We start from the raw sequence: 62501 nt of genomic DNA, 5'->3' as shown, positions 1-62501 counted from the left end.
TTAGGGATGATTGAACACAGGGATGCTGAACCACTGAGCAACATACCCAGCACCACTGCTCCACCTCAAAGATTACTTTTCATTCTTACACAGGGACTTGCTAACTTGCTTAGGGCCTCACTCATTGCCGTGTCTGGGACCTAGCTTGCCATACTCTTGTCTTAGCCTCTCATATTGCTGGGAGTATAAGTGTGGGCAACAAAGCCCTTCTCTTTAGCGAATTGAAGAATGATATTTGAGGGGACCCGGATGGTGGCTCCGCGGTAAAGCGCTCGTCTAGCACATGTGAGGCACTTGTTTAGACTCTCTGTACCACTTATAAATAAATACAAATAAAGTTCTATCAACAACTAAAAAAATTAAAATTTATAAAAAGAATGATATTTGACAAGGAGTCAAAACATAAGCATGTGCCAAGGGAAAGAAAAGCACCTTCAGGCAATCTTCCAGGGGACCCAACACTTTTTTGGATTCTTTCTATGCCTGATGATCAATCTACACTTACATTTGTGTAGAATTAGTCTCACTCGAAAGAAAAATCTGTAATAAAATTGAATTAATGCTTATATTATTGTTTGGAGCTGGTTGCTGTTTACCACAGCTTTAAGGAGTTGGTGCGCATAAACTCTCATTACTGTTATCTGTACTACACCCTTTTTACCACCTTTGAAGCCTAAAGAAGAAAGGTGAAATCCATAGCTGCTGGGATTACAGGAGAGGACCACCACACCCGGCGTCTTAGTGGTTTTGATGGAAATCACAGCATGACCTATCTCTAATATTCGGTGTGTGTCCGCTGGAATTCCTGTGTTGAAACTTGAATCCCTGGGCTGGGGATATAGCTCAGTTGGTAGAGTGCTTGCCTAGCATGCACAAGACCCTGGGTTCAAACCCCAGCACCACACACACACACACACACACACACACACACAAAAAGAAACTTGAATCCCTAAATTACAGGTTGATCATATTTGGAGGCACTTTGGGAGGTGTTTGGCTCTACCGGACTCACCCTTCATACATAAATCAGTCCATTCAAGGATTCATAAGTTTCCTTAGGAGAGTGACATTGCTACCAAAGTCAATTCTCTCCAGCGGGACAGCTCTGTCTGGCCTCAGGATGGCCTCTTCTATGTTAGGATTTAGCCCAAAGACCCTCACCAATGGTCAAGGAGATCCCCAGACCATGTTCGTGGACACTCCTGTCTTCAGAAACTTGAGCCAAATAAACTTTTTTTTTTCTTTTTTTGACTTTGGTATTGGGCATTGATCACAGGGGTGCTTAACCATGGAGAAAAACGTCTAATCCTTTTCTTAAAATGATTATTATTTTTTATTTTGGTACAGGATCTCTCTAAGTTATCTAAGGGTATTGCTAAATTGTAACAAGTTCACAAATCCTGCCTCAGCCACCCAGGCCGTCAGGAACACAGGAAAGTGCCAGGGCACTTAGTGAAATTTGATTCTTTTTAAAACAGTCACCATCCAATAGTCTTATCGAAAAAAGAATATATATATATATATATATATATATATATATATATATATATATTTACACACATACACATATGCCTAAGATGCATGACAGATATGCCTATCAACTTTGTAAGACACATACATACTGATGTGTTTTTTCAAAGTTATCACATATGTTAGAAATAGAGTCAAAAACAACTGACATTATTATTTATCTGCTCTTGGTGTTAGCTCGGAGAAACTGAATTGTGTAGGGAGTTACAAGAGGCTTGGGTGCAATCTGGATTTCCAAACCTGATCAATGGCTGTCTCTTCCCAAAGAACCCACAGGACCAGGGGTCCCCAGGGAAGCAGCAGCAGCCAGGAGATGGTGTCATAGGAAGTCACAAGGCAGGGCCTTGGTAGGAAGCTGTGTGGACAGGAACAGATAAACCCTGTCACATGCTACTGCAGGTTTCTGGGGACACTAGCCTCTTGTCCCTCACCTTGGAGCAAGACACACAATGCCCGTTTGTGATGTCATTGTCCTCTCAGCTCAGTGAGAAAAGCCCGATAGGCCAGCTCAGGTGGCACCTGTGTAATCAATCCTAGTGTGTCTCGCGGATCACTTCCTACAAGACTCTACCTTTGTGCTTTGGTCCTGCGTGGCCCTCGACAAGGACGTTGCTAAGCCCAGCTTGGATCTTGGACCATCAGACCTGGTACTGGCCCTCCCTGCCTTATCTGCTAGGGCTGTCATGCATTAAGTGCTCATGGGATGGGACCCAATGAAAATGTTTCCCTAACTAGATTTCCCTCTAGGTGCTCCACTTGTGCCCCTCCAATTGGAAGAAATAAATAAATAAAATGGCCACAGGAGAAACAGTCCAGAAACTACGGCTGCCTTGCATTTTGCTCAATCTCAGAAAACTTGCTCCCCTGATAAAAAAATTTCTTTTGGGTTCCATTGCATATCAACGTGAGATCTAATGAACAGAGTCCTGGACCACATTAAAAACAAACAAACAAAAAAAGACTTAAAAAAAAAAAAACTCACCCCATTTTCATGTTCTCTCTCTCTTTTTGAACTCACTTTCCACGTGACCACTTCTTCCCATGTCTGCATTCACCACAGCCTAGAGGACATAAGATACATGAATACCACAACACTAAGTCCCCTACCTCAAGATTCTCTGCCTGAAATCTAAAGGGGAAACTTGAAAATAAACCATCATCCAGGCTGGAGGACACCAGTCAGGTGTCTCGAAGAAGCTTCCTCTCTCTCTCCTTGTGACAGACTCATTTTTGAAGGTCACTTTAGAAAAGTAGGTGATGCTAGCGATTTTCATTCAACTTTAAAAGTCACTTCATACTATGGTTTCAATGGTTGTGCCCTGAAAACCCATTGTTGGAAAGTTAATCCAAAATTATGTGTGAACGGGAACTGAAGTACTTCTGGGAGGTCATTGGCTCAGAGAACTCTGCCCTCATGCACAGGCACTGATCAGTCCACTCAGGAATTTATAGGTTTTGTGGGGACTGACTTTGCTATAAAAGCCACGTATCTCCAAGAAGCTTCCTCTGTCTGTCCTGTGCTGGTCCTCTTCCACATTATGATTTAGCAAGAAGACCCCCACCAACAGCTCAGTGGACACTGAGGACCTATTCTTAGATTTCCCATCTCCACTACCATGAGGACAAGAAATGTCCATTTCTTACAAAATACTCAGCTTCAGGTATTTTTGTTATGGCAACAGAACCTAGACCAAGACACATCACCATGTGCACATTGGCTCTCTGGAAGACATACACATTGACACGTTGGATTCCCAACTTCTTGTGCCCTAAAAAGAGTAAAAAACAAAGGGAACCCTGTCATTTCTCTCACCTGGTCCGAGCACTCACAAACTACAGAGGGAGGAAGACTGAGTGCAGTTCAACTCAGAACAGACTGAATGAGCAGGGCCCCCTTGAACGTTCCCTCAGAGAGAGGGGAGGCCCAGGGGAGGATGGCACTCAGGCCTTGGTCAGAGTTCAGATGGAGAACAACAGGAGACAGGAGCTGGAAGCTGCTGCACTGGCACCACAATTTCCAGCTGGTCCTGGGCAACACGGCAAAGCCTGTCTCGGGCAGAATCGCGACAGAAACCAAGCCATTGGGAACCAAAAGCCACAAATACTGAAAAAGAAAAAGCAGCCTTGGGAGCTGCTTCCTCAGAACTGGGCAAGGGCCAGGGCGGCCATGTCGCCTGGTGCCTTTGTCTGGGTGGCGTTTTTTGAGACAGCCAGGGCGGGAGAGGCGCGCTCAGGCCCAGGGCTGGTGGCCATAGCTGGAGCTCTACCGCCACCGTGCGGAACCAGTTTCAAGACGCCCTGCGCCACTCCAGCCTCCTTCCCAGGAGGCCTCGCTGTGGGGGAGGATCCACGTCTCAAGGAGCGAGTTCCAGGCGGCTTGGGCTGCCCTCTGGGCCTCCGGGCCTTCTCCCGGGGTCCTGAGGGAGACCTGGGCTCTGGCGCGCTCTCAGCAAAGAAGCTGGAGCGCCAGGGACCCCAGGGGACTAGCAGTGGGCAGGAGCTGGTGTCACAGGAAGTCGTGGGGCGGGGCTTGGATTCGGAGCTGTGTGGACTGGAGCGGAGGGACCCACTAAGAAATTGCAATGCAGGGAGGTCGCCCAGGGTTAAGGCTCCCAGTGCAGGGAGGAGCTGAATTCCCTGAAGCAGGGGCTGGGGGCAGTTGTTTTGGCAGGGCGACAACCAGAGGCAAGACAGCTGTCTCTTGCTTAGCTACTGATGTCCAGGGCTGATGTGTCCCAAGCAGAGAGGAGATTCTGTGCTGCAGGCAGAAGGTAGTGCCCCCAGAGCTGTGCATGTAGCCACAGCTGTGCATGGCCACCATGTCTATGCTTATCATGGGCTGCGGTGGCTCTCCTTCTCCCTGATCAGAGAAGTACCCGGCAGCAACCTGCATAGGTCCCCTTGGCCTGATGGACTCCTCTATGGTAGAGATGAGCAACCCGCCCGCCAAGCGCCAAAGACCCAGACACTGGCAGGACAGGCCACAGTCCTTGAACCGACCTCTAGGGCCAGTTCCCAGGTCTCCCTCAGGGCCCTAGGAGAAGGCAAGGAGGCCCAGATCTGAGCCTAAGGATCCTCCAAATCCCTGCTTGCCAATCTGACCAACAGCTAGGCCTCCTGGGAAGGAGATTTGAATGGAGCTGGGTATCCTGAAACAGTTTCCGCACGATGGCAGTAGAGCTGCAGACATGGCCACCAGCCCTCTTCCTGAGAGCTCTTCTCCCGCCCTTCCTGTCTGAAAAAACACCACAAAGAAAAAAAAGGCTTACAGAATCACGTCATCAAGAAATAGTTTTTTTCCCCTCGAAAGTATTTATTTATGCATTTTTGCTGTACTACTGAGCAACAAACCCCATACCACCCTACCCCTGAAATTTTAATTTTTTCTCGGGAAACAGGCTCTTCCTAACTTGCTTAGGCAGAAGGGCCTCACTCATTGCTGAGTCTGCCTACTAGCTTGCAGTCCTCCTGCCTTGGCCTCTCATATTGCTGGGATCATAGGTATGGTCCAGAAAGCCCTAAAATTTAGTGAATTAAAAGAGTGATGTTTGAGGAGGAGTCCAAAAGGAGCATGTGCTAAAACAAAGAAAAGCATCAGCAGGAAACCTTCCAGATGACCCATTAACCTTTTGGATTCTTTCTATGTATATTGTTAAATCTATACCTACATTGGTGTAGAATTAATCTCACTTGAGGGGAAAAAAATCCATAATAAATTTGAATTAATGCTCCTAACATAATTTAGAGCAGACTGCTATTTAACGCAGCATCGAGGAGCTGAGGAACATGAACTCTCATGAATGTTATCCTTCCTAAAACTCTGTTTTATACATTTGAAGCCTAAAGGAGAAAGGTGAAATTCCTCCTCAATAGGATCACAGCTATGAACTCCTGACCTGGTGTCTTAGTGGTTTTGATGGAAACCACAGCATCCAACAAACATTGAAATGACAGCATGACCTATCTCCGAAAGGGCAGTGTGTGTCCCCTGGAATTCCTGGGTTGAAACCTGAATCCCTGAATCACAGGTTGATGGTATTTGGAGGGCCTGTGGGAGGTGAGTGGCTCATGAGGACCCTGCCTTCATGCAGAGATCAGGCCATTCAGGGATTAATAGGTGTGCTCAGGAGTGACTTTGCTATCAGAGTCAAAGCTCTTCAGCGGGACTGCTCTGTCTGGCCTCATGATAGCCTTTCCTATATTATGATGTAGCCCAAAGACTCTCACCAATGGGCATGCACATCCCCAGGCCATGTTCGTGGACATTCCTGTCTCCAGAACCAAGAGCCAAACAAATTTTATTCCTTTTTTGGCTTTGGTATTGGGCATTGAACCCACGAATGCTCAACCACAGAGCAGCATGCCCAATCCTTTTCTTAAACTTCTAATGAGTTTTTATTTTGGGACAGGATCTTTTAAGGTAACTAATTGTCTCGATATGTGGTAGCAAAACTTTGCAATTTGCGTTCCTCCTGTCTTAGCCATACTGGCCACCAGGACACGGGCATGCACCAGGACAACTGGCAAAATTTTATTTTTTACAAAATAGTAACCCTCCAGGATTCTTATAGCATGGAAAAAAAAAAGGCCTAGGATGCATGACTGATCTACCTCTCAACTCTGAAGGACACATATATGACTATATATTTTTTCAAAGTCATCACATGTGTTAGAAAAAGAGTCAAAGACACTTTGTAATTTATCTGGTCTTGTGTTAGCTCTGTGAACCGCTGGGAAAGTAAAGAGAAGCAAAGTAAATAATAAGGGAGTGGAGAAGGTACCATGGGGCAAATTAAATTCCCAAGAACCAGAGTAATGATGCCAGGGTGAGGATTCATGCCTCCACTTAATTCCAAATTAAAAACAAAAGCAGAAGAAAGGCCTGGGAGGCTGAAGCAAAACACCAACAGATGGAGGTCCTCCTGGTCAACCTACCTCAAAAGTTCACAACTTAAACCTGGTGCAGTAATGCAGACCTGTAATCCCAGAGGCTGGGGAGGCTGAGACAGGAGAATCCCAACTTCAAAGCCAGCCTCAGCAACTGCAAGGCACTAAGCAACTCAGTGAGACCCTGTTGCTAAATTAAACAATACAAAATAGGGCTGGGGATGTCGCTCAGTAGTCCGGTGCTCCTGAGATCAATCCCTGGTATGCCTCCCCCCTACAAAATAATAATAGGAAAAAAATTTTTTTAAACTGAGATTATGGCTCAGTGGCAGAGTGCTTGCCTCGTACGTGTGAGGCACTGGATTCGATCCTCAGCACCACATAAAAATAAATAAAAAAATAAAATGATGGTATTGTTTCCATCTACAACTAAAAAAAAATTTTTTTTAAATTATTAACAATGAAACAATGCAAAAGAAAAAGGCACCAGTGAGAATGTACTCCAACAATGGTAGCAAAACCCAAGGTGAATGTTCCCTGGTCTCTGGCTGGCACTTGTACAGAAAAGAAGAGCAGGAGAAGAGCACTCAGGATCCAGGCTGGTGGCCTTGGCTGGAGCACTCCCACCATCCTGAGGGAACAGGTAGCAAACACTGTGCTCCACTGAAGCCTCCTTCCCAGGAGACCTAGCTGTTGGGGAGGATCTGGCTTTTGTGGAGCAAGCTGCAAGAGGCTCGGGCTGCCATCTGGGCAGGACGGGCCACAATCCTTGAACCGACTCTGTCTCCCTCAGGGCCCTAGGAGAAGGCAAGGAGGCCCAGATCTGAGCCCAAGGATCTTCCAACTCCCTGCCTGCCGGATCGGACCAACAGCTCGGCCTCCTGGGAAGGAGGCTTGAATGAATGGGCCTCATGGCCTTCTCCCAGGGCCCTGAGGGAGACCTGGGCACTGGTGCTCTGTCAGCAAAGCACCTGGGGAGCAAAAGAAAGAAGAAAGAGAGAACCCTGGAGAGCCAGGGTTCCCCAGGGGACCAGTAACACTCTTGGGGGCAGGGCCTTGGTAGGAATCTGTGAGGACTGGACCAGAGAAACCCCGTCAAAGGCCAATGTAGGTTACTGAGGGCACTTGCCTCGTGTTTCTCCATTGGAGCAAGACACAGAGTGCCCTTTTGTGACATCAGTTTAATAGCGCATGGATCCTGCCTCGAAGCTGTGTGAGAACAGCAGGACAGGCCAGTTTTTTGGGCACCATTGGAGGCAAAGCTGGTGTCTCTCACGGATCTGCTTCTGCAAGACTCTGCCTTTGTGCTTTGGTCCTGCATGGCCCCCAACGAGGAGGTTGCTAAGCCCAGCTGGAACTTCCGCCCAATAGACCTACTATTGGCCCTGCCTCCTATACCTGCTAAGATATTCATGCAGAACTTAATCATGGGGTGGGACTCTATGAAAATTTTTCTTTCACCAGACTTGACTCCAGGCCCATTGTGTGTGCCTCTCCAATTTAAAAGAAAAAAAAAAAATTGTCAGAAGAAGACACACTCACTCCAGAAAGTGTGGCTGACCTGCATTTTCCTCAGTCTCGGGAAATGCGCTCCCCTGCTTAAATTTTCCTTTTGAGTTCTATTGGATACTAACGTGAGATCTAACATTCACAGTCCTGGGTTCCATGGCAGGACCACATTGAACAAACAATAACCAAAAAGTCAAAAAGGGCCTACCCTTGGGCTGGGGATGTGGCTCAAGCAGTGGCGCGCTCGCCTGGCATGCGTGCGGCCCGGGTTCGATCCTCAGCACCACATACAAACAGAGATGTTGTGTCCGCCGAAAACTAAAAAATAAATATTAAAATTCTCTTTCTCGGGGCTGGGGATGTGGCTCAAGCGGTAGCGCGCCCACCTGGCATGCGTGCGGCCCGGGTTCGATCCTCAGCACCACATACCAACAAAGATGTGTCCGCCGAGAACTAAAAAATAAAAATTAAAAATTCTCTCTCTCTCTCTCTCTCTCTCTCTCTCCTCTCACTCTCTCTTTAAAAAAAAAAAAATTCTCTTTCTCTCTCTCTCTCTCTCTTTTAAAAGAAAAAAAAGAAAAGGGCCTACCCTATTTCATCTCTTTCTTTGTGAACTCACTTTCCACGTGACCACCTCTTCCCATGTCTGCGCTTCACTCAGCCTTCTTCTCTGGTGGTTCTTCATGGTATCCCATTGTCTTGGGCTCTTGGATGCCAAAGCTCAGGTATGCTTGCCTACGAAGGAGTAGAAAATGTTTACACCAAGGACAGGGGGAAGAGGGAATGTAGGCAGCAGGACACTCGGTTGTGTGCCTGACTCACTTCCGTCCCAGATGTAGACCCAGGCACCACGCCTGGTGGGACCAGTGGGAGGCCTACAGTAGAAGCAGCTCTCCCAGGAGGATCCAGATGGATCAAGACTGAATGCAGTATGATCCCTCCTTGCAGGTGTGTGACAACAGCAGGACGGGGCATACTGAGGCACCTGTAGGCTCAGTCCTGCTGTCCCTAATGCTCCACATTCTACAATAGGACTCTGCATTCATGGTGCTTTGCTCTGACCTGGCCTTAGACCAATAATAGGCCTGGAGGCCTAGATTGGTAATGGGGCCTCAGGCACCCCAGGGTCCTGTCTTGGTCAGCTCCTAGGCCTTTCATGCAGGATGGGCTCAGGGGCTGGGGCTTCTTCAAAGGACTTCCTCAGGATGGTAGTATTGCCCCACAAGAGAGAACCAGCCTTCCTTTCTGTTGCTCTGCTTCTACCACTCCAATTTGAAAAATAAAAAAAGGAGAGAAAGAATATCAAGCCAGTCATTTCCAGAAACTATGGCTCCTTGCATTTGGCTCAATTTGATGTAACATGCTTCACCATTAGAAGTTTGGTTTTCATTTCTAGTGGATGCCAAACTGAGAAGGAATAGGTAAGACCCTGGCTCTTATCTCCAGGAAGGAAAGAAAGGGAGGCAGGCTGGAAGAGAGAGCAAAGCCAGGCAAATTTGCCACGCTGGCCTCCAACATGGGACTCACCCAGGAGCTCAGCTTTCAGTACCTGGTGCCTTTCATTATTCATCAGAAACCACACCGGGGCCTGAATTTCCTCTTCTTTCCTCAGAACTCTTGTCCTGGTAGAACTTCATTTTCCACAGGATTTCGTCCATTCAGGTCTTATTTTACACAGTGTCACTGGGTCGGGAGATCCCAGAGCATCACATTATCTCCTTGGGGATCAACTCTTTGGCTGAAAACAGACAACCGTGGAAGCTGCTGAAGCTGGAGGAGATCTTCTCTAGCCAACAACGCACCAACCCAAGTGGTCAGTGGCCTGGACGTGCTCCAAGACCAGCAGGGATTCCAGCATTCCTTCTGCCCTAGTCTTAGGAACTGAATGTGAGGCCATAATTCCTCATGTGCCATCAGAAGAGGGCATGATACATCATTTTCTACTAATTAAACATGAGAACCGCACATGTTCCCATGGCGTGAATACAGTTCCCCTATTTTCTGGGACTCTATGGGGACCCTAGGTTGTAGTTAATTTCGTAGATTTTATTGTAGATTATATATATATTGCTACACACAGATGAAGAACATGCCTTTACATTATTTGTTTATGTATTTATGAAGTGCTATCCCTAATGCTCCATGTTCTACACTAGTACTCTGCATTTATAGTGCTTTGCTCTGGCCCAAGCTTCACTTAAGCTAGGCCAGCCATCTGCCACTGAGTTTTAGCCCCAGACACTCCATTTTATATTTCATCACATGATTTGTGACATCCTCTATTAGTAGATTCAGGAATGATGCCTGCCAGGGAGTCAGAAAACAGGTATGTGCCCATGAGAAAAAAAGCTCCATCCCCATACTTTTCATCAACATTTTGTCTCTCACATAAAATCAATCTCTACGGAATTTTAATGCATGGGTATACCCTTGTTGCGATTAGAGCAGATTTGCATTCACCACAGCTGACAGGACATAAGGTACATGAATATCACCACCACCGAGTCTCCCACCTCAAATTTCCCAGCCTGAAATCTATAGGGGAATGTTGAAAACAAACCCTCATCAATGGGGATTTAAAAAGGAGGCTCCCCTAGCGCTTTTGTTTCAACTTGAAAAGTTTCTTCATGGTATGGTTTCAGTGGCTGTGTCCTGGAAATCCTCTGTTGGAAACTCAATTCCCGAAATTATATCTTACTGGGACTTGAAGGAATACCGGGAGGTGATTGGCTCATGAGGACTCTGCCTTCATGCAGAGTCGGGTTCAGTCTACTCATAGATTTACAGGTTTTCTTGGGAGTGACTTTGCTATAAAGGCCAGGTGCTACCAGGAAGCTTCCTGTCTCTCCTTGTGATGACCTCCTCCAGGGTATTACTTAGCAAGAAGACCCTCACAAAAGCTCAGTAGACCCCGACACCCTGTCATTTCTCTCACCTGGTCGGAGCACTCACAAACTACAGAGGGAGGAAGACTGAGTGCAGTTCAACTCAGAACAGACTGAATGAGCAGGGCCCCCTTGAAGGTTCCCTCAGAGAGAGGGGAGGCCCAGGGGAGGATGGCACTCAGGCCTTGGTCAGAGTTCAGATGGAGAACAACAGGAGACAGGAGCTGGAAGCTGCTGCACTGGCACCACAATTTCCAGCTGGTCCTGGGCAACACGGCAAAGCCTGTCTCGGGCAGAATCGCGACAGAAACCAAGCCATTGGGAACCAAAAGCCACAAATACTGAAAAAGAAAAAGCAGCCTTGGGAGCTGCTTCCTCAGAACTGGGCAAGGGCCAGGGCGGCCATGTCGCCTGGTGCCTTTGTCTGGGTGGCGTTTTTTGAGACAGCCAGGGCGGGAGAGGCGCGCTCAGGCCCAGGGCTGGTGGCCATAGCTGGAGCTCTACCGCCACCGTGCGGAACCAGTTTCAAGACGCCCTGCGCCACTCCAGCCTCCTTCCCAGGAGGCCTCGCTGTGGGGGAGGATCCACGTCTCAAGGAGCGAGTTCCAGGCGGCTTGGGCTGCCCTCTGGGCCTCCGGGCCTTCTCCCGGGGTCCTGAGGGAGACCTGGGCTCTGGCGCGCTCTCAGCAAAGAAGCTGGAGCGCCAGGGACCCCAGGGGACTAGCAGTGGGCAGGAGCTGGTGTCACAGGAAGTCGTGGGGCGGGGCTTGGATTCGGAGCTGTGTGGACTGGAGCGGAGGGACCCACTAAGGAATTGCAATGCAGGGAGGTCGCCCTGGCCCTAGGTGCCCAGCGCGAGGAGGGGCTGAATTCCCGGAAGCCTCGGCCAGGGGCAGCTCTTTTGGGAAAACAGGAACCTGAGCCGGGGTGGCTGGTTTCGGCATTGCTACTGTCACCGAAGGTCACCAGATCTGGAGAGATTTTGTGCTGCAGGCAGTAAATGGCGCCACCAGAGGTGGCCATGGAGCCTCTGCTGTGCCTGGCCATGGCGACTGGGCTCATGGTGGGCTGCAGTGTCCTGTAGGTGACTGCTTGTCACCTACAGATGGGTCATGTCTTTTGTCTTTGGTAACTAGGACATGAAACTTGCAAAGGATTCAGAAAGCAGCCATGTTCTGACTGAGAGAAAACCACCATCATCAGACATCATGTGAAACACCCATAATGTTTTGCTTACTCAACTCCAATTTTCCTCAAAAATTCTGGGTGCTAGAATGTTTCCAGATAATTGCAACTATTTTCTCTTATTCTGCTAGCTGCCTCTACACATTTTTGGTCAGCCCCTTTGAGGCAAAAGGAGATGACTTCCTGAGCATCCATCTGTCTTTTATTTCTGCTTTCAGCATTGTTTTCAAGAAACCACTCCCAAATCCAAGGATGGGAAGACTTACGCCTATATGTCCCTCTAAACTTGCATAGGTTTGGCTTCTATAATAATAGCATTGATACATTTTAAGCCAATTTTTTACAGAGGCTCCACCAAATAACAGGTTTCCAAACTTAGGTTTGAGTTGATCCTCCTGGGTCTTCTATTGCTTGTGTCTCTAGCACATTGGCTGCACCAGAAGAACTTCCAATTCTCTGCCTTCTCTTCTGACCACCCTAACCCTTAGACAATCGGCCTGCCTGTGACTTACTGCACACACACATCTGATGCGGCCCTGTGCCACCTAGAACTGTCCTGCCTTTCTGTTCCACCTAGGGGCTGAAGGGATCTGAGCACAACACCATGGTGACTTCACGAAAGGCATTGCTACCTCTTGCACCAAGGAACCTGAACAAGAAAGAAGTATCCACAAGCGCCTGCAGGATCCCTTCACAGTTAAGTGCACACAGCTTGGCACCTAGGCCCCGCCCCATGACTTCCTGTGGGACCACCTCCTGGCTGTCGCTAGTTAGCTCTGGGCCCATCCTCTGCAGGTTCTGAGGTGAGGGGGCGCCAGTGCCCCGGTCTACCTTAGTGCCCTAGGAGAAGAGAAGGGGGCCCCAGATCAGAGCGGAAGCCTCTTAGAACATCCACCTGGCCATATTTGCCCCACAGCTAGGCCTCCTGGGAAGGAGGGTTGAATGGCGCTGGGTATCTAGAAACTGTTTCCGCACGATGGCAGTAGAGCTGCAGACATGGCCACCAGAACTCATCCTGACTGCCCTTCTCCCGCCCTTCCTGTCTGAAAAAAACGCGGCCCAGAGAAAAAGGCTCAGGAAACCTGGCTCCCTTGTTTTCTGCCCTTTGTGTTGGAACAAGCTGGCCAGGATGTATTTTTGTTTTGGAATTTGGATTGGGATTTCCAAAAACTTTTTCATTTCTTAATTTTGAGACAGGATTTTGCATGTTGGCCAGACTGGCCTCCAATTTGAGACCTTCCTACCTTGGTGTCCAGCAGGGGACTGCTTTCAGGTTTCATCAGAAATCACACTGGGGCCTGAATCTACTCCTCCTTCCTGGGGACACCTGTCCTGGTGGAACTTCATTTCCATAGGATCTGGTCCACCACTGGAGTGTGGCTCAGTGTTACAGGCTCTGCAGATCACAAACAGCAAACAGCCATCAGAGGAAAAATCCCTGGGAGGAAAGCAGACAACTGAGGAAGGTGCTCAAGCTGGAGGACATCTTCTGTGGCCAACCAGTCACCAACCCAGGTGGTCAGTGACCTGGCCATGCTCCCAGGGCACTGGGGATTCCATCAGTCCTTTGGTTTCTCTTCTCTTGAACTCAATGGAGGGGGGGGGGCGGCGGCAATAATTTCTCATGACCAATGGAGGAGGGCATGTGACTTGTATTTACTTTTGCGTTCATTTCCATCCTCTTCTTCTCATTTAAACGTGAACAATTAACATTTTCCCATACCATTAAATGCACTTCTACTACTTACCTGCTCCCTGGGGTGTGTATCTTTATGTGTTTTCTGAATATTTTGTTCCTTATAAGTGATATTTCATCACATGGCTTTCAGAATCATCTCATTGGCAGTTTTAGCTCTCTTCCTTCAACAGTATTTTCCCTTCAGTTCATTTTATTGATTGATTGACTGATTTTGTACCGACGACTCAATACGGGGATGCTGAACCACACAGCAACATACCCAGTACCCTCCCGGCCCTCGATCGATTAATTTTTTATCCTGACACAGGGTGTTGCCAACTTCCTGAGGGCCTCACTGATTGCTGAGTCTGGCCTCAAGTTAACATTCCTCGTTCCTTGGCAGCTCATGTTGTGGGGATTATACTTGTGGGCCACAAAGCCCTACTCATTAGTGCTTTGAAGAGTGATGTTTGACAAGGAATCAGAAAATGAGCACGTGCCCAGAAAAAGAAAAGCACCAGCAGTAACCTTCCAGAGGACCCATTAACCTTTTGGATTCTTTCTATGTATACTGTTAAATCTATACCCACTTTTGTGTAGAGTTAACCTCACTTGAGGGGAAAAAAATACTGTAATCAATTGGAATTAATGCCCCTATTATCATTTAGAGCACACTTCTGTTTAGCACAGCTTTGAGGAGCTGAAGAACATGAACTCTCATGAATGTCATCCTTCCTAAAACTTTGTTTTACCACATTTGAAGCCCAAAGGAGAAAGGTGAAATTCCTAGCCAATAGGATCACAGGTATGCACCACTGACCTGGAGTTTTAATGGTATTGATGGAAACCTCAGCATGGAACAAACATTGAAATGACAGCATGACTTATCTCTGAAAGGGCAGTGTGTGTAGGGCCTGTGGGAGGTGAGTGGCTCATGAGGACCCTGCCTTCATGCAGAGATCAGGCCATTCATGGATTAATAGGTGTGCTCAGGAGTGACTTTGCTATCAAAGTCAACTCTCTCCAGCGGGACTGCTCTGTCTCATGATGGCCTCTTCTATGTTAGGATGTAGCCCAAAGACCCTCACCAATGGTCAAGCACATCCCCAGGCCATGTTCGTGGACGTTCCTGTCTCCAGCACCATCAGCTAAACAAATTTTATTCCTTTTTTATCTTTGGTACTGGACATTGAACTCAGGGGGACTTAACTACAGAGCAACATATCCAGTCATTTTCTTCAAATCATTAGGATTTTCTATTTTCGGACAGGATTTATCCAAGTTACCTAAGGGTCTCCCTAAGTCATAGCAAGATTACAATTTGCGATTGCCCTGCCTCAGCCAACCAGGCAGCCAAGATCGTAGGCATGTGCCAGGCACCTGGAGACGTTTTATTATTTAGAAAATTCAACCTCCAGGTTTTTTTATTTTTATTTTTTAATTGTAGATGGACATAATAGCTCTATTTTATATGTTTAGTTTTTTAATGTGGTGCTGGGGATGGAAACCAGTGCCTCACATGTGCTAGGCTAGCACTGTACCACTGAGCTACGTACGACCTGGCCCTCTAGGATTTTTATAGCAACAAAAAAAAGTTGCCTAAGATACGTGATTGATATACCTGTCAGCTCTATAGATTTTTTTTTTCAAAATTATCAAATACGTTAGAAATAAAGTCAAACACACTTGACTTTTTCGTTTCTCTGATCTGGTGTTAGCTCTGAGAAACCGCTGGGTAAGTGACACCAAGCAAACAATAAGGGAGTGCACAAGGTAGACTTGCAAATTAAATTCCCCAAAACCAGAGCAATAATGTCCTCTGAGGATTCATGCTTTCCTTTAACTGCAAATGGAAAACAAAAACCAGAAAGGAATGGGAGGCTGAAGCAAGAACACCAAAAGATGAAAGCCAGCCTGCTCAACCTACCTCAAAATTCAAAATTAAATCTGGTCGTGATGACACAGGCCTGTGATCCCAATGGCTCATGCCTGTGATCCCAGCGGCTCAGGACGCTGATACCCGAGGATCCTAAGTGCAAAGCCAGCCTCAGGAAAAACTGAGACACTAAGCAACTCAGGGAGGCTCTGTCTGTAAATAAAAAAATACAAAATAAGGCTAGGGATGTGGCTCGGGAACCTTGAACTCAGTCTTTGGTACATCCCTTAGGAAAAAACTGAAATTTAAAAGAAAAAAAAAATTAATAACAATGAAACAATGCAAACCAAATAGACACCATTAAGAATATTTTCCAAAAATGGAGGCAAAGCTCAAGTTGACGGTTCCCTGGTGACTTTGTCTCTGGCTGGCACTCGTACAGAAAAGAAGGGCAGAGAAGAGCTCTCAGGATCCAGGCTGGTGGCCTTGGCTGGAGCACTCCCACCATCCTGAGGGAACAGGTAGCAAACACTGTGCTCCACTGAAGCCTCCTTCCCAGGAGACCTAGCTGTTGGGGAGGATCTGGCTTTTGTGGAGCAAGCTGCAAGAGGCTCGGGCTGCCATCTGGGCCTCCTTGCCTTCTCCCGGAGCCCTGAGGGAGACCTGGGCAATGGTGCTCTCTCAGCAAAGAACCTGGACAGCCAGGGTTCCTCAGGGGACCAGTAGCAGCCAAGAGGTGGTGTCACAGAAGTCTTGGGGCCAGGGCCTTGGTAGGAATCTGTGAGGACTGGACCAGAGAAACCCTGTCAGAGGTTAATGCAGGCTACTGGGGGCACTTGCATGGAGTTCCTCACCTTAGAGCAAGACACAGTATGACTCAGACCCACACCAAAGGCTCAGCAGATGCCCACATGCCGCATTCTTAGAAATGCCAGTCTCCAGAACCATGAGGCCGAGAAATATCTACTCTTTACAATTTACTGGGCTTCAGGTATTTTTGTCATGGCAACAGAACCTAGACCAAGACACATCACCATGTGCACATTGGCTCTCTGGAAGACATACACATTGACACGTTGGATTCCCAACTTCTTGTGTCCTAAAAAGAACATAAAACAAAGGGAACCCTGTCATTTCTCTCACCTGGTCGGAGCACTCACAAACTACAGAGGGAGGAAGACTGAGTGCAGTTCAACTCAGAACAGACTGAATGAGCAGGGCCCCCTTGAACGTTCCCTCAGAGAGAGGGGAGGCCCAGGGGAGGATGGCACTCAGGCCTTGGTCAGAGTTCAGATGGAGACCAACAGGAGACAGGAGCTGGAAGCTGCTGCACTGGCACCACAATTTCCAGCTGGTCCTGGGCAACACGGCAAAGCCTGTCTCGGGCAGAATCACGACAGAAACCAAGCCATTGGGAACCAAAAGCCACAAATACTGAAAAAGAAAAAGCAGCCTTGGGAGCTGCTTCCTCAGAACTGGGCAAGGGCCAGGGCGGCCATGTCGCCTGGTGCCTTTGTCTGGGTGGCGTTTTTTGAGACAGCCAGGGCGGGAGAGGCGCGCTCAGGCCCAGGGCTGGTGGCCATAGCTGGAGCTCTACCGCCACCGTGCGGAACCAGTTTCAAGACGCCCTGCGCCACTCCAGCCTCCTTCCCAGGAGGCCTCGCTGTGGGGGAGGATCCACGTCTCAAGGAGCGAGTTCCAGGCGGCTTGGGCTGCCCTCTGGGCCTCCTGGCCTTCTCCCGGGGTCCTGAGGGAGACCTGGGCTCTGGCGCGCTCTCAGCAAAGAAGCTGGAGCGCCAGGGACCCCAGGGGACTAGCAGTGGGCAGGAGCTGGTGTCACAGGAAGTCGTGGGGCGGGGCTTGGATTCGGAGCTGTGTGGACTGGAGTTCCAGGTGGCTTGGGTTGCCCTCTGGGCCTCCTGGCCTTCTCCCAGGGTCCTGAGGGAGACCTGGGCTCTGGCGCTGTGTGGACTGGAGCCGCAGGACCCACAGAGGGTTAATGCAGGGAGGTCGTAAGGACGTGCTAATTTCCCAGAAACAGCTGCCAGGGGCAGCTCTTTTGGAAGAACAAGAACCTGTGCCCTGCTCTAGCCTGCCCCCCCCCCCCTGGCCCCCGTAGGACTTGCCCGGCCTTGCCCCCACCTGCCCCGCCCAGCCCCACCTGCCTACATTTTTCTCTCAAATGCTGTATGTGAGGTTTTCGGGAGGAGATCCTTGATGCATTCTAAGTGAACTTCTGCATAGGCTCCACCAAATAACAGCTCTCGAAATGGAAGCCTTCTGGGTGCTTGTCTCTAGCAGATCGGCTGCACTGCAAGTTCTTCCAATTCTTCTCTGCCCTCCCCTTCAGGCCATCCTGGCCTCCAGACAATGGGGCCTGCCTGTGAACTACTGGACACACTTCTGCGGCCGCCCTATGGCACCCAAAACTGACCTGTCCTCGGGCTCCACCTGGAAGCAGAAAGGATTCAAGCACAATGGCATGGTGACTTCACATAAGGGACTGCTATCTCTTGGTCCATGGGACCTGAACCAGAAAACAGTATCCACAAGGGCCGGCATTATCCTTTGCAGAGGGTCCCTCAGTTGGGGTCCACAAACTTGAGCCCCGAGGCCCCGCCCCTCAACTTCCTGTGAGAGCATCTCTAGGTTGCTGGGAGTCCCCTCTGTGCCCCTCTTTCTGCAGGTTTAGGCTGAAGTGCCACCAGTGCCCAGGTCTCCCTCAGGGCCCTAGGAGAAGGCAAGGAGGCCCAGATCTGAGCCCAAGGATCTTCCAACTCCCTGCCTGCCCGATCTGCCCAACTGCTAGGCCTCCTGGGAAGGAGGCTTGAATGGCGCTGGGTGTCGTGAAACTGTTCCCGCACGATGGCAGTAGAGCTGCAGACATGGGCCACCAGCCCTCTTCATGCGCGCTCTTCTCCCGCCCTTCTTGTCTGAAAAAACGCCACCCAGAGAAAAAGGCTCCGGAAACCTGGCTCCCTTGTCATTTGTCCTCCACGTTGGAACAAGCTGTCCAGGATGCTTTTTTGTGTGTGTTGGAACTCGAAGTGAGATTTTCAAAAACTTATTCATTTCTTAATATCGAGACAGGATTTTTCATGTTGGCCACACTGGCCTCCGATTTGAGACCTTACTACCTTGGCCTCTAGCAGGAGACTGCTTTCAGGTTTCATCAGTAACTACACTGAGGCCTGAATCTCTGATGCCCTAACAGGGCCTTTTTGATGTGCTCTGTTCCTGAAGCCCAGGCCAGGGTGTGCAGCTGACCTGGGAGCGCCCTCGGTTACTCACCTGAAGCATTGGGAGGCTTTTCTGTGGCTCATCAGCCACTGAGAAGAGCCCTTCCTTGCAATTACTGAGCCCCAAAGAGTGGGTTTCTTTCATGGACTATAAGCCGCTTGTGGATCCTAGGGCGCCCCCTCTACAGCTGGATGTGAGCCCTCCAGTGGAGGTGGACTACTATCTCTTCCCTAGTGCCCTGTACTTCCAATAAGAGAAGATATCCTACAGAAATGAGTTTTTAATATGCAAAGTGTTAACATTCTGGAAAGGGGTCATTCGTTCAACATTTAAATAATATCAAAATGAAAACTGTACAACTCAAGAAAATTAACCACCTCTGATGTTTGTCAAGGAAGAGCTCGAAAAGAAAAAAAGGCTAATGCAGGCTCTTGAAGGTCCCAGCTTTGTGTTCTTGGTCCTTGGAGCAAGAAGAAGCATACCCTTTCTTTTTTTCTTTCCTTTCTTTTTTTTTTACCTTATATTTAGAAATTTATAACTTAAAATACTTAAGAAAAACAATGATTTTAGTTACCAGCCTCCGCAGGTAAGAGTGAAAAGAAATTTGCTCCAAATAAGTAGAAGAAGAAAATAAAGGGGTGAAAATTGGTATTAAAAATCAAGGCAGGGGCTGGGATATAGCTCAGTTGGTAAAGTGCTTGCCACGCATGCACAAGGCCATGGGTTCAATCCCCAGAATCACCAAAAAAAAAAAAAAAAAAAAAAAATCAAGGCAAAAAATAACTACAAGGAGGGCTGGGGTTGTAGCTCTGTGTTAGAGCTCCTGCCTAGGATGTGTGAGGCCCTGGGTTCAATTCACAGTATTAAATAAATAAATAGGACTACAAGAATTACTATAATCCTTAGCAAGACTGAAGTGAAAGTAAACAACTATTAGCAGAAACAAAAGATGCCACAGATGTTAAATGTGAGAAAATATCCTGAACAACTCTGTGTATGATACGGGGAATTGAACTCAGGCGTGCTCTGCCACTGAACCAGACCTGCAGTTCTTTTTCTTTTATCTTGAGACAGGGTCTCACTGGGTAGCCCAGGCTGGCTGAAATTGTGATTCTCCGACTCTAGTGGCACCCCCCTCCTCCATAGAAAATCTTAATTAAGCTTCTCCAGAAATCTTCACCAGAATTGAGTTCAGTATGGTTAAACTTCCTATTTGCTTTGGTGTATCTTACTTGGCCACTGACCTGAAAGAAATCACCACTCCAGGTGCTGAATGCCCCTTTACTAGTTTTTCACAAACATTTATGGAATATCCAGTATAGTAGTTTGCACAGTTTTGCAAAGTGTAAAAAAAAAAAAACAAAAACCCCACAGATCCGTAGATGTGTACATTTCAAAGATAATAGAAGAGGATACTAATAGGGTTCCATGATAACAGCTGGCAGGGGGAAGAGAGGGGAGAAGAAGCTCTCCCCTTCTCAGGTGCTGTCCTTGAAGGGTTAACTTGCCAAGAACAGTGAAAGAAAAAGCTGTTTTGTGTGAACTTCTACAGGCTGTGACCTTCTGAGCCCCTTCCCTTACACGCTGGGTATGAAGTTCTGAAACTGCCTGAAATCGGGGTTCAGGGCACTGATAGATTACAGTGAAAGCTTCACCCTCTTTCTGACCCTGGCTGCAGCCAAATAACCCTGCTGCCTGTTTCCTGTCTGGTGTCCTGCCTCATGTGTCTCCTACAACACTACCTCCACGTGCTAAGGTGCGAGAATTTCAGGCTTGTGCTACCATGTACGGCCATTAAGAAATTTAACAACTTACTCGAAAGGAGCAACTTAAAAAAAGAAGTTTTCCAAAACCGACAGAAGAAGAAAGAAGCAGGTATGGTGGCACACGCCTATGATCCCAGGAGCTCTCCAGGCTGAGGCAGGAGGTTCATGAGTTCAAAGTCAGTCAGCAAGTCACTGAGACCCTGTCTCTAAATAAATACAAAAAAGGGCTGTGGATGCGGATCAGTGCTTAAGTGCTCCTCGGTTCAATCCCCAGTACAAAAAAGAAAGAACAACAACAACAACAACAAAAACCAGAAGAAGAAGTGGAAAATCTGAATACACTGCATATACTGATGATATTCATAACTGAACGGAATTCATGGTTTAATGCATACCTTAAAACCTGGGGATATAGATAGCAAGTCAAGGGATGCCCTTTCTTGATGTCACTGTGCACATGGATCCTTCCTCGCAGTGTGAGAACAGCAAGGACAGGTCTGATCTGGTAGCACCTCTGTGCTTTTTTCTAGTGTCCATCATTACCCAGGTTCCCCACCAAGACTCTGCATTTGTGCTTTGTTTGTGCCAGAGGACACATAGAGGTTGGGACGTCAAGCTTGAACCTGCCCCCTTGCACCTCCCACGGGCCCTACCTTCCTCACCTGCAGGGGTTTTAGTGCAGAAGAGCTCTGAGCTCTGAGCTATGGGCTCTGAGCACTACGAAACTCTGTCCTCAGGATGGTAGTATTGCCCCACAAGACAGAATTAGCCTTGCCTCAGGTACTCACTCTGCTTCCGCTCATCCAATGAGGGGAAAAAAAAACAATTCCAGAACAGAGGAAACACCAGAAACTACGGCTGCCTTCCCTGCATTTTGCTCTTTTGAGGAAACGTGTTCCACTCCTAAAATTTGGCTCTTTTTTTTTCCCACTGTTACTGGGTTTCCCGCCAGTAACACTTAGAGGAAGAAAGAGAGAGAGAAAAAAAAAGGATAAAATTAAAAGTGATATTGAAGACCTGAGCCACTCACCCCATGGCACCTTCTCTCTTCCGCAACTCAGTTTCCATGTCACAAGTCTTCCCCTTTCTGCTCCTCACTCAGTGTTGTTTCTACAGCGTTTCTTCATGGTATCCACTTGTCTGGGGCTCTTGGAGGCAAACCTCTGGCATCCTTGCCTAGGAAGGAGTTGGAAAATGTTTACACCAAGGGCTCAGGGAAGCAGCAACATAGGCCCCAGGACACTTGGGTGTCAGCCCAACTCACTTCCTTCCCAGGCTCCCTGGACTCCTATTCCATTGGGACCCAGGCTCTAGGCTGGGTGTGCTCAGGAGGAGGCCTCCCTTAGGTGCAGTCCTTACACGGGGGGTTCAGAGAGCTCAAGACTGAATGCTCTACAATCCCACCAGCAGTGACATGTGCATGGGAGGGACCATCAATTCTTCTCCTACAGTTGAGAGATGTTCTCTCACGACTTCATCATCTGACCCTAGAGCACAAGCGTTTTTTCATATCACAGAATGGCCTGTGACAGCTTTCCCTGGCTTTACCCTGCATGTCTATGACTGCTTGTCACCTACAGATGGGTCATGTCTTTTGTCTTTGGTAACTAGGACATGAAACTTGCAAAGGATTCAGAAAGCAGCCATGTTCTGACTGAGAGAAAACCACCATCATCAGACATCATGTAGAAACACCCATAATGTTTTGCTTACTCAACTCCAATTTTCCTCAAAAATTCTGGGTGCTAGAATGTTTCCAGATAATTGCAACTATTTTCTCTTATTCTGCTAGCTGCCTCTACACATTTTTGGTCAGCCCCTTTGAGGCAAAAGGAGATGACTTCCTGAGCATCCATCTGTCTTTTATTTCTGCTTTCAGCATTGTTTTCAAGAAACCACTCCCAAATCCAAGGATGGGAAGACTTATACCTATATGTCCCTCTAAACTTGCATAGGTTTGGCTTCTATAATAATAGCATTGATACATTTTAAGCCAATTTTTTACAGAGGCTCCACCAAATAACAGGTTTCCAAACTTAGGTTTGAGTTGATCCTCCTGGGTGTTCTTGGTGCTTGTGTCTCTAGCACATTGGCTGCACCAGAAGAACTTCCAGTTCTCTGCCTTCTCTTCTGACCACCCTAACCCTTCGACAATTGGCCTGCCTGTGACTTACTGCACACACATCTGATGTGGCCCTGTGCCACCTAGAACTGTCCTGCCTTTCTATTCCACCTAGGGGCTGAAGGGATCTGAGCACAACACCATGGTGACTTCACGAAAGGCATTGCTACCTCTTGCACCAAGGAACCTGAACAAGAAAGAAGTATCCACAAGCGCCTGCAGGATCCTTTCACAGTTAAGTGCACACAGCTTGGCATCTAGGCCCCGCCCCATGACTTCCTGTGGGACCACCTCCTGGCTGTCGCTAGTTAGCTCTGGGCCCATCCTCTGCAGGTTCTGAGGTGAGGGGGCGCCAGTGCCCCGGTCTACCTTAGTGCCCTAGGAGAAGAGAAGGGGGCCCCAGATCAGAGCGGAAGCCTCTTAGAACATCCACCTGGCCATATTTGCCCCACAGCTAGGCCTCCTGGGAAGGAGGGTTGAATGGCGCTGGGTATCTAGAAACTGTTTCCGCACGATGGCAGTAGAGCTGCAGACATGGCCACCAGAACTCATCCTGACTGCCCTTCTCCCGCCCTTCCTGTCTGAAAAAAACGCGGCCCAGAGAAAAAGGCTCAGGAAACCTGGCTAGCTTGTCTTTTGCCCCTGGTGTTGGAACAACCTGTCCAGGATACATTTTTGTTTTGGAATTTGGATTGTAATTTTCAAAATTTTGCATTTTGCTCAATTCGCGGAAATGTGTTCCACTCTTAAACTTTGGCTTAGTTTCCATTTGATATCAGTATGAGATCCAACATACAAGCCCTGGGTTCTGAGCCAGTAGCACAGAAGCAGAGAGAAAAGGACAAAATTAAAAACAAAAAACTTTAAGGACTGGGCTTTTGGTTTAGCATTAAAGCGCCTGCCTAGCACATATGAGGCACTGGGTTCGATTCTCAGCACCACGACACAATAAATAAATAAATAAAAATTCTAAAAAGTCACGGTGTGCATCTACAACTAAAAAAAAAAAAAAATGGAAGAAAAACAAAAACCATTAAGACCTCAGCCACTCACCCCATGGGCACCTTCTCTCTTCCAGAACTCAGTTTCCATGTCACAAGTCTTCCCCTTTCTGCTCCTCACTCAGTGTTGTTTCTACAGCGTTTCTTCATGGTATCCACTTGTCTGGGGCTCTTGGAGGCAAACCTCTGGCATCCTTGCCTAGGAAGGGATTGGAAAATGTTTACACCAAGGGCTCAGGGAAGCAGCAACATAGGCCCCAGGACACTTGGGTGTCAGCCCAACTCACTTCCTTCCCAGGCTCCCTGGACTACTATTGCATTGGGACCCAGGCTCTAGGCTGGGTGGGCCCGGGGGGGGGGGGGCTCCCTTAGGTGCAGTCCTTACATTTGGGGTTCAGAGAGCTCAAGACTGAATGCTCTACAATCCCACCAGCAGTGACATGTGCATGGGAGGGACCATCAATTCTTCTCCTACAGTTGAGAGATGTTCTCTCACGACTTCATCATCTGACCCTAGAGCACAAGCGTTTTCCCATATCACAGAATGGCCTGTGACAGCTTTCCCTGGCTTTACCCTGCATGTCTATGACTGCTTGTCACCTACAGATGGGTCATGTCTTTTGTCTTTGGTAACTAGGACATGAAACTTGCAAAGGATTCAGAAAGCAGCCATGTTCGGACTGAGAGAAAACCACTATCATCAAACATCATGTGAATCACCCATAATCTTTTGCTTAGTCAACCCCACGTTTTCAATCCATAGATACAAAGTTGTATATCACGAGATACTACAATAATGTTGCATTGAAATTTGACCGTGTGATGCCTTGTGCTTAGACACCATATTTTCCCTTCTGATTATTGGGGAGTGTTTGGCATACTCACAGCATATTTGAAAGACTTGGCTTAGCGGAAGGTTTAAAACCTTCACAAAGTTCTCATATGTATTGGCTTGGTTTCTACAAAATATTTCACGTTTATCAACAGTTTTTCCCATAAAACCCTTCAACAGATCTATGTGTGCATGTGTGTGCGTAGATCTATATAACATATATGCTTCTTTGAATAATGCTCTCCATATTGTATTAATGTATAAATAATTACATACTAAGACAATATTCAGTTTTTAAAAATTCCTACTTCCAAGACAACGAGGCAAGGAAACAATAGTCGACATCTCTCCTATTTGGACACCAGGATATATGCCACCATGGCACCTTGCCAAGGAGTGTTCCCTGCGCTCACAAGTAGCTATCCACTTTCATTAAAGTCTCTTTATTTACATGGAAATAAAACTAAAGATATAAATGCCTTGCCCAAGATTGTCATACTGCATGACAATCCTTCTAATAGTGACCATCTGACACACAAATACACAGCTTTAAAAATGCTGCGTTTGCTTATGAATGCATGCACCCACACATTGAACATTTGTGTTTCTCTGAAGATAAAGGGCACCCTGTGTCATTTCACGCAGTCTGCGGCATCACTGCACACCACTGGCACATATCCACTTCCGTATCTATTTTGGAATGCTTGAAATTTCATACTTTCGCTACAAGAACTTTCAGGAATCACAAAGTGGAAAGCCTATGGCAGGGATATCACAGGGAGCCAATCCCACTTCCAAAATGGGTATAATCAGGCGAATCTTGGCGAAAGGAACCCTTGGACACACTTGGCGGGAGGGTATGTTAGCACAGCCACAGTGGAGATCAGTATGGAGGTTCCTCCCAAACAGGGACAGGAACCACCGTTCCAGCCAGCTATAGCGTTTTTCTTTTTGAACCAAGGGGTTATAAAGTCGGCACAGTATTGTGGTACATGCATACCCATCTTGATAAGAGCACAATTTACAAGTTATGGAACCAGCTACTTCATGGATTCTGAGTGTCAGAAAGTTTCCAGATAACTGAAACTACCTTCTCTTATTCTGTTAACTCCATCTTCCTGCTGTCAATCCTGTCCTTTGAGGGAAAAGGAGAGGACTTCCCCACCATCCATCCTGTCTTCTCATAGTTCTGCTTTCATCACTCTTTTCAAGAAACCACTACCAAATCCCAGAAGGGGAAGATTTATGTCTATATTTTCGTCTAAAATTGCATAGGTTTGGCTTTTATATTAAGAACATGGACACACATTTAGTGAATGTTTGCATAGGTTCCACCAAATAACAGCTTTCCAAATGTAGTTTGGAGTGTTGATCCTTCTTGTTCGTGGTGCTTATTGCTCTAGCACATCGCCTGCACCAAGAGTTGTTCCTACTCTCCTCTGCCCTTCTCTTCAGGGCTTCATGGCCACCATACAATTGGGTCTGCACGTGACTTACTGGAAACACATCTGATGCTGCCCTGTGCCACCTTCAAGTGGCCTCTCCTTTTTGTTCCTGTCCTGGGGGACAAGGGACTCAAGCACAACAGCAAGGTGACTTCACAAAAGGGAGTGCCATCTCTTGCTCAAAGGAACCTGAACAGGAAATAAGTATCCACGAATGAACATACTAGTGGATTGACTCTGAACCATGTGCAGCCACAGGAAGGAGAAGTACATATATTTGTGTACTATATGTCCAAATGCATTCTACTATAAAATAAATTATTTAAAACAAAAAAAGGGAAAGAAGGAAAGAAGCATCCAGAAGCACCTACATTATCCTTTTCACTGTGTCCCTCAGGCCCAGTCCACACAGCTCAACATTGAGGCCCCGCCCCACAACTTCCTGTGGGAAACACCTCCTGGCTGCTCTGGGTCAAATCTGGCCCCTTGCTCTGCAGGTTCTATGCTGAGGCCGCGCTAGTGCCCAGGTCTGTCCCTCAGGGCCCTAGGAGAAGGCAAGGAGGCCCAGATCTGAGCCCAAGGATCTTCCAACTCCCTGCCTGCCCGATCTGCCCAAGAACTAGGCCTCCTGGGAAGGAGGCTTGAATGGAGCTGGGTATCTAGAAACCGTTTCCGCACGATGGCAGTAGAGCTGCAGACATGGCCACCAGCCCTCTTCATGAGCGCCCTTCTCCCGCCCTTCCTGTCTGAAAAAACGCCTCCCAGAGACAAGGGCTTAGGAAACTTGGCTCTCTTGCCTTTTGCCCTCTGCGTTGGAACAAGCTGTCTAGGATGCTTTTTGTGTGTGCTGGAACTGGAATTGAGATTTTCAAAAACTTTTTCATTTCTGATTTTGAGAGGGGATTTTGCAGATTGGTCAGACTGGACTCCAACTTGAGATTGCTTTTGAAGCTAGATTTGCAGAGAGGTAATTAGCGTAGTTAGGTAAATCAGGTGTAAATGTAGAGTAAGATAAATAAAATGGAGGCCATTGTAGAGAATGGAGTCCAGGAAACCAGAGCAGCACTTGGGGAAATTGAAATGTTAATGTCCCCAAGGCCCAGAGCCTAGCCTAAGGAAATGTTCACGCATCAGCTGGCAGCAAACAAGGGAGTGGTAATCTAGAGCTGCCCAAGGCCCTTCCTGCCCAGATTACCCCTCAGCCCACCTATATCTACCACCTCTTGGGGCTTCCCATCTGCATTCTGTCACTGAAAGATAAAGGGAAACAAAGGACATAAGTGTAGGAAAGCTGAAAGAAGACCTTAGCTAGGAAAAAAAAAAAAAAAGGGAAGACCTTGCTCTTCCAGGGATTTGCCTTTTGGGTCCCTTTTTGCCTCTGGGGAGAAGAAACCTATACAGAGAAGAAACCTCTGCTGTCCTTTAATACAGCTTCTACTTTCCACTCTAAACTCGCCTAGGCTTGCTTCTCTGGTGTTGTACTTCAGCATTTGGGGAAGCAAGGTCTTGGCACCGGTAAATAGTGGTAACACTTTCAGGTTTCATCAGAAACCACGCTGGGGCCTGGATCTCCTCTTCTTTCCTCAGGAGCCTTGTCCTGGTGGAACTTCATTTTCCACAGGATCTCGTCCATTCAGGTGTGGCTTTCTGTACTCAGTGTTCCTGCCCCTGGAGATGACACAGCATCAGAGGATAAATCCCTGGGATGAAAGCAGACAAGTGAGCAGGCTGCTGAAGCTGGAGGGGATCTTCTGTGGCCAACCGGTCACCAACCCAGGTGGTCAGTGACCTGGCCATGCTCCAAGGCCAGCAGGGACTCCAGCATTCCTTTGGTTTCACATCCTCTGAACTGAATTAGAGGCAATAATTTCTCAGGAGGTTTCCAAGGAGGCCATGATGCTTAAACTTCCTTTAGCATCCATTTCCCTTTTTCTCCTCATTAAAGATGAGAACATGACATGTGTCCATGGCATGAAATATGCTTCTACTACTAGTCTTGACTCTATGGGGTGTGTATCTTTATGTGTTCTTATACATAATATTTTATCACATGGGTTACAGAATCATCTCGTTTGTGAACAGTTTTTTTTTTTCTTCAACTGTATTTTCTCCTTGGTTTTTTATTTGTCGATTTTTTTTTTTTTTTTTTTTTAAGAACTAATGTGCACAGTCCTGGCTTTCATCCCATGAACACCTTAAAAAAAAAAAAAAACCTATATTCTCTCATGGCTTTGTCATCTGACCTAGGAGCATGAGCATGTTCCCTTATGGTTGAATTTCCGAAGACTGTTTCCTATGGCTGTGCTATAGGTGTCCTGCCGGTTTTCACTTAGGGATTAGTCACATGTTTTCTCTTTGATAACTAATATATGGAGCTTCCAAAGGACTCAGAAATTCGCCATATGCAGATCTAGAGAAAAGCAGTGTCTTCACACTTTTGGTTCAATGCCTATACCACTTTGAATATTATTGCCATTCTTTGAATACATTGTCACGAACTTGTATGTAGATATTCAAGTAGCACAATAAATTTGATCTTAAATTGAATTCACACTGTCTTTCCAACCCCATATTTTTTCTTCCCATTCCTGAGCCATTTTTGTTATCGCCATAAAATAATTTCAGTAGTTGAATTGTACAGATTTTCTTAAACCTTTGAGTTATATCATGTGGCCTGTTCATCACCAAATATCTTAACTATTTTCATCCATAAAAATCTCATTATCTATAGATGCATGACTAAATTCCATGCATATTATGTACATTTACTTATATCTTTATGTTATACAGTTTTATTCTAGACACATTCAGTAGCTTTACATGACTCTCATGTTTTTATCCTAAATTTTTGTCTTATAATTTTATCTTTAAAATCCATGAAGAAAGCAAAATTCAACAAATGCTCAAAGCAGCCATCTCTGGAATCCAGTCATGCAGATGTGTGCTTTGAGAGGACATCAAGGTATCTGTATTCCCACCTTTCACATTCAAGACTTTCATTCAAGTGTGCTTATTGAAATAGAAATAAAAGGACGAAAGATAGAAACTGGGCAAGTAACACAGACCTGTAATCCCAGCAGCTCCCAGGGCTGAGGCAGGAGGATCCCAAGTTCACAGCCAGCCTTAGGAACTTCACAAGACCCTGTCTCAAAATAAACAAAAATTAAAAGGCCTGGGGGTGTCTCCGTGGTGGAAGGGTCCCTGGGTTCAATCATCCTTGGTCCCACCAGAAAAGAAAAAGAACAGAAAACTAAGCATAAAATAGTTCGATCAAAAATATCACCTTCAGACATACTCTCACACAGACCGTGATCACAAATATAAAGCGTTTAAAAATTGTGTGTTTATATAAATGGATGTACCCACACACAACTAACATTCAATTTCTGATTAGATATAATTTTATATATTTTAACTTTATACAAAGTCTTCAGTATCACCTTGTACCACTGACATATATCCACTTCTTTTTTATTTCAAGACACAATCTTTGCTTCTTCACAATCCACATTATACAACAGCGTCTACCAAATGAAGTAATGGCAGAGCAATGTCACCGCGGAAGGCAATAACTTTATTTTATTTTATTTTTTTTTTAGATTGTGAAATATTTTAGTAGTTATCATGATCACATGACATATACATATAAAATATTAGGACATTAAAAAGTTCAGATTAAAAGACTTAAACATATGCTTAAGGCAATAACTTTAAAAAATTCATGATCATATTCAATTGTTTGCACTGTCCACTAGTGTCTAATTTGCATTTTTTGAAATTGACAATAATAATTGAATTCCTTTTCCACCTGTTTTTATTTTTATTTGGTACCTGGGACCGAACGAACCCTTCGGAGATCAACCACTGACTTGAGTCATATCCTCAACACTTTTTATATTTTCTTTTTAGTCAGGGTCTTGATAAATTGCTGAGACTGGCTTTGAACTATTCTCTTGCCTCAGTCCCTGAGCTGCTGGGATTCCAGGTGTGCGCCGCTCAGGCTCCATGCTTTTAAGCCAATGCTCCCTTAGAAGAAGTGATTCCTGTCCCAGATAGGTAATCTGACTTGTCTCCAGGTGTCTCAGTTACAGGTAATGAGACATTCAGGCGTGCCTGAGACCTTCAAAAGCACACCTGTTCGTGCAACACGCCACAAGGACTGGCTTATTTTGACACCGTGGCCGTGCCACAACATGGGATGCTTGGCTCCTAGCACAGCGAGACCAAGTGGACGCCTGCTAACTCTTGCACCAAGAGGCGCAAACAACAGAGAAGTGCCCAGCAGGACCTGCATTTCACTACCCACAGATTCCTGCAAACCTACCCACACCAGGTAGAGACCTCTGCTTGCCATATGACAGTGGGTCACAATCTGCTGGCAGCCGCTGGACTACTACTGGCCTCTCGCTTCTTCCGGTTCCTTTCAAGATACTGCCAACGTTCACACTATGGTAAGGCAGTAGAGGTAGGGCTCAGTGGAGCACACTTGTAATCTCAGCACTGTGGGAGGCTAAGGCAGGAGGAACTCAAGTTCGCAGAAAGTCAGAGGAAGCCATGTGCACCGCACCCAAAGAACCCACTCAAAGATAAATGCAGGCCCTATGGTGCATTCCTCTCTGTTTTCTTCCTTTTGGAACGCAACCCAGCAGGCCCTTATGTGAGGTCACTATGCTATGGTGCGAGGATCCCTGGGAGCTTCTGGCAGAGTTTAACAGTCTTTTCCTAATGGACATTCAGCAGCATTTGCTGTGCTTGGTAGAACTCTCAGATCAAACAAAATTTGCTGGAAGCAGAGACCTATCTCAGATGAAGTCAAAAGGGGAGTGCATGGAACTCTTTGTCCCTGATCTTTTCCAGAGGAATTTAAAGCCCTTGAGGCTTGGGTTCACAAATCCTATTCTACTACTCGGCACTCTTCTCCTTTTCCTGTCTGATTGACGACCAAGAGGCCTCGTGGGCCTGTTTCTTGTGAGGTGGGAGATAAGAACAAACTCCACCAACCGTTTTCTCTAGGCCTGAGAAATCAGCTACACCAGTGTACCTACCTGCTCCTTCTGGGCATGGAGAATTCTTCCTTCTCCCTCCCTCTCCACTTGGCATCCCTGTTTTGAGAGTTGGTTTGAAGTTTGTTTGAAGCTTCGATGTGGAAGATCATTCTTTTGAATGTAGTGAGGTTCAGGAGAGATGCACACGGAGCAGTGAAGGATGAAGTGGGTCTCCCCCTAGCCAGCCGGACCAGCTCCATCAACCTTGGAGATCAACAGGGTGACATGTCACAGGGAGATCAGCCTCATGCCTTGGTAACCCCATTTGGACCTGTGAATATCTTCAGCTAGCCAAAGGTGGACTGGGCTGCAGAATTCAGGGTGGTCTTTGGCACACAATAAGCATACCAGACGCCACTGCATTTCTCCTGTGGTGGACTCATAGCTAATGCATAATGAGTTTAAGACAGGTCTTTTCTTGTGACGCTGGAGATTGAGATTCCACACTGTCAAAAGGAGCTGAGGCTCCGCCCCACGTTGTCCTGTGACAACATCTCCAGGCTGCTGCTGATGCACGCCAGGCCCCGTGACTCTCCAGATTCTATGCTAAGTGAGTGCCAGGGTCCAGGTCTCCCTTGGGGCCTCCAGAGAAGGCACAGAGGCCCACCTTGGAGCCCAGGGTTAGGTCTCTCGACAGGCAGGATCTTTCCCAACGAGTAGGCCTCACTTTAGGAAACTGTAATGACAGGAGTATTCTGAAACTACTTGCAGGTGATGGCAGTAGTGCTCTAAATAGTCCAACAAGCCCTGACAAGGCACTCTTCTCCCACCCTTCCCGTCTCACAAGACTCCACCCAGAGAAAAAAGGCCCAAAGAAACATGGCAGCCTAATATTGTGCACAGTTCAGTTAATGAAGCTCACGATGCTTTTGGTTTCTGTTGGAAACCAAACTGTGGCCTAACCACCACCGTCATCAGGAATCTCGTTTTCTCAGCAATCTTTACTCTTGGTGGTCTTGCAGTTGTGTTGTTTACTCGATTTTACATCTCAAGGGTACCCAAGTACCCTTACATAATCCAGTATAATCAAGTTGTGTGCTTTTGAAGCCGAATATCCATTCTCAGACCGAAAAAAGAAACTTGTGAAAAATCAGGGGCAGGATTAAGGTATCTGTAGGCATCAGGCACCCTGTTTCTTTACTTGGCTTACCATTGCCAATGACAAAGTTATCCATTTGCTTGCGAAAATGGTAAGGAAGATTTTACTCAAGAGTATTGGACGTTTTTCTTTCCTTCCTCCCCATTTCTCCCTCCCTCCCTCCCTTCTTTCTTTCCTTCCTTCTTGAACCCAGGGTCTCAGGCATGCTGAGCACATTCTCAACCACCGAGCAACATCCCCAGCCCAAAGGTTCAAATATCAGAAGCCTGCAGGTAGGCCTGGTGGCATGGGATTAGCTGCCTCCCTCTGTTCCCCACAACAACCCACTGCATTTGCCCAGATCAGTTGGGAGAAGTCACATGACTGCGCCTGCGAGGATACATAGTCATAGATTTGTGGAAGGAGAAGCCAGGAAATAGGAAGAATTCACCTGGAAAAAAAATACCAAACTCCTCGCTCTGCCCCTTTTAATCACTTAGAGCTAAACACTGGACATTTCCGACAGCAAATCAGTATTGCTACAGAAAAATGGTAGGGAAATCAGGATTGATTGTAGTAAACTGGCTTTCTGCTTCAGGAAGAACTATGCTAGGCTTCTTCCTTCTCTTCAGTGATGCCATACTACAAGTGAACTAAGTACAACTCCTTTCATCTATAGAGAATGTACAAGCCTTAGAGCATCTTGTTCTCATGTTATTTTTTATATACCTAATTAAAGGCCATATTTTTTTCTTAAGAAAAGAGCATTGGGCTGGGAATGTTGCTAGATCACCTGCCCGGCATGAGGCAGGCCCCGAGTTCAATCCCCAGGATGCCGATAATAATAACAACGGGAGAAAGAAAAAGACAGGATTAACTTTGAACACACGAAGACCGAATTATAGCCAAGGAGCACAGTGATGGAGACCAGTACGTGGGAAATCACTAGGAGGTGACGTCAAGGGTAGGGGGAGCCTTGCTAAAGTGACTCAATAAGAGTCTAGTTACAACTGGGCTAGGCAGACCCAAGAAAGGGCCCTAACCTAAGTCTCCTCAAAGAGCAAGCTCAGAGGAATCTGCAAAGTTTGGTCAAGGAAATGACCAGTATTCAGGCTCTCAAGAAGTCCTGCTCCATTTATTGGGTTACACTAGGTCTATGTCAATTGGGAGGCAACTGCTGGTTTGGGTCCCTAGGAGGAACGTTTTGATCTCTCTCATCTCTGTGTGACATACAGTCCCTCACATTGAAAACCATGATATATATTTTGGTTGGACACAATACCCTTATTTTATTCATGAAATTGTATGTGGTGCTGAAGATAGAACCCAGTGCTTCACACGTGCTAGGCAAGTGCTCTACCCCTGAACCACACCCCCAGCCCTGAACAGTATGTTTTCAAATACGAATCAATCCCAAATCCAGCGTGTTCAGAGTTTGTCCCATAATTCATCTTTTTACACTGGAACACAGGAAGTTTCTCATATTATTAGTTTTGTGCCCTCTATTTTTAAAGATTTCATTTCATTTTAGGTTATATTTCTTCTCATTTGCCAAGCAATGTTATTATTCCTTGTTGCTTTTTTCAGAAAACAACAAATCATTGAAACAAATGACAAACATTACTTAACAGGTAATAAGAACATGTTTTAAAAAAAATTTTTTTGTAGTTGTAGATGGACAGAATGCCCTTATTTTATTTGTTTATGGTGCTGAGGATGGAACCCAGCGCCACGCATGCTAGGCACGTGCTCTGCCACTGAGCTACAGCCCCAGCCTCCCGAAAATACGTTTTTAAACAGGTAAAAGTTTCAGATCTGATTCATTTTTGTTCATGGTTGGCTTTAACGTTGGACCACGACTTCATCTCCCTCTACTGAAAACAAAATATAAAAGATGAAATCCTCTCCTTTCATATATCAAAGAATTTGCATGAGACAAACAAACTACCAAGTGAAAAAGTCTATGGGGGCTGGATGCATTGACAAATGCCTGTAATCCCAGCAGCTCTCGAGGCTGAGGCAGGAGGATCACGAGTTCAAAGCCAGCCTTAGCCACTTAGTAAGGCCCAAAGGAACTTAGCCAGATCTCATCTCAAAATAAAAAATAAAAAGGGCTGAGGATGTGCTCCTGGGTCCAATCCCCAGTACAAAAAAAAAAAAAAAATTAAAAATAACAACAACAGGGGCTGGGGATGTGGCTCAAGCGGTAGCGCGGTCGCCTGGCATGCACGGGGCGCTGGGTTTGATCCTCAGCACCACATACAAATAAAATAAAGATGTGTCCACCAAAAACTGAAAAATAAATATTAAAAAAATTCTCTCTCTCTTTTAAAAAAAATAACAACAACAACAAAACTAAAACAAAACAAAATAGCCGGGCATGATGGCACATACCTGTGATCCCATCAACTTGCCTGTAATTCCAGTGATTTGTTTGGCTGAGGCAGTAGGACAGCAAGTTTGAGGCCAGCTTGAGCAACTTAGTGAGACCCTCTCAAAAGAAAAAATAAAAAGGTCTAGGGATGTGGCTCAGTGGTTCATCACCCCTGGGGGTTCAACCCAGGGTACCCTCCCCCTAAAAAGAAGAGTGTGAGTACAAATGAAATTAGAGACCCACTCATGAATATAAGCGTAAAAATTCTAGTATCTTAGTAAAATGAATTCAGAATTATGTAAAAGAAAATAAAATGACCAGGTTGTATTCACCTCATGAGCACAAGGGAGGATAACCTGTAAAAGGAATACTTGTCACTCCCTGATTTTCCAAGAAAAGGAGAGAAGTATATGGTCATCTCAATAGGTTCAGAAAACCAACAACAGATTTGGTAAATCTGAATAGCAGCCAGGTGCGGTGGCGCATGCTTGTAATCCCAGCAGCTTGGGAGGCCCAGACAGGAGGATGGTGAGTTCAAAGCTAGCCTCGGTAATGGCGAGGTGCTTAGCAACTCAGTGAGACCCTGTCTTTAAATAAAATACAAAATATACGGCTGGGGGTGTGGCTCAGTGGTTAAGTGCTCCTCCTGGCACAAAACAAAACCCAAGAGCATTCACAGTATAAGTTTTAATGAAGCCATGAACATAAAGGAATTTCCATAATCAGATTATTGTTATCAACTTGTCATGCTGCGTGAAAAACTACTTTTCAACTCCACTCGACAACTAGTTTGTAACTTGGTTTAAAAGAAGAACTTTAACTATCACTCACCAATCTGCAAGTATGCTGTTGTTTTCCAGGTCTTGCAAGGACTCTCCAGCGTCTGTCATGGGCTTTGGGCCATGTCGGAGGCTCGACAAATCCTGTCTCTTCCATGTTTAGGGGTAAATTCACTGAGGAGGCTGCTAGTTTCTCCTCCCCATGCATCTCATCCTCAAGGAGCCTCGCCTGAGTGTATTTATACCCTGATAGCAAGTCCGCAAGGCAGAAATGGAAGTACACAAGACCCCGCCGAGGCCTACGTTGACAATCGGCTCACCATTGACAGACTCCACATTTCTTTTCCTTCAATATGCAGGGTGGAACTCAGAGGCACTCTATCACTGACTACATACCCAGTCCTGTTTACGTTTTCTATTTTGAGACATTTTCTCTTTAGGGTCTTGCTAAATTGCTGAGGCTGGCTTCCAACCCATGATCCTCCTGCCTCAGCCTCCGGAGTCGCTGGGATGACAAGTGCCACCACACCAGGCTCAGACTCAATCTTCTGACGGAAGGAGCTGAAAATTCACATTTCAAGGGCTTGGACACACGGAAAGGAACAATTAGGGCATTTACACACTCAGTGTACTTTAGGCACCTAAGAAACCTACGCCCAAGTGTAATGGTCAGTGAGGAAATAGCAAAAGAATTCCTTTCTCAGCTGTAAAAGTAGATGTTTACTCAATCACAATTCTACTGCAGAGATTCCTGCAGGCAATGAAGAAAGAAAAATGGAATTGAAGCATTAGGATTATTAAAAAAAATTAAAATATCACATATAGCCAGGTGTGGTGAAGCATGCCTGTTATCCCAGCGACTTGGGAAGCCGAGGCAGGAGGATCACAGGTTGGAGACCAGGCTCATCAACTTAGCAAGACCCTGTCTCAAAGCAGAAAAATAAAAAGAACTGGGGATGTACCTCCGTGGTCAATTGCCCCAGAACAAAAATCATAGAATAAAATGTCCTGTATAACTATAGATACATAGAAGACAATGTATCAAAACTGTCTAGGTATAAGATCAATACAAAGCAAACTGAATTCCTTTTTTTTTTTTTTTTTTGGTTCTGGGGATTGAACCCAGGGGTGCTTAACTGGTGAGCCACATCCCTATCCCTTTTGACTATTTAATTTTGAGATAGGGTCTCACTGAGTTTCTTAGGGCCTCACTATATTGCTGAGGCTGGCTTTGAACTTGTGATCCTCCTGCCTCATCCCCTGGAGCCCCCAGGATTACAGGCGTGCGCCATCACGCCCGGCTCCAAATATACGTTTTTTAACCTAAAATCCCGGTTACCTTTCATCTCAAGTGTTCAGATAAGCTTTCCTGAGTTATTGTAGTTTGAGGTCATTGCAAACATCATCAACTATTCTTCAGAATATGTAATAATTTTAATTTTGCTTCTTAGCTTTTGCATTTCTTAGAATAAGCATCCCAAAATGACCAGCCACATTAGCCATGTAAAGGGAAGTACAGAGAGGTCACAAGTAAGGCCCACTGGAGGAGACAAGGACTTGGAAACCTAGAGTATCTTGATTTCTCCTGTTTTCCCTGCTCAGTTAGAGACACAAATATTCAAAATCTCAAATGGCCAACAAGTTGAAACTTACAACAGTGACTTCTGTACTGCACACATTTGTCCTTTACTGGTCCTCACATTACAAAAATGTTGATGCCTTCTTAAATACACAGCCTATCAAGGACAAATGGAAACGCTTGATCCCAACTCCCGCTTTCCCGAAGGGAACTACTATTAGCAGCTTGATGAGTGTGTTTGTTTAAATATTGTAAAAGTGAATAAAGAGGGCTGGGGTTGTGGCTCAGTGGTAGAGCGCTCCCTAGCACGTGCCAGGCGCTGGGTTCGATCCTCAGCACCACATAAAAATCAATTTAAAAATGAAGGCATTGTGTCCAACTACAACTAAATTTTTTTTTTTAAAACTGAATAAAGAACTGATATTTAATTAAATAGACTTAGCCTGCATCTCAGTGGCCAGCACAGTGCTCAAAACACATGCCCACATATACTAAACATTTCCATTTTTTCAAATCAATACAGGTTATAATATACATGGAGTTTGATGTCCTGGGGCTTTTTGTTTGGTTTGGTTTGGTTTGGTTCTGGGATTGAACCCAAAGGCATTTAACCACTGAACCACAGCCCCAGCCCCTTTTATTTTTTTAAAATGTTTTTTTAGAGGCTAGGGTTGTGGCTCAGCAGCAGAGCCCTCACCTAGCAAGTGCAACGCCCTGGGTTCGATTCTCAGCACCACATAAAAGCCAATTTAAAAAATAATAAAAGCATTGTGTTCAACTACAACTAAAAAATAAAATATAAAAGAAATTTAAAAAATTTTTAGTTGTTTATTCATTTATTTTTTAATGCAGTGCTAGGGATCAAACTAGTGCCTCACACATGCTAGGCAACCACTGACACTGAGCTACAACCCCAGCCCCTTATTTTTTATTTTAAGACAAGGTCTCCCTAAGTTGCCTGGGGACTCGCTCAATTGCTGAGGCTGGCCTTGAACTTGTGATCCTCCTGCTTCAGTCTCCCAAGTTTCTGGGATTACAGGCATGCATCACCATGCTGAGCAAATTCTTTTTTTTTGTTTGTTTGTTTAAGAGTTACATTATAATATTGGAATTCATTATGCTACCATAACGGTACCATGGATTCTTGACTGAACACTGGATGATAAGCACTTTCCAATAACATTAAATATTCATGGGAAACCTGACAGTTTTCTTATGGGTAAATCTTATAGTATTCCTTTATGGTTGCTCAAATCCTAACACTTATCTTGAAAAAAATGCACAAATGGGGCAAATATATAGCAGTCAAATGATCGTCTTCAGTCAAGAAGCTTAATAAAGCAAACTATTGGAAGCACTCTAAAAACTTACAAAGTTAGCTGCTTGGCTTGGAGGTATCTCATTCCCTTTTCTGAATCCATGTTGGTGTGTGTTGAACTTCAATTATCCATGCATGTAATAAGAAGAGAATGATAGGCTTTTGATTTATTTATTTATCTGTGGTGCTGGGGATTGAACCCAGGGCCTGTGCTTTCTACGAAAGCGCTCCACCAACTCAGCTATATCCCCAGCCCAAGAGAGGCTTTTTAAAAAATTCCGTTTTCCTCATATTCACCAAGTGGGACGCTTTGATCCTGAAGTTCCAATTTTGTTTTTCCATCCCTAAGTCCAGTTGTGAACAACTCCCTTCATGAGGACTTGGAGTAGGATTTCAGTCTTTCCAGAGGCTTAAGAAAACCAAGTGTTAGGGCCTGGAGCTATAGCTTAGCAGTAGAGGACCTTGTCTAGTTCATGTGAAGCCCTGGGTTGGATCCTCAGCACCACATACAAATACATCAAATACAGGTATTGTGTCCGTGTACAACGAAAATAATAACAAAAAAAAAACCAAACAAAACTACATGCTATAGCAGAACCTGGACAATGGACATTCTGCCACTCTCCCTTGCCACTCTTGCAAAGAAGCCTCAGTGGTCCTCTTTGGTGCCAACTTTCTACTTCCTGTGGAGTGTGGCTGTGTGTTCACTAAGTCGCAGGCACAGAGAACAATACTTGCTCTCATGGAATGAACGGTGTTATGTCCCAAGCCTCAAGGGTGTCATCTTCCTTAGGAGAAGGCCAACAGCTAAAGAACCCATTTCTGTCCCTTAGAAAAAGAAGGATGCCCAGACTCCTCCCCCGCAAAAAAAAAAAAAAAAAAAGGATCTGAGTGATTTACTCCAGGCTTTCCTTCACTGGGGAGACTGTCCCATTCCCTGGCTTCCCGCCTTTGTCCAGAGCTCCTGATCTGAAGTCAAGGAGGCCTACCCAGGACTACTAGGGTCCACTCACTTTCACAAAAGGCCCAACCTTTTTCAGCTGCTGGGCCTCAGGGAGTCCCCTCACAATTTGGGGTTCTGTCAAACTACTTCCTCTTGGTGGCAGTACTGCCTTGGGAAAGCTGCTTAGACCTGCTTCCCAGGCCCCTGGACTCCCACCCACTTGACTTAAAAAAAAAAAAAAAGCCAGTCACCCAAAGACAAAAGAGCCAGAAAGGAAGCTGCCTAGGGAGCTTGCCTTGTTTGGGGAAATGCTGCTTCTGGCCTCACTCTGAAATCCACCTGAGGACTAAATCACCCAGAGCATCAACTGCTCTTTGTCTTTCAGGAATTCCATTTGCACTCTACCAAGCCTTTGCAGATCTGCTCTCCTTCCTTCATCCTGGATTCCCAACATTTCCTCAAGTTATTTGCTTCCAAGAGAGCAATTTTCAGAGGTCCGGGGTAAGAAGGTGAAAAAGCAGATGCAAATAAGGGCCTAGAGAATTAAAACCCTGGGCCCCAGGTCAGGTGACTTGTCTCATGGCCATTTTCTCTGGGAGGCCTCCATTTTCTGACCTGAGCCTTTGGCTTTGTGTTTCAAATGGAAGTTGTAGCACCTGAAGAGAAGGGGCCAGTGGGTTCTCATATCCAAATTCCACAGTATGTACCTCTCAGACTGACGCATATTCTTGAACTCGCATAAATTCTGGTCAAGAAGCTGATGAGTTTTCCCCACGGTTTCATCATTTAGCAGTGCAATACAAGCACAGTCCCTTCAAGTAAGTCATTATGTGACCTTTAATGACATTATTGTGTATGCATGTCCCACTCACTTAATCCTGGGGGCCAGTCTTAGTGCTTTAGCATAAGCAAGATATACTACTGCTTGCATAGAATTTAGAAAAATCACCAAATGCCGATCAAGAGTAAAAGTGCCAGTCACCAAGAACGCTTTCCATATTCACTCCCATTCTTATTTATAGTGACACACTACACTAAATTTACAATTAAATTGGATTTATATATGCATCATTTCTTAAACCTCAAATTTTCATTTCTGATTCCAGGCACACTGAAATCATTCTGAAAAGTTTGCAAGACCTGGGTTTTAGACAATACAATATTTCCAAAGACTTTCTAGGTTGACCCATGCATGAAAGAATATTAGATTCTCATCTAATTGTTCAAAATTTATATATAGGACATAAAATACTTGTAATACTGCGACTCAACAATTTTCAGTCCTGCCTTACCTAATCATTGCTATGGTGAGATTTATATACTTAGACATAAAATATCTAAAATACATGTACACATAATAACATATATATAAACAGGCACTGTGTATTCTGTCTCAGAACACTAGGGTTCCTTTTTTCATCTACTTTTCAGAATGTATACCAAATTTTTATCTTTTTCTGGGTAAACTGGAGAGCAAACAGAATTCAATAAATGAAGGTTGATAGTGGCATTTCTCTGGAAAATATGATTTCAAGGGTTCTAACTACATGTGCACAAAAAGGTATTCATGAGGGGCTGGATCCATTAATTAGCTTGATTGTGGTCATCCTTTCACCATGTAAATACGTCTCAATACATACTGTATACTTGAAATTCTCCAATTTTCCCTTTCTGATCAAACCTCAATAAAGCTGGGAAAAGTATACTGGTTTGAAAATTAAGTAGTCACCCTATCAGCTCAAGTATCTACTCAAGATCAGGAAGGACCAAAATTTAGCAGATGTTTTGGTTTTAAGGGGACGTTTCAAACAAGAAGAAACTGCGATTTCTCAAATTCCATCACCCACATGCCTGTCCTAAGAAAACTTTGAAATGGATGCATTCAGACTCTTTACGTGAAGCTATCATCTTCATTAACATCTGCTAATAGAATTGTTTAGACAAGAAGACATTAATACGTTGGTTGAGAATTTCAACCAACTCACATCAAGTGTAACATGGACCATGATCATCAACATGTAACTTCAAAATGTTTCCACACTTATGCACTAGGATGCATGTTTGCTTCTCCTTAAACCAACTGGATGCACACTGGGTATAGTTCCCATCAAGTCTTTGGGACACATGCACATAGGCACAGATTTCTGAGTGCTTAGGAATGTTTTTGCAGTTTACTTTTCTATATTTTTTTTTTGTGTGTGTGTGTGTGTGTGCCAGGGATGGAACCCAGGCCTTGTGCACACTAGGCAAGGGCACTACCACCTGACTTCCATTCCCACATTCCCAGGCAACTTCGAGATTTCTAGTTCAAGAAATCTATCAAAATTTACCTGCTGCTGGCAAAGCATTCAACATTTGAGAAACTATTAATGGACAGTACATGGTACCTCAATCCCGGTAAGAAGAAATAATCAAAATGGCGTTGCCATCATTCTTTCGTCTTTGCAGGTATAATACCTACTTTTAAAAAGCAAAGTTCAAATTCCCTGGTACCTGGAGCGTTCAAAGAAGCTCCCTCCATCTGTAGCCTGAACACTTTAAAAATATTATGAAATATTCGCTGGAATACTAACGTATATTTAAAATTTTTGCCTCTTTTTGCATTTCGAGAAAGAATCATGCTTCTTTACAATGTACCTGGTAGGACCGCCAAGAATGAAGAAGTGAAGCGAGGTCACAGGTCACGGATGCCACCTCCAGCAGCCCGGGGCTTTGAAAATGTTGGTTCCTCTTCATCCTCTTGCCTTGGTTTGGGTCCCCATCTGCTTGTGGGTGTTCTGCTGTCCCAGGAGAAGCGCTGACCCTTCTTGGCCTGGCTGGGTTGCTCCACACCGCTTCAAGGCCCTCCCAGCTCCAAGCCATTTAGGTGTACCTGAGACCCCGGGCAAGCACATGGAGCCTTTCTCTAAGCCACCTGCTATTGTCCTGCCCTCCGTCCCCTGACCCTCCGACCTAAAAGGGCCAGGGCCCCACTCTTGTGGAGACCACGTGTCAGCCTTCCTCAAGATCTAAGGGGCAGGGAAAGACGCAAATATCCGGAGGCCCAGAACTTTGTTGGTGGCTTCCTCTAGTCCCTCCCACACTGGGAGGGTCCCAAGACTCCACCCCAGGACTTCCTGTGTCTGGACAGCCTCACAGCAGCCCAGTCTTTGTCACCTACACTGGGGCCTTTCCTCAGGAAAAGGAACTGAGACCCTGTTCCTCCTGGAAGGAGTCACACAACAAACCCTTCCAAACCAAGGAGGATCTTTCCTCTCAAGGAGAACGCCTAGGGGCTTTTCCCAGAATGGCCTCATGATGTCAGTGCTGCTCCAGGAACTGGATCTTACACTGCCCTGTCCTCCCTGCCACCTCTGCTGGCCCTCTCCCCCGCCCCTCCCGTGTGGGGACAAAAAAAAGGCTACCCAGAGATAAACCCCCAGGAAATAAGGTTGCCTTGTTGTTTTGCCCAGTTTGAAAAAAACCTGCTCACACTATTGTGATTCTGCTTTTGGTTCCATCTCCAGTCAAACTGAGGCTTAAACCTGCTCTCACCAGGGGTCTTCTCAGTTCAAGAATTCAATTTCCACCTACCTAAATCTCAGCAATTTCGCTTTTCTGCACTCAGCAATACGTCTCCAACATTTTCTCATGGCACAAATCGTCTTGGAGTATCAGGGGACAAACCTCAGGGATTCAGACCTCGTGGGAAAAGGAAAGGGTCACACCTAAGAGCTTGGATAAAGGCAAATCTAAGCACCAGTACCTGCGCTTCTTGGCTGGGCTGGCTTCCCAGGTTCCCTGGGAGTCCTGAAGCTTCTGTTTCTCTGGAATCCTTAAGATATGTGTCCAGAGAGTCCCAAGACTCCCCACTCGGTAGCACCCATCAGCAGTGATACAGATACTCAAATATGGGTGAATGCCAGCCAGAGGAAACCGAGTCTCATGGTTTTATCTAATATCGGAATACAGGCATGTTCCCATGTCATTTTTATGTCTGCCAATGGCTTCCTATAAGTTGATTGCAAAGGTACATGTAACTTAGGGAGCAGTCTCAACAGCCTTTTCTGGTAAGTTACTAAGGAATGGTACTTGCAAAGGATTCCCAAAATAAACAGGTGCTGATCAAGACTAAAGCACACACACACACACACACACAAAGTTAAAAAAAAGTAAAGCAAGGTCATAAACAACTCTGTTAAAGAGATCTCTACTAATCATAGAGGTAATGCCAATAGAAAGGTAGTGTGCAAAAATCAGACGGCATTAGATAACTACAGCTCATAGAGACATCTGTGACATTATAAAAACTAAATGGACATATGAACAAAGAGGGTGAAGTTTAATTACAACATTACTATAATAAGTATCATGCTTTAAAATATATAATATTGTGGGACTTGAAGCTATAATAACTGTGTGGTAGACTATTTGCCTCATATGTGAGAGGTCCTGGGTTCAATCCCCAGCATCACACAAGATTGATAGATAGATAGATACATAGATAGATACATAGATGGAGGACAGATAAATTTTGAACATGCCCACACATATAAATGGTTACATATTAATATATTTCTCTTAAAGCAATTGAATGAATCCTTAAGGTAATTTTTAACAAAATAGTCATCATTATATTATATAATTTCCATATTCCCACACACATATATTTTAAGAAATTAAAATTTGTTTATTGTACTCTACAAAGAGCCTTATTATCTCAGAGATTTAAAACAATAACTGCTACAAGCAAACTATTCAAATTTTGAGAAGTCATAAATCCAAAACTAGATGGTGGTCCATCTCAACAGGAGTAAAATGTTTACAATGTTTGTCTCATCTCTTATACTAAAGAAAAATTAAAATTCCTGTGTACTCTCAGTGTTCAAATATGTCTTCTATACTTATTGTAGCTAGAATACTTTCCAGGATTCATTATCCACTCTTTGAAATAGATTTTTTTTTTAAAGTAACCTATCATATTTGATATTCTCAAAATTAGACATGCTTCTTGGGGCTGGGGGTGTAGCTCAGTGGTAGAGTACTTGTGGCGCATGTGCAAGGCCCTGGTTCCCTCCTCAGTACCGTTAAAAAATTAAATAAAAAAAAATTAGACTTGTTTCTTTAACAATATGCTCAAATACCACATCTGGTTATAAAGAAGTACAGTGAAATCATGGATGATTCACCCTGAAGCAGACAGAGACTTGTGAGATACAGTTGTGTCTTCATGTCTCCTGTTGTGTATGCTCAGGAATACAGATTCCTTAGGGCTCCCTCATGTGGGCAGCACAGTAAGTTTTCACCAATAATTGCCTCAGTACACATTTGTTCTGGATTTGCTATTGAATTACAAATATAATATACGCATTATGAAAAATCTTTCACAAATCTATGAAAGTCATATGGAAACACTTTATCCCCAATCAGCCTATCCCAGGGGATACACTATTGGCAGCTTAATGGGTACATGTGTTCAAGTGTTGTAAACAAGATGTACAATGGCTCATGAGAACTAACGTTATTTAACTAAATCAATATATCCTACTGCACATCAAGAAACTCCCCTATTTGCTTATAAGATGCCTGAAGCACACATGCATTAACCCACAGATGAACACATTACTAAACTAAACTAAATTAAATAATAAATATTTTTTTAGAATGTAGGTGGAGTTTTGGGCTCTTCTTTCTTTGCTCAGCATTACGTGATCGATCCTTTCCAATAGCCTACGTTTTCATGGTAGTAGTTTATTTTTAAATTCCATAAAATTCCTTTAGTGTCGATCAGTTCCTAGACCTCACATACACATATGGCAAAGAAATGATAAATGGAGTAATATAAAACAGGTATGAGGGAATACTCTTCATTATATCAACTCCATATTTCAATGCATTGTATCTGCCCTTTCTTCCCTGTGTATTCTGGTGTGAGCATGCACTTGTATGTGTCTGTGGTTGTGTGCAGAGGTTTGAAGACATGAACTTCTAATGACATAATCTATATATGGGATTTTTGAGTGGTTTGAAAATTTCCTTTTTTGTGTGCTTTTCTCTGGACTTTTATAGAATTACCACTTCAGAAGTCATTAAATATGCTTCAGAAGACTGGATTTTAAGTTAATTAATTATTTCCAAAAATTTTTGCATCCAAAGCCATTAAGTGTAGGACATTTGGTCATTCTGGCATGTATATAGAACTGTCTATTCTTATAGAAAAAGAGAAATTGAAAATAAAAGATGTTTTATAACTTGCAGTTTTAATAAATATGCATTGGGATCATTTTTTTTCCTTCTGTGGATTTCAAAAGCAACTCTTGCTGGGTTTCAACATTTCAATACTTAATACAAGCATAGGTGCCGTGTGGGTGCCATCTTGTGTTGTTGTTATTATTATTTTGGTATCAGGGATTGAACCCAGAGGTTCTTAACCACTGAACCACATCTGCAGCTCTTTTTATTGTTCATTTTGAGACAGGGTCTCACAAGTTGCTGAGGCTGGCTTTGAACTTGCAATTCTCCTGCCTCAGCCTCTGGGATTACAGGCATGCACCACCATGCCCGGCACCATCTTGTTTTCTTGGGAGGAAAGCCATACTGGTGTTTTCTTCAAGTCTCCCAGATATTTTGTTTTGTTCATATGTAAATATGGTTCCATAGAATCATGAAACAGAGAAAACAGTATTTCCTAGGAGCAATTTTCATGACCTTGATTCAGGCAATGATTTCTTACGGCCACCAAAAAGCACAGGCAAAAAAAGAGTTTAGTTGAGCTTCATCAAAATAAGAATATTTTTGTTGCAAATGATACCATTAAGAAAGAGAAAAGACAATGTACAGAATAGCAGAAAATAGTTACAAATTATGACTAAGTTCTTGTAACTAGAATGTAAAGAACACTTACAACTCAATAATAGAAAAAAAAAAAAAAACTAACTCAGGTCTGGGGTTGTGGCTCGGTGGCAGAGCACTCACCTAGCATGTGTGCGGCCAGGGTTCGATCCTCAGCACCACATAAAGATAAATAAATAAATGTATTGTGTCCATCTACAACTAAAAAATATTTTAAAAAACTAACTGAATTAAAAATGGGCAAAGGTTTTTGAACAGACATTTCTCCAAAGAAGATACAAATGTGGCCAATAAACATGTGAAAAGATGTTCACCATCATTACTCACTAAGGAAATGCAAATCAAAACCACAGTGAGATGCTACTTCCCACCCACTATGTTGTCTATATTTTAGAAAGAAAGACAATAACAAATTTCAGCAAAGATGTGGATAAATGGGAAACCTCATGTATAGGTGATAGGAATATCACATAGTACATTTGGGTGGGGGGAGTACCAGGGATTGAACCCAGGGGCACTGGACCACTGAGCCACATCCCCAGGCCAATTTGGTATTTTATTTAAGGACAGGGTCTCACTGAGTTGTTTAGCACCTCTCTGTTGCTAAGGCTGGCTTTGAACTCTCCATCCTGCTGCCTCAATCTCCTGAGCTACTGGGATTACAGTCATGCACCCCACCCCACCCCAGCTCACATGGTACATTCATTTTAGAAAACCTTTTGGCTGTTCCTCAAACACTTGAAGATTCTATCATCCAATGATCCAGTAATTCAACTCGTAGGTATTTACTCAAGACAAATGCAACCAAATATCTTCACATAAACTTGTACATGAATGTTGACAGCAGCATTCGTATAATGTAGAAACTATGTAAATGTCCATCCACTGATGAATATATAAATGCAGTGTGGTACGTGGGCACAATGCATTATCACTGAGTCATGCAAAAGAAACAATTACGGATACACTGGACAACATAGAAGATCCTCAAAAACTTTATGCTAAGTGAAAGAAGTCAGACACAGCTGGATGCAGTGGTACATGCCTATCATCTGAGTTACTTGAGAGGCCGAAGGAGGAGAACTGCAAGTTCAAGTATAGCCTGGACAACTTAGGGAGAGCCTGTCTCAAAAGTTTTTGAAGAGGGCTGGAAATAGCTCAGTGGCAGAGCACTTGCCTAGCATGTGCAAAGCCCTTCATTCAATTCCCACGATGAGCCAGGCGTACCTTTAGTGGCCCCCATTTGTAATCTCTGAGACTTGGGAGGCTGAGGAAGGAGGATCACGAGTTCAAAGGCAGCCTCAGCAACTTAGTAAGGTGCTTATCAACTCAGAGAGACCCTGTCTCTAAATAAAATATATATATATATATATATATATATATATATATATATATATATATATATATATATTTAGAGACCCGGGCTGCACGCATGCCAGGCGAGCGTGCTACCGCTTGAGCCACATCCCCAGCCCAAAATAATTTTTTTTTAAAAATGCCTAGGGAGGGGCTGAGGATGTGGCTCAAGTGGTAGCACACTTGCCTGGCATGTGTGCGGCCAGGGTTCGATCCTCAGCACCAAGTACAAAGATGTTGTGTTCGCTAAACACTAAAAAATAAATGTTAAAATTCTCTCTCTCTCTAAAAAAAAAAAAAAAAAAAAAAAGGCCTAGGGACATGGCTCAGTGGTTAAAAACTCCTGGGGTTAATGCCTGGAATAAAAAAAAAAAATCCACTACTATATAAATAAATAGATGCCAAACACAAAAGTCTACATATTGTATGACTCCATTTATAAAAAAAAATCCAGAATAGGTGAATCCACAGAGAAAGAAATTTGACTAGTGTTTTTAGAAGCTGTGAACACAGACTGACTGCTAGCAGGTATAAGGTATCGTTTGGGAATGACGAAAATATTCTAAAGTTTATTGTGGTAATAAGTGCACAATTCTGTGAATATGTACATTGATTGTGTACTTTTAAAGGGTAGATTTAATAGTGTGTGAATAATTTAATAGTGTATCTCAATAAATTTGTTTTAAAACATTTTAAAAATTGACCAGTTCATTCACAACATCTATAAAATTAATGAGGAAAACATACTTATCTCATATTGTATACAAAAAAGCATTTCACAAAATCAAGCATCAATCATGATTTTAAAAAACTCTCAGGGAATTACAAGTCTGAGAAAACACTCTCAAAATGATAAAGACTAACCACAAAAAAATATATTCAATATCATCTTTAACAGTGAAAAACTCAACACTTTTTAAGATCTAGAGCAAAGCAAGGGATAGATCTGTCACCTCTTGTGCTGAATCTGGTGCCAAATGTTTTAGGAAGTTCATTAAGGCAAGGGGAAAAAAAATTAAAGTTTGGAAAAAAAGAAGTAAAAGTGCTTCTACTGATATTACTATTCACAGAGAACACACATATAGAAAGCTGATAATTTGAAATCTATATCTTCTAGACAAGGTATGATTAGGTCTTGGTTTTATATCCAACCAGAAAAAAGCTTTTTAAAAAAATTTGGGGTGTCTAGTCGATTGATGGCTAATGTGCTAATGTATTTACTAATACATTTAAATTTGTGGGTGCCGTCTTGTCTCTTATAATTTACCTGTGGGCCGCTTGATCACTTCTCTTTGTGGGCTTTTTATGTGTGTATGGTATGCTGGAGATGAGATCCAAGGCCTCACGTATGCCAGGCAAGTGCTCTTTCACTGACTGACATCCCCTCTTTGTGTTATTTTCTAGTGGTTATTCTAGAGATGGTGTGTCCTTAACATTTTGCAATCTATGCAGAATTGATAGTTTAGCACCCCATGCAGAATGTAAATCCTTACAACAATTTAGGTCTATTCCATAGCATCCTTTATTCTAGTGTTGTAATATGTAATTCATCTACATTATATTATATACACCACAAAATAATGTCGTACTTTTTCTTTTTTAAAATTTTTTAGTTGTAGTTGGACACAATCCTTTTATTTATTTTTATGTGGTGCTGAGGATCGAACCCAGGGCCCCTCACGTGCTAGGCAAGCATTCTACCGCGGAGTCACAACCCCAGCCCCCATAAGTTTTCTTTTAAGCATTCATGTGTATTGGAAAGGAGCCAAGTGGAAATTCAGTCTTGTGTATTTACACAGATATTCAATATTTCTGATGTTCTTGATTAGCACCAGAACATCTGCTTCCATTGCCATTTTTCTTCAACCTGAAGAATGTCCTACAGCATCCATTTTGATGCATGTCTGCTGGTGCCAAACAACTTCTCATTTTTTTTTTTTTGTCTGAAAACATTTATTTCACCTATTTCATCTGTCAATGATATTTTCAGTGGATGAAGAACTCTGGGTTGATTTTTTTTTTTTTTTGTCGCCACTTTCAATAGGAGGTTGTACTGTCTAATAGGCTCTGTAGTCACTATTGAGCAAGCCACAGGTTTTTGAATAAAACATGTAATTTATGACAGAGGTAGCATTTCAAGTCCATGGGGGAAATGACTGCCTTCAATAAGTGGTCTAAGGACTACTGGGTATCCATGTATGCAAATGCAACATCATTCCTCTCTCACTCTGTACACAAAAATCAACCCCTAGTCCCTTTTCAGGTAAAGAAATCATCATAAACCTGCACTAATGTTATGGAAAACCAAGTGATCGGGGAGAGCTTTGATGGATTTAAGAGGTGAGCATGAACATCTAATACACAGTGGTTGATCATTGACCTGTGGAGTCAAAGAAGGGGGAGGGAAGAGGGGAGGGAACGGGCGCACCCAGGCCTGAAATGAGAAAATTAAATTCCATGCATGTATGATTATGTCAGAATAAACCCAACTAGTATGTAAAACTATTGTGCACTAACGAAAGCACAAAAAAGAACACTTTCTCGAAGTCTCATTCTCATTTAATGCACGCTTCCTCATCATGAAGATGATTTCACTGAAGTCAACATTGTATGAAACACACTAGCACTTCATGTTCGGCCATGCCCTGGAAATACGCCACAGGAATGACATCCAGACACAAGTTATAACCTTACGTACGACATGGCCTTACAGGAAACCCATGGACACCATTCCTGAATGAAAGACACAGGCCCGGTGCATCATGGGGAGCAGGGTTCCACCTTTTCTGGAGGCCTCTCTGACCACTGTCACAAAGAACCAAGGGGCCAGCTCCTGGATTTCTAATGGCCTTCTATTTCCAGATCTTAACGTTTTCAAAAGACAGCAAGTTGTGGGGTAGGGGGAAGGGGAAAGCAAGAAACCACTGGGCTTTTAGCTCAGGAGCACCATGGAGTCAAAATGAAGTTGGGAACTATAGAGCCAGGATCTTCATTTTGAGAACTCTGTTAAGTTCTTTAAAATCTCTTGTTTTGTCAGGCGCAGTGGCACTTTGCCTGTAATTCCAGCCGCTCCGGAGGCTGAGGCAGGACGATCTCGAGTTCACAGCCAGCCCCAGCAACAGTGAGGTGCTAAGCAACTCAGTGAGACCCTGTCTCTAAATAAAATACAAAATAGGGCTGGGGAAGTGGCTCCAGTGCCCCCGAGTTCAATCCCCGGTACCAAAAAGAGAAACCGAAATCTCTTGTTTCTACACATGATAGCCCGGCAGTGCTCTGAATGTTTTTGCGTGGTGAATAGTCATATCCTTAATTTATGAAGTGTCTGGGTGCTGGCCAGCTGGGGTCCTAAGGAAGGGAGGAACAGGGAACCCTCCTATGTAGCCAAGCTTTGGAAGGCAAGGGTGCAGAGCCACCAAACACAGTTAGGAATGGCAGTGTGGGGGAAAGTAAGAATGCAGAGTTGGATGAGAAAGGAGAAGAGAAGAAAGGGGTAAACTCCTTCTCTTGCTCGTTCTCTCTCTCTCTCTCTCTCTCTCTCTCTCTCTGAAACCTGTATTCTCATTCTTCCTTTTGCATTTATGGATCTAAGTTATAAACACCCATGGTCACCTAATGCCAAGGACATTTGATAAACAGTACCACCTTTGAGTGCAGTACCTGAAAGCAACCATTTCATAAGGGAAGTTGTCAACTCATTTCCATTCTCTTATCGAATACTTGTGGAACCCCCATGCTGTTCCAGGCCCAGTGTTACAATTCCCTTTCCTTCTCTGGACTATGATACATCTTGCTCTGTAATGAGATGCATTTCTCACAGAACGAGCAATATCTCTTTCTCACACTTATTGTCTTTTGAAAACACATACTGTTCCAAGGGAAGAGCCAGGGTGAGGGTGACGTTCCGTGCTTGGGTGTGAATCAAGAAGACTTCTCAAACTATTTGGAGACTACAAAGACTAGTTCTTATAGGGTGTAGTTAGCAGAGAGGATTGAAGTAAGAGTGTCTGAGTAAGTATGAGGGCAGGTTAGAGGTTTCGTGGGATGAGTGAGGAACAGCTATGCAAGATTGTCAGGAAAGTTGACTGGACCAGGGACGAAGAAAGGGTGAGGGAGACCGTTCTGCATTTTCCTTGCTAATTTTCGGGGCTTTTTTTTAGCGACGGTATAAGGTTGCATTCATTTTGGAGATCAGGAAAGGGTCAGGAATGCCTGTTGCCAACTTCACTTCACTTTTATGGCTATGGTTAATTTTCCCTTTTGTATGGGATGATGTAGGGGAACAGGGTGAAATCAGGATCAGCTGTGCAAGAATCAGGTCTATCTGTTCATTACATGGCTTGAAAATTCTGTGAAATTGGACATTGAAATAAGACAGAGTAGTGTAGTTATCAGGGTGGCACGATGATGAGAAGGACCAAGTGACAGGTATGATGTAGGGGTAAGTGATGGGTGAGAATCATGCGTGTGGTCTTCACAGAAGTTGATTGTTGTTGTTGGGGAGACACTTGACAATATGCAGTAGTAGTTTTGCTTCAATGTAATTGAATTCCATGGCAGCTGTCCATGGAATGAGGATCATAGCTTTCTGTTTACTATATTACTAGTAGAAAAAAAGAGTGATTTTAAGTAGAAGGATGGTGATGGATGGATTAAAATTCAGGGACATTGTTTTCTCACAGTACTGGATGATCACCTAATCACTGGCGTTACAGGGGATAAAGATCAGGTGTGGGTCTAACAGCTGGTGAGAGTTAAAGATGGCCTCGGGATTAGTGATCGGATGAAATCAGGGAATGTGTGCTTTGAACATCACTTGGACGTTAGAGAACAGCCATCTCCCATCTAAAAGGGGGTTGGTCGGAGTCAAGGATCAAGTGACTGTCACTGATGGGGTGAGAGCCATGTGTATCTATTTTATTTACCGATGGTATAAGGTTGCATTCATTCATTCAATTAGCTGTTCATTTACTTTTTTTCTCTTTAAAATGTTTTATTTGTTCTATTTAGAAGTGTTTTTACTCCTATTGTATGCATGTGAGGATATGAGGTAGGAATGGGATGGAGGGGGGTTTTGTGAGGGGAAGGATGACTGGCAACTATTTTCCATATCATTGACAGTCGCTGAAAGTACTGATTTACGTACAGAAAGAAAGTACTGGATTAGAGTCAGGGATAAGGTCAAGTCAGGGGTGGAGTGAGAGATCAAAGAAATACTAGAAGAAGGGGTGTACTACGAATGAGCACTTATTAATTCACCAGAAAAACAGTGCCTAGTAAGAGAGATGTGAGTCAGAAAAGAGCATGGAGCATGAATGTCCATACAGATTTTACATGGAAACAAATGGTACTTTAAGGCTTTAGTAATGGAATAAGTTTCATAAATGTATGTTTGCTACATTACTCTGTAGTAAAAAACAATGATTTTACATGAGAAATATGTTTGGGTTCACACTGTAATGAAACTGTACACTGATAATCAGGAATGGTTTGAGGTCAAGTTCAGGGATATCTGCACCATACAAGACTTGATTTTTGAAAACCAACTGCCCACTAGCAATGATCGTACCTAGCAGAAGTCTTGATTTTTAAATTAATTCATTAATTTCTTTTAGAGAGAGGTCCTTGCTATGTTGTCCAGACTGTTCTCCAACTCTGGGCTCAAGTAATCCTCCCACCTCAGTGTCCCAAGTAGATAAAGATGGCAGGCATGCACCATCATGCCCAGCTCCTAAAGTTGATTTTTTTGAGAGAGAGAGAGAGAGAGAGAGAGAGAGAGAGAGAGAGAGAGAGAGGCCTTTTTTTTGTAGATGGACACAACAAAATGCCTTTATTTTTATGTGGTGCTGAGAATCAAACCAGGTCCCACCCATGCTAGGCGAGCGCTCTACCACTAAGCCACAGTCCCTGCCCCTAAAGTTGATGTTTAATATCATTCTCCAATGAAAGGGACCAAGTTTGCTTGGAAAAATGATTGAACTGTAGGACTGGAACAAGAAGTATAGAAAATGAACCTGGAGCATCTCTAAAGCCAGAAAGTAAAGAAGTGTTCCTACAACTTCCCATGGAGGTGTATCAAAGAGAACTTGGCGTCAACAGACAGTGCTCCTAATAGCTAAAGCTGGAACTATTACAGCAACAAAATAAAGTACTATTGAATACAACCCAAAGTAAAAAATGAATGAACAAATAAATAATATATCCTTGTGTCCATACTAAATTAAATAAATAAAATCAGTCAATAAATGAGGGAAAAGAAACAGATTTCTCATACAAATGCATTCCAAATAATTTATGTAGAGACTCAGCTTTTTTTTTGAGAGAGAGAGAGAGAGAGAGAGAGAGAGAGAGAGATTTTTTAATGTTTATCTTTTTAGTTTTTGGTGGACAAAACATCTTTATTTTATTTTTATGTGCTGCTGAGGCTCGAACCCAGCACCCCATGCATGCCAGGGGAGAACGCTACCACTTAAGCCACATCCCCAGCCCCAGATACTCAGCTTTTAAGGATGGGGACATAATGACTTTCTTCCAAAGATACAGTATAGAATAAAGTGAAACAAAGAGTATTCCGACAAACTCCACCTCAGCCAGGAGATCAAGGTTCGTATCTCACTGACGTCACGTTAACCATGTGTATCCTTGGTATGATGTGATTAAAATGGTACATTGACCCTGTGATCTCTTCTCAAAATACTCAGATTTCTGAGTTGAATAATAATGAGAAAAACACCAGACACATTTAAATACAGGGGCATTCCATAAAATATCTGATTGATACCTCATAAAAAACAAAGAAAACCTGGGCCAGACATGGTGGTGCACATCTGTAATCCTAGCCGTTTTGGGGGGGGGGGGTTGAGGCAGGAGGATCACAAGTTCAAAGCCAGCCTTGGCAACTTGGTGAAACCATCTCTAGACAAAAAAATAAAATCGGCTGAGGATATGGCTCAGTGGTGAAGCACTGCTGGGTTCAAAAAGAAGAAAGTCTGAGGGAACTGTTACCGTGCAGATTTGTGCCCAGACTAAATGCCATAAGCCTAGGTCCTTTAACCCTAAGGACTCAATGCCAAAATCTGGGATTCTGAATAGGGTTCTGGAACAGAAAAAGAAAAAAAAAAAAAACCTAAGGGAATATGAATAAATTACAGACTGTAGTGATTAATAATACGTCAATATTGGTTCATCAATTGAGACAAATGCATGATAATCATGTAAGATTAACAATAGGGAAAATTGGGTGGAACTGCTTAGGGGGATGTAGGAACTCTGTGCTATATTTGCAACTTTTCTGTAAAGATCAATCTATTCTCAAATTCAAAGTTTATTTTAAAGAATTCATGTATAACATTATAAAGGCAAGGGGTTCAATGGGTACAGAGTAAGGGAAATGTTAAAGATTATGGATAGTGTAGAAATATTGGGTTCAGAGATATCTAGTTTACCCCCTACTTAGTAATATATCTTTTTAAAAAGAAAATTGATCTCCCATTGGATGTAAAATGGGATGGTTTCAGAGACAAAGTGAGGGGCAGTTTTTTGTTTTTTTTTTTTTTTTTACTGGGGATTGAACCCTGGGGGCGGGGGGGGGGGTACTTAGCCACTGAACCACATCCCCAGCCCTCTTTTTAATTTGTTTAGAGTCAGGGCCTCGTTGAGTTGCTTAGGGCCTCAATAAGTGTCCGAGGCTGGCTTTAACTCATGATCCTCCTGCCTCAGTCTCCCAAGCTGCTGGGATAACAGATGTGCAGCAGCACACCCAGCAAGGGGCAGATACTTCTTAAAGGTGGGGGGAGGTATGGGGGAGGCAAAGGTATGGCTTGAGGAATAGAGAGGACGTGTTAGGAAATTTCCTTTGGGGATAAAATCCGGTGGGGTTTTGTTGTCAGTTTGTTTACAAAGGAGGAGGCAAGATGTATGCGTCTCAGAGAATGTCAGGGTTTGGAATGGAGTGAGGTAGAGGATGCATGGAGAAGGTATAAAGAAAAGGCGAAACTTTAGAATTGGTCACAGATGTTTTGTGGAGTCAGTAATGGTTGTTTCTGGCACTGAGCCTGGCCACATCCCTAAGCAGGCCTCTTCTGCACTCCAATTTTAAAGATCATCTTTTTGGGGGTGGGTGCTGGGATGCAAACCCAGGACTTTGTGCATGCTAGCCAAGTAATCTACCACTGAGCCACATCCCTAGCCCTAAGTCCATTTTGATAACAGGATAATTGATCCTTTTTGGGGGGTAGTCTTTGTATGGCCATTTCATTTGGTCCTAATGCTCTGCTAACGTTCACGAGATCCCGTCTTTTCATTACAGGGGAACATTCTTGAGCATGAAGTTACCACCCAGAAGACGGGGCAGTGTGTGGGCCAGCGGGGTAGACCTTGGAGGCTGCCCCATGTCTAACACTGGTCTGTCTGGATTCATTATCGCGCCTTGGGGGTCCCGGCCAAGGATCCTGGTGGGCCTTTGCACTGTGGAGGGTTGGGTCCAGTTCACATTCTGTCTGGAGGTCCTGTTTGGATCAGGATTATTTCTCCAGACATGAAACTAAAACAGAGAAAGTTGTCATGAGCCAACCGTCAGAGAGGAGCACCTGGGTTGGAGCCCAAGAGGGCTTCCAGGTGTCTTCTCTGAGTCAAAAGGCAGGAGGAATCTGAAGATTCGCCATGGTGCCTCGGGGCCTTCTGGGAGGTTCTTTGCTGTTTGTCTCCCTCTACCCCACCCCCACGTGCCAGTCCTGCTGGGTGTCCTGAATGTTGCCCTTTAAGGACCCAGAGGCAAGTCCTTAAAGCAGGTACAGTCAGTGCTGGCCACCTGGCTCCCAGGGAAGGGAGGAGGCTGGTGAGCTGCAGGCAGCCACAGTCCAGGGGGCCACTGAACCCCAAAGGTTGAGCAGCAGGAGGTGGCAGCTATGGAGAGAGGAGGAGGCGGGGTCTCTTGGATCTTACAGGACAAGGAGGGAATGGGGGCCCGAGAGGGGTCCCCAGGCTGCTGAGCAGAGATTGGAGGGGTTCTAGCCAGGCCCAGCTGGTGGAGGAAAGGCGAGGGGCTATCAGGGAAAGCTCTGAGAGCCACCAAGAAGTTGTCCCAGGGCACTTCAGTGAGCAGAGCGCAGGGTTGGGCCCCGCTTCAGCCTGCTCCCTTGCCCTCCCTCTTTGTCCCCTCAGGTCCTCTCCCCTCCCCTCTTGTCTGCACAGCCTTGGGACCAGCTGCAAGACCCTACCGCCTGGGATAGGATCCTCACCCTCTGACTGTGGTCCTCAGGGGCGCGGGTCACCAACCCTACTGTGCATCTGGTGACACCTGCTGGACATATAGTCAAATTGCTTTTCTAAGCCATTTGCCGCAGGTGAGAACCCAGTTCTGGGCGCTCATTACCAACCTGGCAGTCCGAGTTGCATGTCATGCGCGCCAGGGACCACTAGATGCCGACAGAGATCTAGGGATAAGGACAAACTTTTCCAGGTCAAGTTTGTCCTGTTCCAATGGGTGAAATTAGGCCTCAAGACAAACCAGTGCCCAGATAACCTTCCCCTCTCCTCTCAAGCCTTTGAGTCAACAAGGGTGAAAACCACTTTCTGCCCACACCTGGGACACACCTCCCTTGATGTTCCCTTTCCCTTCCACATGGCACAGTGAATGAATATTGGCACATACAACATCACACAGGGCAGGAGCTGTGGGTGTAGTCATCTTTGGCTGTCCACGTTTTCCCTATACCTACTGCCTGCCTTCACTATGTGGTAGGGGACTGGGATCCTGGTTGTCTCTTGACCTCAGTATAGTTGACTCAAATGACCAGGACACCTGTGGGCTTGACTGATGTCATGGGTCACATCTCAGTTGCTGTGTGACTTTAAGCTAGCTGCTTGGTCTCTCTATTCTCAGGTTTCCTCGTGTACACAACAGTCTTTGTAGTAGTACCTACATACATTTTTCTTTTTTGGTACTGGGAATTGAACCCAGGGGTGCTTAACCACTGAGTCACATCCACAGCCCTTTTTTAAATGTTCTATTTTGTGACAAGTCCTTGCTAAGTTGCTTATGGCCTTGTTAAGTTGCTGAGGTTGGCTTTGAACTTGCACAGGGAGGTGAGGGAAAATATTGCCCTGGGACTTCAGACAAGCTTCCCCCAGGAGATCTTGTGTCCACTGCAGTATACATTGCTGCTTGACAATGACTTGTGATAGGCCCCAAGGTTCCACAAAGACTGATGGGTCCTATGGTATTGTGCACCAAATTCAGCTTGGCTTAGGATTTCCTTCTTCTATCTGTCCCAAATTTCCTTTCTTATATTTTATTACAATTGAGAGAGAATTCCCATATTATACAGTTTGTCCTTTAAGCTTGGCTTAGGATTTCCTTCTTCTATCTGTCCTAAATTTCCTTTCTTATATTTTATTAAAATTGAGAGAGAATTCCCATATTATACAGTTTGTCCTTTTAGGTTGCATAATTCAGTGGGTTTTAATAGATCCTCCAAGTTTTGCAACCATCCTCTCTATGTAATTCCAGAACTTTTTCATGCCGCCCCCCAAAAAGCCTATACCCATTAAAAGATCATTCCTTATTCTTTCCCCTTCCCCTAAGTTCCTGAAAATGATTAATCTGCTTTCTGTCTCTATGGATTTATGTATTCTGGATATTACATATAAATGGAATCATACAATCTGTGGCCTTTTGTGTCTAAGTTATTTCACTTAACACTGTTTTCAAGGTTCGTGTATGTTGTTGCATATATCAATACTTTTCTTTTTTCCTCTTTCTGGCTGATAAATGGATAAACAAAATGTGGTTCATCATCCTTGTCTTTTTGAAGCAATTTTAAGATTCTGGGATTAATGTAACCATTCCTATGCAGCGGATCCCTCTGTTTCAGAACTAGAATACCTATATTCTCTCAGTCTTGCCTTTTTTCAGATCTGAGTCTTCCTTTTGTCTTCCCATGGCTGTGATATGATAGATCAATTCCTCACCTTCATCCCAATTGCTTAGCATTGCTATTGGAAAGGTATGGCAGGAACTTTCCTGGACCCTGTTCTCTGAGTTCTGGAAGCCCTAAACTCCTTGAAATAAATAATTTTCCCAGTCCAGCTCCAGCCCAGAGGTGTGCCTTTCTAAATGAAAAATAGGTTGTATTGCAGTTTGGATCTGGACTTTCCCCCAAAGGCATATATGTTAAAAGCTTTCTTCTCATTTATTTATTTATAAATTTTTAGTTGTAGTTGGACACAATACCTTTATTTTATTTATTTATTTATTTATTTATGTGGTGCTGAGGATCGAACCTGGTGCCTCATGCATGCTAGGCAAATGCTCTACCACTGAGCCACAACCCCAGCCCAAAGGCATCGTTCTTTATTGGAAACTTTATTGGTATTATTGGGAGGTAGTGGGAAGTTTAAGAGGTGAGTTCTAGTGGGCAGGCTTTAAGTATTTGAGAGCATTCCTTGAAGGGGACTGTGGGACCCCAATCTCTTCATTTCTTTCTTTCACTTCTCAGCCATGAGGTGAACATCTTCACTCCACTGTACATTTCTGCCATGATGTATTGCCTCACTACAAGCCCAAACCAGTGGGCCAACATATCATGGACTGAATCTGCTAAAACTGTGAGCCAAAATAAACCTATTCTCTTTATTAGTTGAGTGTCTCAAGTGTTTGATATACTGATGGGAGTTAATAGACTGTTAAACCCCCTTGTCTGGAACAAAGACATCAAAGTGGGAGACTTCACTTAGAAATCACTTACCTCCACCCCACACCCCAACTAACTAACCTCTTCTCCTCTCAGCCACTTGTAAAAGTGAGTTGTTCTTCCTCAGTTCTCAGGTCAGGCATTATGTACAATGATAACCACAAGATGCTGATAGAGCTTGTCTAGAAGTTTCCCCTTAGGATCCCAAGATCAAGGGCAGCCATTTTATCTGACCCAATTTCATACATTCCACTATTCTCATTAAGAACCTACTATGTCATAGCCCTGTGCTAGGATCTGCATCTGGGTCACAGAGGTCATAGAATGACTCAAGCTACAATATGTAAGATCTGAATTCTACAAATGAGCAGCCTCTACATTCCACAGCCTTATTTTTTTCTCCAAAGGGACAAATTAGAGAAACATAGCTCTCTACTATGAGCATTGTAAGATGCCCTGAGCACACCTGGGTTACTATTCTTTTCCTTAGCCTTTTCCTTTCCCTACAAAGCCACATGTGCTGGTGTAGTGTTCTGCATGTCAAATCATACTGAATTAGCTACCCTGGGTTGACCTTGTGGCCCACAGTTGCTCATGTACAATTGTGGAGCTTGAACTTGCCCATGAACTCATGATAGGATTTTGTATAGTTCAAATACAGTAAATTGCAATATTGTCAAGAGTAGAGGCTGTTGATTTTAAATACTTTATTCATTCATTCTGTCAAGCCCTGTGCTAATTTATATATATACAATAGTAAGTTAAAAACTGCGTCCTCAGCCTCATGGAATTTATTTTGTTTCCATTTGTACTAAGCACAATCCCTAGAATATATTACAAGTTTAAACAATGTTTACATGACCATTTGTTTCTATGAACTATTGTAATTATTTTCAATATGTGACAATGATTTAAATTCTGGCCCATACTTCTTTGTTGTCTGAGTGGAAAAATACATTAATAACACTTTCAATGAGCTTCAAAGAACCAACTAAGGGACTTAATTTAATAGATCTAAATGTTAGTCAATCTTGCTAAGAGGATTGCCTGAGGAGCTTTCAAAAGATTCTGATGTAGGGTACTGAGGGAGGGGAAGGTTCTTTTTTTTTACATGACAATAGAATCTATTTTGATATATTTATACAAGCATGGAATATATCATATTTTAATTAGTATTCCAGTCTTTTTTTTAATCAATGAGAAAAGACAGTTCCCTATTTATTTATTTATTTTTTAAAGAGAGAGAGAGAGAGAGAGAGAGAGAGAGAGAGAGAGAGAGAGAAAGACAATCTTTTTTTGTAGATGGACACCATCCAATGCCTTTATTTTTATGTGGTGCTGAGAATCGAACCCGGATCCCACCTATGCTAGGGGAGTGCTCTACCACTGAGCCACAATCCCAGCCCCAGGATCCCAGTCTTATGGATGTACATCATGTGGACATTCACTGTGGTGTATTCATATATGTACATAGGAAAGTTATGTTGGATTCATGTCACAGTCTTTCCTATTCTTACCACCTCCCTTTCCTTCATTCCCCTTTGTCTAATCCACTGAACTATTCTTCCCCTCCACCCTTGTTGTGTGTTAGCATCCATGTATCAGAGAGAACATCCAACCTTTATTTTTTGGAGATTGGCTTATTTCACTTAGCATGAGAGTCTCCAGATCCATCCTTCTACTGATAATACCTTCTATGAGAATACCTTCTATGAGAATACCATAAAGTCATTCTTCTTTATGGCTGAGTAATAGTCCATTGTGTACATATACCACAATTTCTTTATCCATTTATCTTTTGACGGGCATCTAGGTTGGTTCCATAGCTTAGGTATTGTGAATTGAGCTGCTATAAACATTGATGTGGCTGTGTCACTGTAGTATGCTGATTTTAAGTCCTTTGGATATAAACCGAGGAGTGGTATAACTGAATCAGGAAAGGAATCTTTAACATTGAAGATAAGGATACTTGCAATGCTTATACTATTCTCTTTAATATGTTGCAGTCCTAACACATTGGAAAATACAGCATACAACTTTTCTTTAAAGTAGATGACTTGTTTTAGCCTGTGCAGTTTATCAAGATCCTGTCTCAAAAATAAAAAGGAATAGGTGTGTAATTCAGTGGTGGAACATTTCTGGGTTCAATCCCCAATATTGAACAAAAAGAAAAAAAAAGTAGATGTCTTGCTAAATCTCATTTTCTGTTAGAATGATCTTCTCTGATGAAGTAAAACTTTTTAGTTTTTGATTACATAGTTGTTTTTAGTTTTTAATTATATAACTACATATTTATGGGGTACAGTGTGATGCAGTGCTTCAATACATGTATAAATTCTGTAAGGATCAAATCAAGGTACTTAGCATATCCATCAGCTCAAACATTTAGCACTTTTTTTCATGGTGAGCACATGCAACGTCCTCTTTTCTAGTTATTTTGAAATACACAATATAATATTGTTGACTATAGTGACCCTACTGTGCAACAGAATACCAGAACTTATTCCTCTTATTGAACTAATTTTCTGTTTACCAATATCTTCCTCCTCTTGCCCTTTTCTCTTCCCCTTTATATCGCCTGGCAAGTACTATTGTATTCTTTATCTCTATGAGGTCAACTTTCTTAGATCCCAGAAGTTAGTGACATGGTGCAGTATTTATCTTTCTCTGTCTGACTTATTTTACATAGCACAATGTCTTCCAGGTTCATCCCTGTTGCCACAAATGACAGGATTTCATTCTTTTTCTTTTTTTTTTTTTTGTACTGAGGATTGAACCTAGGAGCACTTGACCATTTAACCACATACCTATTTTGTGCTTTATTTAGAGACAAGGTCTCACTGAGTTGCTTAGTGCCTTACCATTGCTGAGGCTGGCTTTGAACTCATGATCCTCCTGCTTCAGCTTCCCAAACTGCTGGGATTACAGGTGAGTGGCACCACACCTGGATCAGGATTTCATTCTTTTTATGGCTGATTAATATTCCACAGTGTGTGTGTGTGTGTGTGTGTGTATGTGTACCACATTTCTTTGCCCATTCATCTGTTGATGGACTAAATTTCATCTTCAAATCTATAAAATTCTGCTTTACCCTGGTCATCTTTCTAAAGATGTGGATGCTTGACCTAGTCCCTGAGGCAGAAATGAGAAAAAATTTAAAATTGTTGCTGTTTTATTTTATGCTGCAAAGAGACCACTAGATGAGCCAGTATATACACCCAGGGAAAGCATAGGGTTTTTGTATAAAAATGTATGAGTTCTAGCTTCACTTCTTTTATTTACTCAACATGTAACCATGCTAAAAATAATATTTTACTAAAATTAGGAAAATCCAAATGCAACAATTCATGGGAAAGTTAGGTCTGAGATCATCATTCTCAAGAATGGTACTAAACTAATTCATTAATTCAGAAAATGCTTATCAAATACTTATTGTATACCAGTTCCTGTACTCCTTGTTAGGTACACAATAATGATTTCAACAACTGACTCTTTTGGGGGTGCACAAATGAACAAGGAAGGGATTCAAACCTTGCCAGTGCTCTGAAGGAA

At 44.0% G+C, this 62501-nt stretch overlaps 1 long non-coding RNA gene across 3 annotated transcripts; it reads right to left on the bottom strand.

The window, feature by feature from the left end:
* Positions 1–2511: 2511 nt before the first annotated feature.
* LOC113201432 (uncharacterized) lies at positions 2512–42080 on the bottom strand. 3 transcript variants are annotated; one of them, XR_013342754.1, is made up of 10 exons: positions 41710–42080; positions 31002–31205; positions 29022–29098; positions 23732–23878; positions 21587–21732; positions 15602–15763; positions 13241–13392; positions 9476–9664; positions 8546–8661; positions 2512–2591 (listed from the first exon to the last, which is right to left on the bottom strand). It is a non-coding gene; the product is annotated as an uncharacterized LOC113201432 (long non-coding RNA). The 3 variants fall into 3 exon arrangements; XR_013342753.1 differs by having other exon boundaries at positions 2533–2591; positions 8516–8661; XR_013342755.1 differs by lacking the exon at positions 9476–9664 and having other exon boundaries at positions 2533–2591; positions 8516–8661.
* Positions 42081–62501: the final 20421 nt, after the last annotated feature.

Source organism: Urocitellus parryii, unplaced genomic scaffold, assembly GCF_045843805.1.
Source record: "Urocitellus parryii isolate mUroPar1 unplaced genomic scaffold, mUroPar1.hap1 Scaffold_2285, whole genome shotgun sequence".
NCBI lineage: Eukaryota > Metazoa > Chordata > Mammalia > Rodentia > Sciuridae > Urocitellus > Urocitellus parryii.
Note: the sequence above shows the minus strand (reverse complement) of the source record. Positions and strands in the feature narration are given on the sequence as shown.